This window comes from Hesperophylax consimilis, chromosome 5, assembly GCF_061612785.1.
Source record: "Hesperophylax consimilis isolate HC1 chromosome 5, BYU_Hcon_1.0, whole genome shotgun sequence".
NCBI lineage: Eukaryota > Metazoa > Arthropoda > Insecta > Trichoptera > Limnephilidae > Hesperophylax > Hesperophylax consimilis.
Genome location: NC_142840.1, coordinates 6994407 through 7066495, shown reverse-complemented (window position 1 = coordinate 7066495; position 72089 = coordinate 6994407). Strand labels below are relative to the sequence as shown.

Here is a 72089-nt window from a genome sequence, read left to right as displayed (position 1 = left end):
GTTACTACTAACAACATTACTTATGTAAATTGCCAACTGACGAAGTTACACTCTACCTAAAGTGCTTCATAATCTTACAGGCTAGGCAATCTAAGTACATTACGCTTAAAATATTACCGGTTCAAGATGTTCTGCGAAATCTCTTCGATATTGAAAGGATTTCCTTAGATTAAATATCGCTTGATATTACTTAGTTCTATTTTAATAATGAAATTATCGCCTCATTGAAAACAGAGGACAACATTTATGTTCAAAATATTTTAAGTCTTTGCAGTCATTTTAAAATAAACCTTTTTAAAACAACCAATATTATTCGAAGGCTAGAAGTACTAGTACATATTGAATTACTTAGCGTATTGGAAATAAGCCGACGTGGCTCAGTGGTCCAAAGTATCTGACCGGACATCGGAAGATGCGGGTTCAATTCCCGTCGGCGGCATTAATTTTTACTCGGGAGATATTTTCAATTTGTATTGATATTTCAGACGACTAATTATTGCTTTTAATAATTTGTTATTAGAAGGCGACCATTTTTTTAAATGTAATATAACCATTGGAGCATTATAGCTTAGCTTAGAAAGGAACAAGGCTAAGACTTGTCTAGTTAATTATATATGGCTACTAAACATTGTTAAAGCCACTATAAGTTGCGTTTGAATTCTGAGCTCTCGATTCTGGGCCGACACTGGGGTTGTCGTGGTTCTGGTTTTAATTTATCATAAAGTACTTGGCTTTAGAATGCAAAGCCAATTGCTCTGATGATAGATATAAGAAGATTTAGCGATAATACTCAATAAAGTATTATGAATAATTTGAAACCGCTACCTACAACGCATATAGAACGAAGAAGGTCTTCGTGATGTAAAATTTATATTGAAAAAATACCAATATTCTCCGAATGGAAACAGTTATAGGTAAAATATTTAGGCTTACATTTATTTGGGTCGCGATATCAAAGTTTGTACATCATCCACTTTGAAGCGGACTGGAGCAATTTTGTAACCAAGATGTGACTGTAACAAATTTATGACTACCGCCCTGAAATTCATAGTGTCACAAACCAATTAAGTTTATTACACACTCTCATGCTGACTGCCGTCCTTATGAGTTCTGTCTATATCCAGTCGCTTACATACCATCAATTTCAAATTATGGAAAACGGGAAGAAATAAATAAAGTTACTCCAAAAAAATTAAATACAAAAACTCTTCGCTTTTGTATTGGAATGGGTAAGCGGATAAACGAATAACAAAAACCAGTGGATTAATCATTTTTAGGCTCAACTCAACGAAAAAATGCAAATGGTTTTCAAAGCATAACTCAATCACCTCTTAAAAACAAACACAATCAATCAATTTGTGGTCGAAGAGTAAGAGTCTCGACTAGCAATCGGAAGGTCGTAGATTAAGATTAGTCCCGGAGTGCGCAAGTTAATTTATTTTATATATTCATGTTTTTCAAAATTAATTCACTTAAAATAATAAACAGTAAATTTTGTGGCATGCTCCAGAATGGAAGATTCTCTCAGACCTGGTGAAAGACTACCATTCACCAATCCAAACCTTGCTCTAAATAGCTTTAGACGTGTTTGGTGCCCAGATCTGAGTACATAACCACCTTCCTCTATCCTATCTCCTTCCCTACCCCACTACATTGAGCCTGACAATATACCCCAGTTGGGGATAACCTAGTATAATACTCTTAGTATGGCCCCGGTGTAAGGCCATAATTCAGAATTGAGACGTTGCTTTAAACGGTTTTGGGCGTGTTTCTTGAACAAACCTGATTAGCCAGGTATTTCCCCACCTCCCTCAACCCCATATCTTTCCCCTTCCCACTGCCTTTAACCCAACAATATACCATAGGTAGGGATGCCCTAATCCCAAACGCTCCAGACGGTTGGGAGCAGTTGGGACTTCTGTGCGGTATCAACAGTTTTTATTGACCGCCACAACCTGGTTTCTTTTATTTTATTTTGTCTTATAGAACAATTATTGACAAATATAGCCTTCTCTTGGTTTTTTTAAGTCAGTGGATACCTCGGAGCTCGCGGTAGAAATGACTGTGCGTAGAGTACATAAATGTTTTCTTTGCGTGACAGCAAAGGCTTTGCAAATTTCGTAACGCACCGAGCTCACATAATCGAAATAGATTTTCTGCGTCAGAGATAAGATAATATTGTTGTAATTCTTTGAATTTTTTCCTTTGAGTTATGTCTACATTTAAAAAAAAAATGTTCTTATATTTTTAAAAACGCTATAGAAAAACAGATCAGAAGCTTGAACAAGTTTAAATGTTCCAAATTCAGTGACTACTTGGATATATATTTAATCTGAAGGATTATTCATGTCCAGTGAGTTTTAACAGCTTTTTAAAGATAAGTTTTAAATCGTTTTCATTATTTTATCTCGCCTTCCTATAGCTTCGTCGAGAGATTCATAATTTGATATCATTAAATAAGCTAATCATGTCAGTAAAAATACGTATATAAGTCTTGTACAATGTAGTTACTACCCAGTTATATCCTTATTTACAACCTTAATTTTTTTACTGAGTACCTATTTTTTGACAATTTTTTGAAAACATTACGTGTTGTCATTGACTAATTACAACACATAAATGCGTGTTATTTAATTTAATGACAGTTGATAACTCCACAGCCCATGGTGGAAGTGAGGCGATCTGAACATAATTATGTTGACCTAGAAATTCCAAACGAGCTTTTCAAAATATATTACAATGTTGTTAATTTGTCAACATTTTTTTTCTTGCTACCACAAAACGATTTTTTTAACATTACGTACTTAAAATTAAAATATATTTATGTTTTAACTACATTTCGTATTTAAACTTCGTGGTTATGTCTTTATTATAATTTAAAATATTTTCAGTGCAATTTATTATTGTAACAACATTATATTGCCAAATCAACAAATAAAAGTCTAAAATAATGGGTAGGTTAGTAATTTTTTGATCATGGTGAAGTGTCTTTTTACTGCGTATGATAACAATCTACTTTTATGACGAATATAAAACAAGAAACTAAGAAATAAATTAAGAAACTCGTGCGTAAGCTTATAAAAGCTCACATGTAGGCATTTCCATTAAGGGGCTAGCGAGAGGTATGTATACCTGTTTCTAAATCCTCTTCCAACACACTATTGAGAAATTACCCTACTTAAGCCTTCGTGAAGTATGGATGGAAAATATACTTACCACTTAAACAGTGTTTTTTATGATTTTTAAATAAACATTATAAATCTTTTCTTTAACATATTGTAAATACTATGATTGTAAAGCTGCATATCTCGACAAAAAATGCCTTGGTGAGTTGGGCGGCTTATTATTTTGCTTGTTACATTTTTTTTAAAATAAATAGAAATTTTTTATTGAATCGTAAATAAGAATATTATTTATGACAATAATTGTATATAAAAAAATTGTATATTTGATAATTTTAGCAGATTAAAATAGAATAAGTATAACACTTTTTAAAGTTTTTTTATGAAAAAATTAATAAATTCTGTTGGGCTTTTATAACTTTGAATATAAAACATGGGTGGATTGAACCTTTACTAAAAATATGTAAATGAGACAGGTGGTCGGAGGTTTTTTTCTGGGCTTATGTCATGTTTGTTGATGTTTTGCGCCGGATCTTTTGAAGGATATCGTGGTATCTCGACCTTGAAATCAGGAAGGAAACACAAAACAACCGACTTATTGAACACAAGAAAGAGTCCATGACTCTGGTTCTCCGTTCATCTTTTAATATGGTAGAGTGAACACAGTATTCCTATCTGCGCATTAATTAGCAAAGTAGACCGAAAAAACCCTATATCAGTACGATATTGACGAAATCCGTCATCTATGGTTAGTTTAAGATATTTGCGAGCACGGTCAAAACATCATTTAGGCAGTCGATATGTATGCACAACTTTTTGGATAATGTGGTTCGTTATACAAAATAACTTGCTAATTAATGAATGGAGGTGGACTAACTAATGTCTAAGAATTGTAAAAAAAATATTATTACACGATTACGTTATTACACGATCCGCAATAATTTATTTATGTAAGATGCGAACAATTGATTCCGTTCCCCGCTTGAAGAAACTAAAGTTGTTAATTCGTGAACTAATTAAATCCCTTTTTAGTGTAAAATAGTTCATGCGGATTGCCAATGTATATTAAATTTAACATTTCAGGTCGGCATTATCAATTATTTAATATTTTAACTTTTACGTAGCCGTCTGACGTTTAGGAATGTCAATTTATAGACAGACTTCCCCACCTTCCTCTTTCCCTTCCCCACTTACCTTAAGCCTCACAACATCCGCCAATTGGGGATGCCATAGTCTCACTGGCTCCAGACGGGAGCAGTTGGGACTCTTGTGAGGTATTCACTATAAAAAAAATATAAAAAAAAGATGCGCTAGTGTTATCAGCGTATATCAATTTCTTATTTATTGCATTATCAATATCGGTCTGGTATCGATAGCACGGTCGTGCTCGGAAATCGGTATAAAATTATCGGTAGTTAAATTTAATGATCCGATATTGCAAAGTTATCAATTTCACTGTGCTAGATCCCTTGGCATCTTTGTTCCAAATATAACAATCTGTCAAAAGTTTTGAAAAGTTTCTAGGTAACTCGGATTACAAATCAGGTAGGTTACAATAATCATTAATCAAGGTCACTTGCCAAAACGTCAATAAAGTACTATTATGGTATCAGTACCAATAGATTCTGCCAGGCTAACTTGAAATTGGCTTCAATGTATCCCGTATCTGAACGGGTCACTTATGGTTACATCAAGTGTGTCAATGGACGGCTAATACTAATGTACACAGTAGTTATGGTATTATAGCACGGCTGGCAGATGACCGCCGGTATTCGAATATCGTCCAAAGGCCTCGGTCGCGGAAATGTAACAGAGGTCACCCGCAAATTGTATTGAACTGATGACCTGAAAATAACTGATGGCTTCAGAATAGTGAGAACCGTCAAGAATTAGATGCCAAAACAAAAATTGGATGCCAGATGGCTTACAAAGGAGAATAATAATGCCGTCTTCACCAAAGGTTTTCATACATTACCATCTGTTGAGTATCTTATAAACAGTTATTGCAAATCTAATTTTTAAATTTGCATTTTTATATGGATAGGATATGTAAGGTATGACCCATATCCTATTTATGAGATCAAATAATGTTTCAATGAGAGGTATTAAATATCATACCTAGCCATATTTAGTAGTATTTTTATCAACATTAAAAGAATGCTTTGATTTTAAAACTTATCTAATATGAAGCATGAATCTGATACATTTCGATGAGTTTGTCAATATCAAGCTCGAATACACTTAAGAACAACCGCAAGTCGCCGCGTCCACTTACTTCAGCCGATTTCTGTTTTTAATTAGCAACGTTGCTACGGCACTAAATCCACACTCACACAAATACAAAGATGGGAATGGTATCAGATATCGTTGAACAATCGACAACAATCCAAGGTACAGTTGGGAGATTCGCTTCTTCAGCCAAATTCTTGGTAGCCATTCTTGAATGTATTTTTCCATACAAATTTTGAGGGACCAATGAGGGTATAAATATATAATTTCATCAAAAGTGTTTTAATTAATTAAAAAAATATCTAACAATGTGGCGAATATCCAGTTCTGTTATAAAAAAAATGTAATATAAAATTAAAACAAACTGTTTTTAATTCAGCGAGACTCAGTTGGATTTTTATGGATAAAATTTGCCTGCCGTCTCCGCTCTAGCCTTCTACTGCCCTTCTGAAAGCCTCCAGTGCCCCTAAAGGGGATATTCGGCTACTTTGAGAAATACTGTTCTACACGCTACATGTAAGATTTCAAACACACAAAACAAGTATCGATGGTCGAAAATGTGTAGTACATTAAAATTTCTATAAAAACATTCATAACACACAAAAGTTTCCATTTCACCCATTAATTCTTTTTTCACTTTAACTTAGACCTTGAATTAAAAGCTTCCTTTTTTGTGATAAGTTAGCTTGTTTGTAAGCTTCATTGTACTAAATTAGTGGGTTGACAAATTATAAAGCAAACATAATACAAAGCTGTCCGGTGGGTGTATTTGGGGGCGTTAGTAGGCAGGGAGGAAATGGTAGAAGGGGTGGTAATCATGACCCGACTGGTTCCCCCTTGAATTAAATCGGGCAACGAAAATAAATTTATCGAATCGGTTCACGCTGTAACGAGTCGGATCGTATTATTTGTTTAAAACGTGGGAGTGGGGGTGGCAGATAATAGGGAGTGATCGGATTTTCCGATAAGCCCAGGATTCAACCCATTTTCAACCAACGAAGTTTAACGCAAATTAATGTTTAATTTTTCATTGGTAATGACTGCAATGTATTTTTAGATGTGTCAATCGGTCCTGTGTTGAATTATTAACCTGGTTTCAAATGATTTCAATGTATCTGTACATTTAATTAAACTCGTTTAAAAAGCACGATTGCTCGAGCTTTTGTGTGGGCTTAGGATGGAGGACCGTTCTAAAATAGGCTTACCACAGGTAAGTCGTACAAAGATAGATAATGTGACAATTAAACCTGGATGATGAGGTTGAAAGCTCGTAGCGAGCTTTTATAATTTTTATTTTAGGTTTTTTACAACTTACAGGCTTAAAACATTATAAATTCTCAGAAAGCTTTGTACTTTGATATTACAGGTTTCAGAAATGAAAAAAATAGGTTCCGGCAAGACTGATAATTGAATTGAAAAATTTTTGAATTATTTCAGTAAAATATATATTTTTTTAAATAAAAATGAAATATAAAAAAAAATATAAAATGTTCATTTTGCTTTGACGGTGGTAAAGCAGTTTTTATAAAATAGATTTGAGATTTTCACGACCATCAGTATAATTATGAATTATTTTTGGGGTATTATGCCATGTTAAGCTACCTCCTTCTTTAGTCATCGTTTCGGTCACTGCACTGCTATACAAAACGTTGGCTAAAGAAGGAGGTAGCGCAATACATAATACCCCCAAAATAAATCAATATACTAGTTTTAACAACTTTATTTATATATTACATGAAATATTGAAAATGTGGTTACATAGAAAATTGATCTTGAACCCTCTCGAATATTGACAATTTTCACAACATGGGTCTTCTCAATAACAAGGTTCAGTACTTTCTTTCTTTAACAAAGTCTCTCCATACATTGTTTACAAAGACAGCATAGGTCCTGTAGTTATTCCTCATGTGACAACCTTTGTGGTGTTTAAATTTGAAAAATAAAAACTTATGTTATCTTATCAATTTTAACGTTAAAATAAAATATAAACTCATGCCCAAATATATTTTAAAAACGTAGTACTGAATTAGAAATAAACACAAGCCATGGTTATAAAATGTCTATTTTGTTTTTTCGGTCAAATCCAATTAATTTTTATTTTGGTCAATGCTGTTTTATTTATAAATAAAAAAGTTCTTTTCTGGATTGACAGGATAAAAAATCATATAAAAACAATTTTTGAAGTTTTTTAAAAAACAGTTTTTGAAAAAACACATTTGAAAAAACTTTTTACATAATCAACCTAACAAAAAAATAACTACTTCACATTTGTTAAACGTCATTGGAAATATCTTTACCTGGGATCCGAAAGAACTGGCAACGTTGGATTTTCCGCAGACTGACATGCGAAATTCCGGTATTCCGGTTTATTTCGGACACATTTTTCTTTAATTGACAGTGAAGTTAATAAGAATTCTACGAAATTGATGTTTTTAATAGAATAATTGTTTAATGTATGTTTAGGTAAATATAAACGAACTTTTATATTGGGCTAGCAATGAAATCAAAGTCTCATTGTTTGTTTTTTTCTGGGAATTATTACAATATTAAATATATTTAAAAAAATATATTTGTGTATAAACAAGATTGAAAGTGAGGTGACAGTTTTATTGCAGATTCCCTAAATAAAAAGGAATTTGTTTTCAAAATTTCGCATTCTCTCAATTTTTCGACGTTTGAAGTAAAAACATATATGTTATTGTTCCTACTTTTTTCATTTTTGAAATTAAAATTTTCAATTTTTTTTTTTTTTTAATTTTTTTTTTTTATATTAACTCCACACAGGAGGCCCTGAAGAAAATAATTTCCCTCAGGGCCTATGTCATCTTTGGGGATGCTGTGTGGAGGGTCTTTTTGTGGAGAGGAAGGAGTGAACATGGGTCTTGAAGAGTCCCATGTTGTAGGAGGGAGGAAACACAGAGGCCGGCAGTTCGTTCCACAGCCGAGCTGTTGAACTTAAGAACGAATTGTAGAAGCGACCCGTTCTCATGTGACAAGTGTCAACTGTGTGCAAATGTTGGGCGCGCGTTTGGCGTGTATCCCGACTACGCACCGGTGCCGAAGGGATCAATGACGCTAGTTCCACAGAGCATCTTCCATTGTAATACCGATAGAACAAGGACAGCATACCTACCTGACGCCTGTGCTCTAAAGATTGCAGTCCGTTTGTTAAGATTGGGGAATCTATCAAACGGACCGCCCGTTTTTGCACAGAGTCAAGGGTTTTTTTCAGGTATTTAGGGGCTCCGGACCAGAGATGGCTGCCAAATTCGACAGTAGGGCGCACTGATCAAAGACTATTTTAAATGCAAAAATCTAAAAGTTCATTATATCTAATTCTTTATAATGGTATTATTTGGTAAAGACATCTTCAAAAAGATAAAATATATATAGCACATTTAAAATACCTTGATGAGAAATATTATGTTTACACAACAGATTAACAACCCCCTTTGACCATGTAAACAATGTATATCGAGGCGTATCCAGAAAGTAAGTGTACTGAATTTGTGTAGGTTACAAATCTTTTTATTGAAACAAAAAAATTACATGGTTACCGTAGTACATATGTAAGCTATTTTTCGACATTCCTCTCAATGCAGGTGGTGAAGTGGGGGATCAAATTTTTGATGCCTTCCTCGAAGTAGTTTCCCGCCAACCCCTTCGTCCAATTTTCCACCTCCTCCTTTACCTCCTTGTCGGTCGAAAACCTTTTTCCACCCATGTACAGCTTCAGGGAGGTAAAGAGATAATAATCTGAAGGTGCTAGGTTAAGGGAATACGCGGGGTGGTTCAGGATATCCCATTTAAACGAAGCAAGCAGTTCCTTCGTGGCGTTGGCCGTGTGTGGTCTGGCATTGTCGTGCAGCAGGCTGACTCCCTTTGTCAGCATGCCTCTCTTCTTGTTATGAATCGCCTTCCGCAATTTTTTTAGGGTCTCACAGTATCTTGCAGAGTTGATGGTCTCCACTTGAGGCAGATATTCAAACAAAATTATGCCTTGACAGTCCCAAAACACGGATGCCACGATTTTCTTGGCTGAAATTGTGGTTTTGAACTTTTTGGTGGAGGGTGAAGAGGTGAGAACCGTTTTTAAACTCGCGATACCACTTGTACACACTTGTACAATTCATAGCTTTATCACCATATGCAGTTTTAACCTCATTATAAACCTCAAACGGAGGTTTTTCCTTTCAAACGAGATAACGGATGACGCCGCGTATTTCGCACTTGGCGGGAGATTGGATTGACATTTTTCACGAAACGTGTTGTTGCGTTGACACTTCTCAACGTACTGACCTTGAATAGATCTCGTTGCGGAGGGGAAGAGTTAGGCTACACGTAAGTGTAGCCAACATATCGAAAATAAAATTCATTCGGTCGTGAGAGCCTCAGTACACTTACTTTCTGGATACGCCTCGTATCTTTACATTAACTATTCCGTGTCAGTTTCTATATTATAAATGTTTCACGTATGCGGCCGTACATCAGTTGATTAAAGATTTTATTTTATTGAGTTTTATTTTCCAATGTACATTTGCTACTTAAATTTTGCTTACTTTGCTACCAGTTTTGACACAACCGTCTCATTAACTAGCAATGTTAAAAATGACACGGTTGTATCGAAAACGGTAGCAAAGTTAACTAAATTCAAGTAAAAAGTGTACATCGGAAAATAAAAATAAAAAAGTCTGTAAATTGTTACATAGTTAATGCCCAAGAAATACAAAACGATAAAATTTTCACCACGTTTTTTAATACAACCGTTAGTATCTAAACTGTAAACTTTTTTTCTAAAAAAGATTAAACAATTTGTTTATATATTCAAGTTGGTTCGTTCGTTGCGATCTATAACAATGCCTATAGAAATTTATTTTTCCGTCAATCGTAAAAACTGAACATTTTTTTCTATATGCTGTACGTATTTAAAGAAATATAAATATTTCACTTTCTAACTACATACATACAAGCTATATAATATGAATAAACAAAAATCATAATAACAGTTATGCTACATTAGTGGATATTATAAGTTTGGAATCCCTCATGGCCTATGCAACATTCATGGCATAAACAAAATTAGTACAATGATCTATGTAAAGTGATTTTAATCGCTAAATGTTGCTATATTACATTGACTAATTATTATGATAAATTGATTGTGATTTTTTAAATTGAAAACCATATAACATTTATTGCCGCCAAAGCAATTCAATTTTTTTATAATGACGATATAATTTTTAAGGTAGGCGACACATTATGCTATATCTACGCATCATGGCTTGGTCTGTTTCAGCACATTGTTCGCCATACGCTATCAATGGGAATGTTTGGTAAGCGATATGCTGAAATAGGACAAGCCACGAAAATAAAGCACGCTTACTGCTTGGTCTGTCACAGGCTTAAATGAATACCATTGAAAATGTGCGATTGAATAATAATATCGATGAAAATACTTCTTAAATGTATTTCTTGGAAGAAGTTTTGAATATTCTAGTAGGACCGATGTGGTGTCTCGTTACATAATAGAGTGAATTTTTATAGCCTGACAACAACACGCATAGAATTAAGATAAGTATATATTAGTAGAAAGTAATAAAATACTGAATAAGGTTTTGTAATTGAGTCAATTTGAGTAAATTTTCCTTAGGCGGGGGGTTTTATGACGTCCGATTTGTCCTTCGAGCCACGTGCTGTAATACAAAGCCCGGCTTACACGAGTAATTAACTTATTAGAGAGGTAATTAGGTAAGTTGAAGGCGTACGTGTATTAATGTTTCAACTAGTGTAAGTGAGTTGCGAGTTGGGAGAGGGATATCAACAGCGTACCAGCGTACCGGCTTACCAGCCGCAGCCCACTCGTATATTTAGGCAGGAATAAGTACATACACAGTTAAGTGTGTATAATATGTATTTTAAAGTGTATTAATGTATCTGTGTAGATTTGATTCGTTCACGTGTGATTTGCTGATCAACCTTATCTTTACGCATCTGAAAGTAAAAACTTATAATCCGGAGGGGGTTGCTCGGGCCCCCATAAAATCTCGAAGCGACTGTGTCTCTTGTATTCCTTTTTCCCATTCCAGTAACACTCATTCTCACCAGTATGGTAATAATGGTAAAAGAGATTATTACATAATTCACAAGTAGTAGTAAATAACAAAAATACAGGATGCCCGGAAACAAAGTGCGCTAACTTCAGGGGATGATTCTTCATGATTTTAGAAGTAAAAAATATTGCAAAGTCGGGGGAGGGGGGGGGGGGGGGGGGAGGAATTCGTCAGAATTAGCTAAATATTATTATGTTATTTATGTCAAAGAAAACTAACGGGATTATGTTTATTTTAACGTGTGCAGATCGATTACCGAATTTTGATTAAGATAAATATACATACAAGGTCTACAAGCGTATCAAATACGGCACATACGCGAGTATTCACATCTACCGGTACAGCACAGACACAGCACCATGAACGTAAAAAGCCCTGGACTTAATGTGATTTAGTATAAACGATATTGAAGCTATATCTAGGGTGAGTTGAAATTGCCTGGCAGCCATCTTGTACGACACATTTTTAAAAATATTTGCATGAAAAGTAGTATAGAACCAACTAATATTAATTTAAATTTATTTTATTATTTTATATCATTAAGAAACCACTTACATCCAGAGCTTTAACGCGATAACAATAAACTGCCTACATGGCAATCCGACAGTATCAAAATTGTCATCATGGTAACACAAAGCACATAGAAATTTTGCGGTAAACTGCAGGGAATGCACGGGCATTTTTTAACATCCAAAATCAGGCACACAAATCTACAACTATTATTCTGAGCGCCTGCGCAAGATGTTTCAGGATTTTTCTGTGGAAAAAGAAACGTAGTGGCTATTTGCTTGAAGAGAAAATAGGTAGCTAGGAAGAAAGATAGAAAATATGAATATTGGCTGCACATTTGATGAACAAAAAACGACAAAAATGAGGGAGAAACCTTTGCATAATACTATTATACTATATTTATATAAATAAAAATGTTAATGTTCGTTTGTTAAAATGCTAACTCTCCGAAAGTTCTTTACTGATTGCTTTGAAATTTTGACACAACTTTGCACCAACTTTTGGACAAACATGCTTTTATTTTTAAAACAGCGCCACCCGTTGACGTTAACGTAAAAGTTATTGTTTCTCTATCTGTACAGACAGACTGAGGCATAGTTACGCGTGGCGGGAACAGCTTATTATATTATAAAAAAACGCCGAGAAGATGGAGAAAGATTTACCTAAAATTTAAGAATGAGACAGTACAAACAGCTCGGAGGGCTTCGAAGAAGAGAATGGACGGTTACCTTGAGAGAGTTTAATCTCAGGGTAAAATTAACCTAATCGAATTTAATGTTTCAAAGACCCAATCAAGTTTGATTACGCCTAAAAGAATTTGGAACAATACTTGCAAACAGTTGACTTTTGTCACATGAGAACGGGCGTTTCTACGACTTCAACAGCTCGGCTGTGGAATGATTTGCCGGCCTCTGTGTTTCCTCCCTCTTAAAATATGAGTATCTTCAAGACCCAGGTTCACTCTTTCATTTCCATAAAAAACCCCCATACAGCATTCTCAATGATGATATATGTGATAGTGATAGAATGTGTTACAGTTCTTGCCAAATATGACTGGAAACCTTCAAGGCCAATGTTGAAAATGTCATGAGACCTAAAGTCATTTAGCAGCATCTCCCTGTCAAGCTATGCTTGACCAGCACGTCCGATGTGTCATGTGGAATACAAAGCAGGACGTGGTGTCAACACTGGCGATAGTTGTTGGGTACAAATAATTTTGTAGCATTTCAGGATATATGGCATGTCAATAAAATTGTTTTTTTTAAATGTCGTTAGTGAAAGGGTCCCATTCCTCCTATATTGGAAACATTCGTAATGCGTTTCACATGTGACGCACAAGTCGCGGGGACTTTTAGTTTAGTCAACGGGTGGTTTAGGAGATGTAATGAAGAACTCTATTTAAGGATATGATTTGAAAATGCACGTTTGGGTTCAAATGTGACCACGAGGTTTTATTATGGATTTCATTGAAGACAATTGTTATTATTATTTTATTTATTTCTATCCTTTTACATACATTTTACAGATGATTTTTACATTTTATTTTATTTTATTTTTTTCTTTGCACAGTGAATTGTTTATTACGGTCATTGAGAATTTTTCGACCACCGTGCTAGGCACATACCCTTGTTGTGATGGTCGATTATATTTAACGTAGATACATTAAAAATAATTAAACATAAATGATAAGTTAAAATAATTGCTTAAAATTAAAATATTTCACCATTTAGCTTAATATAATCGGATTTTAAATTCAGCAGACATACAAAATATTCTAGCCGAGTTTGTCTGCCGGTGCTGGCCGGTGCCGGCACGTGTCTGTACGGAAACGCTACGCTATGATGTGAACGTTTTCATGGATAATGTATGAAACTAATTGAGCTGTGTCTGTCATGCTGCGTGTCTGTGCCGGTAGATGTGAACAGGGACACGTCGCGTAACCGTCACAGCATAGACGTAGTATTGACAATAGTTCCATAGGATAATAGGATTCTATTTTGGCAAAAAATGACCTTCCGCAAAGTTTTATAAAACTTAAAATAGTTCAATTTCAATATTCGGGATTCAAACATTCCTAAAAATGGCAAATAAAACCTTGTCGTAAAAACTTACTTCCAAAGGAACAATATACCGGCACCGTGATTGGCAAAAATGGCATAATGGCGTCAATAAGAACAATAGCGGTGCATCGATAGCTGATTAAGACAAGGGGCAGATGATTACGTGAGCAAAGCCGTGTGAACCCGATTTAAATTTCTTCCTTTTCAAATTAAAGCGAATTCTATTTCATACGAAGTGCATTTCTATAGTTTTGCTCATGCAGTATCGCGATCGGCTGTGGATGAGACGCCATTTTTTACTGACCTGTATATGCGACGGTACAGACAAAATATTCTACTATCGGTGCCGGCCCGTGTCTGTTCCGATACGCTACTCTATGATGTGAACGTCTTCATAGATATCATAGAAACTAATTGAGCCGCGTCTGATGCGCTACGTGTCTGGCATGTTACGTGCCGGTCGATGAATAGAACTTTACCCCCTTCGGAACGGAAGGGTTGAAGAAGTATAATATTATTTTGAATTTTTCTAAATAAATTCGGTTTACTCCACGATCAAGTGTTCGTAGATGAAAAAAAAACGTCTTTCCTTTTCCGAATAATATATTAACCTTTTTCTATTCGGGTCGAGGACCCATGCTTAGCCTCTCCTTGTAGAAACTAAAACAACAATGATATAGCCTATTTTTTGAGCCAACCATCGAAAAATATTTTTGTATTCAATTTTTTTCTTTGAATGGTAGCACCGCACCACATTCCCTAAGGACTACATACCTCAAAATATTTTTTAATAAAATGAGATTGTTTTCCAATAGATCTCTCAGATTACAGCTACCTCTACTTGACATAATGCCTTATTGTCTGGAGGGTGACCGGATAAATCATCACAATTAAAATTCATCACATCTTTAAAAAGTTATATAAAGTCATGGAAAGTGATGAAACAAAAACTTTATTAACTGGGTTATGTAGGTTAGGTTAAAATATATTTTTTTAATCGTTTTTAATGACTTTAAATCACTTTTTAAAAGTGTGTTGAATTGTCACTGTGTTGAGTTATCATGGAACCGTCCGGAGATGTAGTAAATATAACAAACATTTATATTTCATAATATATTGTATAAAAAAATATTCCAAAATAGTTGGCGAGAGAACATAAGTTTCCTTTTAGTCTGAATATACGATACAAAGAACACTACTTTAATATGAAATAATTATAAAAATAGTTAACAACATTTTTCACTCCAAAGTAGAGTGAACATGAACCAACAACCATCCACCGCCCCCGCCCATCCAGCCTTGGGCGCTACCGTTCATGGCTGTATCCGCATACTTAACACTGAAGCTTTTAACTCTGCAAACATTCAAGAGCCGTGGATTTTTCTCGCTCCGCGGATTAATGTAATAATTTATACTATGCAGACGTTTACTTTACTATGGCACTATGGCCGTATAATGTTCACAGCCGTTCTAATGTTTAATTGTGCCATTGCGGAGGGAGTAATAATTACTTTACCATGTCTGTCATCGGGTAATGTTTTCGAGATGAGACTTCAACAAAGCATGAAATTTTATGAGGCGTTTATTCAGTTTTAAATTTGATGAATGTTCCCCACTGCTCGAAGTTTGAACTACTGAATAATAATGATTAGATTGACAATCGAAATTTAAAAAAATAAGGCTTGACCAAAAACAATCGAGTTTAACTACGCACACTATCAACTAAATTCTTGTAAATAGAGTAAAAAATTTAATCGAAGATCAAAGTTATTAATTACCAAAAACTCGAGTGCAGCTTTGTTACCCTAATATTTTAATTAATATTTATATATTTACATTTGTAATTGACGTTTGCTAAATATCTTAAAACATGGCCAGACGATGGCTGAGTTGACATCGCGTTTGGGTCCCACCCAGGCATAGTGTGTTCTATTCCTCGGCTAGCTAAGTCTTCCATCACAACACAAGCAATATTTTCCGCTTACTGTGGTGGTAGTAGAAGATTTTCAAAATGTTATTCGTAAACCGGAAATATTTGTCTTTTTAAAAAAAAAATATACGAATTCAGTCGGCTTTCCAAGCAGTAGAAAAATGTTATTTGTATGTTCATTATCAGGTGTTCAAGTAGAACTATAAACTAGAATTTATAAAATGAAAATCGTTTTGTAAATTAAAGACGCAATAAACTTAAATTCCGCTTTTTGTGCCTGTCGGAATCACCATGTTATTACCAACCTTATTATTATTTTTATTACTTATTATGTATATTATTTCAAATATGGAATGTATTGCATTGCACTACCCCTGCATACATTCTGGAATAAATTCTTATTATTATTATTATTATTAATTACACTGCGTTTACTAACATGCTCCGAATAATTCATTTTAGATTAGTCCAATAAATACAATCAAATGGAAATTGGTAGTAAAGTAAAGCGGAACTTATATGACGTTTAATAATTCGCTTTAAAATTAAATATTAGCAACATTTTAGAAATATAAATATCAATATAAATTTAAAGACACTCGTTCAAGAAAAGGGTTCTTCTCTAAGGTAAGGAACCTGAGCTTCTCTAAGGCAAAGTCCATTCTTTTTCCTTTGCAGAATGAAGATCAATTAATTCTCCGGGCTTTTTTAGAACACTCCATCTTAACTAAGCTCTCGAATTTGCATGTGAAAGCCATTTTCCTAAATGTTCTTTGCCCACAAATAGATGAGTAAAAATAGAACTCCGCATAAAGTTCCTACCCGAGAGAGTAAGTTCCTTAAAGGAATGAAAGCTCGAGGAGGTTTTTTAATTCTCCCATTTTCAGAGGTTGGTCAGGGGGTTGGATGTTTGCCTTCTCGCCCCTAAAAGTTCCAGAATCTTAGGTCTAAACGTGCCTTGGTTGCAGTACAGAGTTACACTGGAGTTTGTCGTATAAGCGATGGAGTAACGCAAGTAACGTGTTTCAGGCTGAATTCAATTACTCCGAGGCGGTTTTGGCGGGTCAGGCTTTGACCTGTAATTATCCCAGACGTATTACAGGGAGGTCATCAGTCCCCATAACGGCCAACAAGGCTATACTTCACGAGGCTGATAAGTCTGATATCGTATACTGTAGTGCTGCCATGCTTAGAACTATGGCGCTGGACGGCATACTCCATAGTGCAAGGCTGCCCAACCTTTTTAACAGTTGGGCCAAATTGACGATTTTGAATCACTGGCGGGCCACTGAATACCTGACGGTTCCTATTTCCATGGGGGGGGGGGGGTTGTTAGAGAATTTCTATAAAACATAATTCCCCACAAAAAAAATTCAAAATGAGTGCTCCCCACAAAATATTTGAAATCCATGGGGGGGGGGGGGGGGTTGTTACGGAACTTCGCTGAGGAAAAATTTCCGCGCACCCAAAAACATCATATGTTATTCCCCACAACAATTTTTCGAATTTCATGGGGGGGGGGGTGGCTACAAGATTCATTTCGGACGCAGAAACTATTATATCAAAAACCGGTGTATTTTTGTTTAAAAAGTAAGTTCAAGAGGTTAGATTTTTTCGTCGCTGATTCTTGTTCTGAGTAGCTTAAATAGTGATAAATCGCCTTCGTTGGCAACACTGGTGACCGCGCGCAAGCTGCATTGTTTGTTTTACCACGGGCCCGCGACACTTTTTCAAATTGGCGGATTGGCGGGTTTTTTGAAAATGGTTCACGCGGGCCACTTATAATTCGTTCGCGGGCCACAATGTGGCCCGCGGGCCTGGGGTTGGGCAGCCTTGCCATAGTGTGTACACTTGTGCTATCCATTGCTCTACTCGAGCAATGGATAGCACGTGATATCTTCTAATTACATTATCTAGCGTCAGTTACTTACCCACGTGACGAGGTAATGGATTGTAATGATGCGATAAGCTTTGTTGCAGGTGTTAAAAGATTAACATAAGTAATTACCCATTTAAAGTTCTGTAACCTCTCGAAGGTAAAGTTTGATTGGACAAAACAGTTGCCACACGTAAAATAAATATTGTTGGCAATTAGCATAACCAAACCATTGTATACCATATATACGGTTACGGTTCCAGAAAACTAAAATCTTGATAGAGCAAGAAAATCTCAATTTAAAATAGTGACAGTTCTCGAACGGTGAGTTTTTTCGAAAACAAATTAACTTCTGAAAAATCCGCTCAACTATCGAGAAAGCAAATAATACGTAATGCCATAATTGTTTGTTCCTAATTTGTAATACTAATTTCGGATGTTGGTACATGTGTGCGTGATTTGATGTATTCTTGCGTAGTGCTTAAAATTATTCAAGTTCATTGAACTTTTTGTTTTCAAATTTGGAACACATAAATATAAATCATTTATTTATTCTGTATTTGTTATGTTAATATGTTTGGCAGATGGTCAGGTAAATTAAATTATTAATACTTTCAGCTTCACAAATCTTACACTTATAATATCCCGTGATTTATTCACGGGTCTGCGCTATATTATAAACACAATTCTCGGATGAAACTGCGTAGTAAATCTACCTATTATTAAAACTATCCAGTTAAGTAAATAAATTTTGGTTTCTTTGAATACATTATACAAAGCTGTTTTACCAAGAGGCGTAAGGTATTTTACGAAGAAATGAATAGAATCATTACGAAGAGTTCTTCGGAAAGTTAAAGTAATGATTTGAAAGCCTGAAGACTCAAAACTTTACAATTAATCACTATAAATAACAACTCCACTACACAGCCTAACCAAAACTGTCAGAAAAGAACGCAGTTGTAATGCTTTAACCTTTTTGATGAGCAAACCTTCAAAATTCTTCTGGATAAATATTTTGAATTGAACATGAATGAGAAATGCTAAACTTTCTAAATATCGAAGAACTTTGAAAACTTCTTCATGCTGAATATTTCGAAGTGCTAACCATGATTTTTTTTTTCTTGACGAATATTTTAACACTGCTTCGTTGTGTAATTACAAAGAAAGTGATGTTAGATCGTAATTTGAATTACTCGTTAGTCTGCCTAACGATGGAGACAAAGTAGCCCGTAATAGGCGCAGATTTAATAAACGCCTTGTCACATGGCGTTACATGAAGGGCCATTAAAAATTGAGTCTCAAATAATCCTGTTGCCGAGGAGGGCGGTCTTTTATCATTTTTCTTCTCTCCTCGGCGCCCGGGGGTATAAATAGTTAGTGTGGATACAGTTTCTCAATTGAGAATCATCTCCAATCAAATATTTAAGTGGGACTTAAAAGGATTCTGATTTTCTGGGAGGGAAGGAAGCTTTTTATCATACCTACGAATGAATGTTTGGATTATTTTAAGGTTAGTTAAAAAACACAGATTTTGTACTAATTCTTAGCTGTCAAAGATTTTTTGCAACTTCAGATATCAAAAAAACAGACTGTTAGCCGGAAATCTGTATCTTTAATATCAAACAGACAGATTTCCACTTAATTCTTAACTGTTAGCCGGAAATCTGTTTTTTTAATATCAAACAAAGAGATTTCCACATAATTCTTAGCTGTTATCCGGAAATCTGTTTTTTTGATATCAAACAAACAGATTTCCACATTACTATTGGCTGTAATATATTTTAAGTTGCAAAAAATCTTGAACTGTATTTACGAAAAAAAAATGTGAAAACGTCCTAAAACTCGCATAGGTTCTTGAATCACGAACTAAGAAAATCAAAAAGTAAGACAGTTTTCTAAAAACTGGAGAAACAGGGGGTAATTAACAAGGATTTTTTTTTAATCGTAGCAAAATGTCGTGAATTGAATGCTGAATAAGCCATATGCTTCCACACGAGTCTTGTATCTTTGTCGTGTTACCGCTTAAAAAAATCTTCACCGCTGAATTTCCCATAGTCATCGCTCATCAATACGTCTACCTAAATACCCTACATTCACGAAAGCTTGAGAAATAGTATATAATATAATTACTCCTCCCCGTAGTAATATAATCTGGCAGACAGGTTAGAGTGCCTCACATCCGCACCCGCAACACAACCTTCCCTTCTCTAACTCTATCTCTTTCCCTTTCGTTATTATCACCTTTCCTGTATTGACATCTTGCTTCTTCCACTTTCATGCACCCCTTCGATACACGTTCGCTATTTACGAGGGCTACTCGAACTTGCCATATTTCAAAACAATCCAACGTCGTGTTCTTCAAGGGTTCGTTGTGCGATTGATGCGAAGTTGACACGCTTAACTTCACAGTCGATTGTGAGGCTAGTGTAGATTCATTGAACACAAAAGAATCGTTTGCTAACCCTCCTTTTACCAGCTGCAATTTATAACCGTGTCAAGCTGTGATTGTGGAATTTAGTTAGAGATACCAATAAAAACCTACTCTTTCGTCATCTAGCTAAGTAAATCTCGTCTAATAAGCATTCAATCAGTTTGCTGAAGTAGCGAAAACTCGCCAACGGCGAGCTCTTGCGTCATCAAATTTTCATATGTGAATGCAACGAATGAATACTTTTGGCTTGAAAAGTCAATTCTGTCATGAGTTATGGAGCTACAAAATATCCATTTAAATGTTAATTTCGTATTATCCAAATGTTAAATATCAAAAAAAATTCACATTATCGCCTTGGAAATCCGGACGAAGCCGTATTTAATCAACGATTTTGATAAATTTAGTACGAAAGTCACATTTACAGGTTAAATATTTCGTATGATGGACTAAAAAAACACAAAGTAATTTAATTTGATTATCAAAATTAATAAATTGAATATAGTACAAAAGTTGCCTATGAAGGTCTAATGTATAATGTTTTTTAGTATTAGCTCTAAACGCGAACATTCTAAATTATAAATATATAAGTAATGAAAGCAGTCAGCTGAAAAACTGAACTGTGATATTATCGGAGCAGCTTATTGTCATATGATGTTGATTAATGATGATGAAAGAAAGGCATTGCTTCATTTTTGACAGATTCATCTTGACGAACATCAACATATTTACCGCTCGGCGACTATCCGCTTAGATAAAAAGCTTCGAAACTTTGGAAAATTACTTTTTGTCAGAAACACTAATTAAAATTCCTGCTCCGTGGAACGGCAGGTAATGTATTGCTGTCAAATTGGAGTAGTCATTTTCCAAGAAGATTTTCTACAAAATTGAATTTGTTTAATTTTTTAAAAATGATATGAAGAAGTTTTCTTGACTTGAGATTATTGGAAAGATAACCTTGTTTAAGGACGAATAACAGACGAAAAATGGCGAAGTATTAAGACGTGATTTGAGTTGAAGATTATAATATTATTACATGCTACCCATAAACGTGATGTTATGGACATATAAATATGTATTTTGTAAAATAGAAGTCAAATATTTACGTACTATTCGTACATAAAAACATTCAATATTAAAAATTTCCACAGCCAAAAATCAAACTCCGACAAATTGCTTGGAAGGCAACTATTCTTACCATTAAACCGCAAATTATTTTAAGAACGGCGGCATAAATGAGATAATATGTATTTTTAATCATTTGGAGCAGTTGGAACTCTTGTGCGGTTTCAAATAAAAATATATATGGCCTTAACTCCCAACAGAGAGACTATGGCATCCCTAATTGGCATATGTTGTGAGGCTGAAGGCAGTGAGGAGGGGAAGGAGAAGGAGGCAATAAGAAGTTGAAGAATAAACTGGCTATTCAGATCTGGTCACCAAACACGGCCAAAGCTATTTCAAGCAATGTTTCAATTCTGAATGGTGGTCTTACACCAAGGCGATACAGTATGAAACGTACCGCAAATATACTATATATATTATTTTAAATGAGTAATTTGTGTAACAATTATTTTAAAAGCAATAATTATTCGCCTGAAACTCTCATCCACATTGAAAAATCTCCTGATAAAAGATACATGACGCCAACGGGACTCGAACCCGTGTCCCTTCGATTTCCGGTCGACAGCTCTGACCACTGAGCTATGGCGGCTTACCTCTTATCCGCGAAATAATTCAATATATACTAGTGTTTCATTCAACAATTACTGCTTGTTACATTTTTTCACCTGAAAACAACCAACTTTATTTTATATGAGAAAGGCATTGTAAGTGCTAACTCTCTCACTAGATGGCGTCGAGACAAATTGTCTACATTTTTAGATGAAATACTAGAACTTGTCAAATATTAATTATTATTTTTTTGGTAAACTAATGTTTAAGACAATATTTTTTTATGCATAGCACAAAGGGGAACAATTATTTTACAAGCAATAATTATTTGCCTTAATAAAATAAGACATAAGAAATGAAAAAAAAAAAGAATAATGAAGCAAATTAACTTAATTTAATGATGTCAGGCATTCTTTAAAATAGTTCTTTTCCTTCATAAATAACCAATTCTGAATATATAATATTAGTTACAATTATTCTATAAATCTTATTTAAAGTAGTACTTATGTACAAAATTCAACGATAAATTTTCCAGATCCATACATTTTCCAGTTAAGCCTAAGTACATATTTTAACGGAAGACTAATTTAATAAAACTTTCAGTGTTCGTGTGTGCACGACTTAAATTAGCAGGTCATTAAAATAAGGACAAACGTTGTAATGTTCAAACAAAGGAAATTGTATTGCATGAGACTTTTTAAGTTTAGTTATATTGCCGGCAACCCGAGCGTATTTTGAAATTAATTGAATACACGTACATGCCTGTTAACCCGCTTCACTAAAAGACATATGTTCGGGTAACAATAACAGTTAGTATTTAAAATATCTTGTTGTTCTACATCAATTACTAATAAAAAAATAATTGCAAAAAAATAAATACGTACCTAAATAAAATTGAAAAATATGCTAAAATATATGAAGTAGGCATTATTAAAAAAAAACATTCGAAAATGCCACCAGAAACAGTCTACAAATAGTAGAATACAATTTGAGGTTCGAGATTTGATTACGATGTAAAATGCAGAGGATAATAACACAGGTCTGCAACGTTTTTTTTTTCTTTGAAATAAGAGGTAATTCCCATGTATTTTTGGTTGCTGAATTCGGGAAAATTCAAAAAAAAAATCAAAAAAATTCCATCACGTAAGGTTTTTCCGCAAAGCGCAAAATACTGTGGGATTGCCTATCTTAAGTCGCAAAACGGGGTTTATTGCGGAAATATATATTTTTTATTATTTACAACTTATTATAAGATAATATTAAGTTTTATAGACTGAAACAAAACATTTAGTAACTCATGACGATAAAATTAGTCAGCTTTGAATCATATATATTGGGAGAGAGCCTCGAAATCACAGCGATGACTGCTACTTTTGTTCGTGCAATGTGCAAGGGTATAATACCAAAAATAAAAAACAAATTCGCTACCCAAACATAGATTCAGCACTCCGCCCAGTCCCTCACGGACCTGGCATTCCTACACCACAAGAACCCCAAAGCCTGGACGATTTGCCATCATCAGAAAGTGAATCAGAAGAAAGTTCTAGTGACGAGTTTCAAGTAGGCGACTCCAGTGGACCTCAACAATTTTCTCAAGCTGAATTAAATGACCTGATCCGAGATTTAAAATCTTGGTGCAGTTAGTGAGAAGCAAGGTGAGAGGTTTCACCAAGATATCGAGGAAATGGAGAGAAGGTATCAAGGTCGATGGGATATAAATATGATGGGCGACTACTGCTGGATGCTGCATAGGGAAAATATAACGTCCCACAAACTAAAAAGCACAAAACGAAGCTTCCAAACTAAAAAAAGCATATTTTATAAAGATTTATAATTGCATATGATGTAAATAAAATATATTATGACTTAAAATTAATTAAATTTGTATAATTTAATGATTTTTTCTTTTTAACATTCCCTACAGAAGTAGTGTAAGGCGGGTTTTGCCTATATTTTAATTTCCACTTTGCGGAAAATCCTTACGTGATGGGTCAAAATGGATGGCATTCTCGAATTCAGCATTCCAAAATACATATAATTCAACCATTACAATTTTAAAAAAATTCAAAAATGTCAATTTGCAGACCTGTGTAATTGAACAACATTAAATTAATTCTGAACATTAAATTACTAACAGCCTTTCACATCCCCACCTTTTTTTGTTTTTTTTTACATAAATTCTGATGGCCCTGAAAAAATAATTTCCCTTCTAGATTATGTCATCTTTACAGATGCTTGGAGATATGTGGAGGGTATTTTTAAGAAAAAGGAAGGAGAGAAAGTTCTATGTACGAAAAAGGTGAGATAGGTTTGTAAGATTCAATGGGTCTAGGAGCGACGGACGTATAAATCTATCTTTTCTACTGCGGTGTAAGACGATGGACCCATCGTACTGAGTCCATCTGAAGAGGTAAATCTAAAATTTTAACAGAATCCCTTAATTCATGCGTTTTTCCAGAAGAATTATTTTATATTTAATAATTTAACAAACTATTCTATCTTTAGTTGTAAATTTAAAACATATGAATTAGTTGTTAAAATATAAAAAAAATGATACAAGATATTTTTTTTTTTTTTTTTTTTTTAAAAAGAAAGACAAACATTCCCGGGTTACGAATAACCCAACAATGTTTGAAAATCTCCTACTACCACCACAGAAAGCTGAAAATGTTGCTTGTGTTGTGATGGAGGACTTAGCCAGCCGAGGAATCGAACACGCGACGCTCGGGTGAGACCCAAGCGCTATGCCCACTCAACCACTGACCGGTCAAAACCGGTATAAACTATTTTATTTTATCAGTATTTTCGAAAAGCAAGTGAGAATTTGTACATGAATTAATGTCAAATTACCTCCAGACCTGACCCATGAGCAATCGATTTAAATTAAACCACTTATCTATTATAATGTTTTTGATAAAGTTCATCAGCGAATCATGAAAAGTTTTTGAATTTTTATAGCAAATGCTTAAGTCAACAGCAAGTAATATGTTTTCATATTTACCTAATGAATTAAGCAAAAATTTTCTGCGGAAAAAGCCAATCCTATGAAGTAAATATTTTATAATGTAATACCCTATATTTTTTGTAAAGAAAAAAAGGGAGTAAATAATGTTTCAGGCGTTATAATTTCGGAGTTGGTAAAATAAATGCTTTTAAAATGTTTGAAACCTTTGTGTACAAAGAATTTTCCGAGGCATTTGTCCAAAATCTATTTAAGATTAGTGCCCCATGAAAGATTTTAAAATTTCACGGTCGTTAAAAATTTTATGAAAAGCTTTCCAGCTGGTTATGACACAGCATTTAATTTAGGGTGCGGTATTTAAGTCTTGTGTTGGAAGGCCTAATCTTGATGATGAGTCGTGATCTTCTCGAATTATCTGAGAGAAGTGATTAGATACGCATAAAAAAGTGTTATTTTTACGATCCCTTGCTAAGCGACGTGTAAAAGATAACCTTTATTATAGTATATTTAGGAAAAAAATTACTTGTGGGCTTACAATATAAGCTTAGCTTAGCTTTTTTCCACCCAATAGAAAACATAATTCGACGTAGATTAGAAAAATTATATTTCTTAGACAACAAGATAAATAATTTTGTATGTTGATTAGATATGTTGTGAGTCTTTATGAAATATATTATATTAATTAAATATGTTGTGAGTTCTTGTGAAATATACTTATGGGAATAAGTTTATATTGTAAAAAGGTTGCAAGTATAATTTTTCTAAATTATTCTCCTCATAATTTACAACAAGAACTACAAGTAAACATGACCTGCTCTGAGTTTTATGAAGAACATCTCTGGGAGGCGAACAAGCGAACAGAATCTTCTAATTTATTTTGTTGAAATAAGGTTCTCTAGAATGTCTTGTCCCGAACTGAATTGCCACTAATCTGCCGGATACTTCATTCTTCAATCCACCAAGCGTTTACTCGTGACATAAATCTAAACTTGATGCTTGAATTTTTTTCAGAATATTCCTTACATTATTTATTTTATTCAGTAGGTATAACTATTGTTATACTTTTCAGATCCTTTTTTGCATGTATTTTCTCACTACAAGACAAGAAACAAATTATTAGAACGGATTTTACCCAATAATTGAACGAAATTCACACAAAGATAAATATAATGCGAACATTTTTTGGCCAAAGTTTAAACGTTTTTCATTAAACATTTTTTATAAAAAAAACCTTTTTGAAAATGAGTCTATTTTAGAAGTATGTTTCATACACTGTAAACCTGTCAATTCACCAATTTTCACTTTTTAACGTATTTTCCACCAAAGCAGAAGCTGATTTCAATTAACCGGGTGAAAAGCTCCTCCGACCGTTGACGGATTTTATAAATATTTTATGGTCCGTGAATATTCATAAAAATGCTTACTCATAATGTACCTGACTGGAAGAAAGTTTTTTCCAGAATTTTCTAGAAACTTCATCGATAAATGAAGAAATAACCATGAAGAAAGCTTCAGATTTAAACTATTTTGCTATCAGGCCAGTATAGATTAATATTATATTGAAAATCGAACATATGAATTTTGATGCCGAATGATATAATATTTTGATGACATAACATTCATAACAATATACCAATGACATTACATTCTACCGAATGTTATGTCATTGGTGCAAATTGTGAATTATTAACTATTGTTATTTTTATGGTTTTAGTCATGGCATATTTGAGACAAACATAGAATAATTATTACTTCCGCGTGATAGAGCTTTTATTATGTATGGACGCCGGAGAAGCCTAAGAAGCTCAAGGCGAAATCGAAGTGATTATTTCTTATCACTATTTAATATTTAATTGAATTTCACTGGTAAGAGATAAAGAGTTAATGCAAAGGAAAAACATTTAATAAAATCATTACTACGAAGTTGTAGATTGCGTACTCATTATGCTAAAATGTATTTTTTTCTAGACAGTAGACCCAATTCTTAGGTTTTCGGGGACCTACCGTAACCCATCACACCTGAAAGTATCTTTACACCAGTTCAGAATGAATTTAGTTGAACTTATAAATAAATCAGAGCATTAATTTTTCGTGCTGACCTTTGTTATAACAGCAGAGCGATAAGCTTCTTGAAACTGTACCAAGTAGTGGATTTGAATACCACAAATTTTGAATAAATTAATGAAATATGTATATATCGGCGCGTTTAAGAATTAAATATATCACTATTATCGCTCAGTTGAACGACCACTATTCAAAATTCAAATTAAATAGCTTTGTGAATGCTTAGTGTACAGACCTTATTAGCTAGGCACTTATCATTCGGTGTATTCCAATTTTCCTTCTGATCCTTCTATTTCCATTCTTCTCCCAATCACTCCAGCTTTGAAACAATACCAAATGAAAATGCCATAGTTCCATTGACTAAGATTAGTTAAATTTCATTTACCTTATCATCAAGTGCTCTTAACGCGTAATTTCAGAAAAGCTCAATCCTGAAGTAGAAATAATATTAAATCGAAGAAAGAACGCAAAAGATCTCATCGTAACATCATAAAAAAGGTAATTTATTCGAGTCTAGTTCACTTGAGTACTCTAAACAATGCCTTAAACGAAGGCTACGTCATAATTCAACCAACGCTATATTCAAAGAGTTACAGTTATGAACTCACATAGGCGAGACCGGAGTTAGCACGCGAGAACATTAAGCTCAAACCAGTAATTAAATTTACCATCAATTTTACTTGATAAATAACTCAAGTTGTGAGTACGGCTTTATATAAACTTTTGCAATGCTATGGATACGGGCAGAGTGGAAATTATATAGAGGTTAATCATGCATTCAACACAGTATGAATATTTTCATCAATTTCAGTTTAACGTAGTAAATTAACAATATGTTTGAACCTAAAAAGTTTGTTTGTTTTCAAATTGTGGTAAATTTGATACAGTGAGCAACACCAAATTTCATGGATGTTATTCGCGGAATGCAAAATATGGTTACATTATGTTATTCCATAGAAGAAGCGGAACAAATGTTTTGTTCCTCACTAAAAACTCCCCATGGTAAGCTTTGCCGTCAATTTATACAATTTTTTCTGTCTGAATATTTGGTCTAGGTCAACGTATCATCTTCAGTTTGCTATCTCATTTACTTAGAATGAGACAGGATGTTATATTATTTATTTATTTTTTTAATTTAATGTAATTCAAATTTAATATTAATATAAACATTTTTTCAGAAAGACAAACATTGGAACAGAGAAAAAAGTTGCTTATGTTGTGATTGAGGACTTGCGACTTGAGCCAACTGAGGAATTGAACACACTACACCTGTGTGGAACCAAAATTCGATGTAAACTCTTCCACCAACCGGTCAAGATCTGTTAACCATTTTAAAATGGCCTCGAACGCCGAAACAGCTATCGCAATAATAAAAAAACTAAAATACTTGCAGAACTTAATAACTACATTATAAAATTTGAATTTTATTAAATAAAATATATATGTTGTTGGAGTTCTGCTAATTCTCACACAATGAGACAGGATGTTATATTTTTAAGTAAGGAAAAAAAAATCGAACGAAACCGAGTGGCAGCTTTTACTTGTACAATAATACAACATTTTGCAATTTATTATGTTACAGAATTTGTGAATGCTAAAAGATATTATACTCCATAAACTTAATTTGTTGAACAGATAGATTTGTAGATAAATGCGGATGAGCTTAAATAAAGCTTTTAGCGATAAAATTCATGCTAAACGAACTAAGCATTATGCGGTAATCAATAAATGAGCTAGGAATGCAGATACCAGCTGAAGAAGAAATAATCGAACATTATTTGATTCCTGGGAAAAAAATTTCTTCCCTCGCGTTTCAAAATAATCTGAGTTTATGGAACGAGTAATCCCACTACCTTTTTTGCTGTGAGTGAATATTTGTTTTGGTCGGACGGGAACATCGAACGATGTAAAATATTTTTGTTGTTGTTCGCCCAGGCATATCGAATGAAGTTAAATATAAATTTCATTTTAGGAACATCGAATGAAGTACGAGTATAATGATTTTTTTTGCTCTCTTGTTTTTTAGAATGTAGCAAATATATAAATATACATTATTTTTTATCAACCAGTTATATCGAATGAAGTAGAATATAATTTGCTCTCGGTTGATCGTGAATGAATTATTATGTACGTTTTATTTTAACACCTTAAATGTTATGTTTAATCATTGATGACAATATTAATGACTCTCAATTTGAAACAGGAAAATCGGAAAAAGATTCAGTCTCACTTAAAAAGGTCGAATTAGCTCAGTGGCAGAGTAAAGCCCCGGTAAGGCTGAAGTCTTGGGTTTCTAGATGTGATCGCACCTGTTTATAATTTTTCTTTGTCACGTTTTTCGTTTGAGAGTCGTTAATATTGTCTTCAATGATTAAATACAATATTTTGTTCTTTGTCGACCAGGAACATAGAAAGCGGTAGTTTTTTTAAAGATCAACCACTAACATCGAATAAAGTAAAATATTAATTTTACTGCCAAGTTTTATATTAGCAGTTTTATTTATTTATTTTTTTATTTATTTATATATAATATTTACAGTGTTTACATAATTATTTATATTTGTACATGATATATTTCAAACTTATAACTATAATATGTTGTGTGTAAGGTAGGTTTGAGAAGGTGAAACTGTATGTGAGTAATATTGTATGTTTCGTGAACACCTCACTAGGAGAACCTGTGCTGAGGTGTTTACGTGGTTATGTATAGGTGTGACAAGTATTTATGTGTTGTGGAAGAAAGTTTTTATATTTTATAAGTTTTAATTTTAATTTTTTTTTTGTAATTGGGTGATTGTAATAACTGATTACTTTAAAAGTTTTGTTTGACTTCATACCTATCAGAAGTTAATTTTAAATTGTAATTGTAAACTGTCTCGCTTAATATTAGTTATCTAATAAACCAATATGCCACAAGTTCGGAATCTCCTAAATAAAGCTTAAAAAATCGAAGGTAACGAACGTATATTTCATAAAAATACAGTGTGTGGCAAGCCTACGCACGACGGAAGTGAAACTTTTAGTATTCTTCTCTCTCTCTTTTCATTTCATATTATTATTATTCAGAATGCTGTACATTATAGTTTAAAAAAACATAAATTTATTTATAGGCGTGTTGTTAACAAATGAACGTTTAACTAGATTCCTAATATTAACATATTTATAAGTAGCATGTGATAAAAAAAATTAAAAGTTATAAAAATATGGGATTTGAACCCGGGTCTTGCATAACGAGTGTCGAACGCTCTGCCTCTAGACCGCGAAGAGTGGTATCTCGCGCGACGAGAACCGCGTATACAACGTGTACTCCTCAATTGACTTGTCTCCCGCAAATTTTCGTTTTCAAACACGACAAATGAATAATATCACATAACGTCTCGTTGACGCTTTATATAGGGTCGAATCGAAGATATATCGGCAGTGTGAAGTCATATCTGTCGTTTTTCAAAATATTTCCGTATATTTGTCCGTTTTGGAAAAGATCTATCGTGTTTTAACAGTCTCATACCCGTATGGAGTCTGAATTTGAAAAACATTTCTAAATTTTGAAAAACTCACTTACGGTTGTGTTTTTTACTAAAAAAACTTGTCACGTCTGCGAGGGTAATTAGTCACGTTATCGGCCTTGATTAGTAATTTTAATGATTCAAAATAAAAATAATTAATCGAAATACCGAGCGACTCTACCGGCTTGATGTGTAAGCTATATTTCGACCAAAATATCATATAAGTACCGACCGTTACTTCTAGCCAATTACTCGAGTGAACACCTGCCGGTCTAGAGTCTCACTAAATGGATTTAGACATTTTGGGAGACTCTCGGTTAAAATTAACAAATTTATGTAATTTTTTACTACATTATTACAAATCATGTAGATATCTTCTTATATGTATGCCTGACAAAGTCGCAGCACGAGAGCATTTTATCACTTTTCGTCGTATTAAAAAAAACACAAAAAGAAAAAAAATAGTTAAAGCGGGGATCGAACCTCGGTTCTTCACGACGACAGTCGGGCGCTCTGCCTCTAGACCGCGAAGCTGAGTTTGGAGAATGACCTTAACTAGGTATATAATATTAGCTAGGCTCCTATAGCGAAATGATCACGGTTTTTCGTGACGGTCATGAGTCGGTTTTACTCCGGTCCTCGTAAATGCATAACGCGCGTAAAGAAGTTTCACTTCAAAAACTTTAAACATATTTTAAAAGTCTTGACTACAAACAGGACATCTTACTGACAAAGAAAATAAACTCTCAAACGATGAGCCAATTGTACAGCGCAAATGTTTAGGTTAGCGATAATTTTTCAGCTATCGAGTTATCAAGTTATCATCGGTAGGTAATGTTGACGATTTTTTTGTTTTACTATTAAATTCGGCATTGTGTGGGACGTGAACTTTAGCATAGTACTCGTTTTGCAATAAAATATAGAAATATATATTTTTGATATAATGTTTTTGACATTATTTATTTTTCAAAGCAATTGAAAATAAACCACTTTTTAAGCCAACCATCATGCATAAGATAAATAGCGGTGTGATTCTTTTCGCCTATTTATTTGTGAAGTTATCGAAAATACGATTATGAGTAGAATACATTTACAAGTCATCATGCAGTTTCACAAATGGTTTCAAGTGAAATTAAATTCCGATTCCAATGTTAATTCGTATGGAGTAATCAGAATAGAAGTCAGATTTGGTCCATTAAATATTGGTATCAGCGTAATTCCATTACACTGAACCAGATAACTGAATTAGGCCATGTCCCAGAATGAGCCGTTCAGTTAACTCATTCGCATGACCAATTCGCGAAGATATCCACTTCATAGACACCTCACTCCATGCCACATATTATTTATTTATTCAAGACATCGCATACTTATCATAACACTGACATTATAGAGATTAATTGGCGTAATCCACAATGGGGTTCTGATTCTAACAAAATATGTATGAAGTACTGTATTAAGAAAAGATATATTTCTAAAGAAACTCTTTCGGGGATACGCCATTAATGTTAGCAAAAATATTAGTAGTTATGGCAGATCAGCCGTAATTCCATAACGCATTCGATTCATTCGAAACGCCCGCAGATATAAGTATATCGATTTTTCGGCGGTATACCCTCTCTGCATTCCCATTAGGGTATATGTAGTTAGCAAGAAGGTACCAATAGCTTATTTTCCCTAAGCCGACTGAATGGATAAGTTAGTTGTATTTAGTTTTTCTGTGGTTTATCCTCACTGTATACTCCTTCGGTGACATGGCATTATTTTTTGACAAATATATTTAGATAATAAATTTCCAATCAAGACGCCTGCTGGTATATTGACTTTAGTTATACAGTTATTCTTTCCGTATGCCCGTTCGGGGACATTTAGTTTTACCTATTTTAATATACAGGTAGGTATCTATAGCGTATTTTCCGTAAGCCTAGTGCACGTAGAAGTATGTCACCTTTTGTTATTCGCCGATATATCTTCACTGCATACTCCTTCGGTGACACGGCATTATTGTTATCAAAAATATTTGTTTAGCAGATTTACACTCAAGACGCCTGCAGATATAATTTATGAGGACCTACAGCAGAAAGAAACCTACACAATACAAAAGGGATCAAGAGTCCAAGGTGTTCAACTGTCCGGGGATCAACTTTAGGGGGGCCAACTGTCAGGGAATCAATTGTAATGGAAGAGTTTATTTATAACTGTGTAAGTCTTTAAGCCATTAACAAAGATATAATTCGGCAACGATAAAAATATAAAATTGGTCATTATGCTGTACGAGTTAAAAAAATCGGGTTGGAACAAACAAAACGAGAAATCAGATTTTCTATGAAAGATTTTCTCTTCGTATAAGGTGAATAATTTCCTTGGTTTTATTGAAAATTTAATACTTCTGCACTCTTTTTTTTCCTTCAATTTTTCAGTAACACAATTTTTACCTTCAGCCAACGCCAAAAAGCTTAACAAAAGCCATTTCCCTTCTTTATACCTAATAACGCGAAAGTAAATTTTATTGCTCTCGGTTGATTTTACCCTGGCACCCATTTTTCTTCGAACACGTGTGTTGTTTTATTCCATACGATATTTACGAACAATCGCCGTAAATTCCATTCCAGACATTGAGTTTGCTAGAAACACAAAACAGTGAATAAAATATCACACGGTTTCCTACCGAAATATCATTGGATATTAAATTGTACGATTTTATTATTAATAAGAGCAGAATGCGAGTGAATTGATAAAACCTAGTTAAACAAAGTGGAGTTTAATGGGTGTTCATTTTCCGATAGCTTCATTAGAATACGTTATTTATCATGTTTGTGGAATCATGGTGGGTATTTTTTTATACTTAACAAAGTTTTAATGAAATTAAAATACGAACATCAGGAAATAAGCTTTTCATGAATGCCAGTCATAATAGGTAGATATGTAAGTTTTTAAAATAAAACCTTGCAATGAAATCAAGCTACCAAAAAAGGACAAATGTATTTATGTAAGTAGTAACAAATTAGAAATTTTAAAATTTAGATGAATATAGGCAAAAACAAAACGAATAAAAAAAAATAATAATAAGCGTTTTATTATATTTTTTTGTAACGAATATATATAATGATATCCTCACTGGGATCTCCCGTGCTGAGGATTTCATATTTCATATTATATATAATTTAATTATAAGAAAATTAATATTACATCAAATTTACATATGAATTTAATTATGAACATATATCACGTAGTATATATATATTTTTTAAATAATTAAAAAAAAAGTAAGATAGTGTTTTTTGGTATAGTTCAGTTGATTCTGTTTTAGTCTGTGTTTGATATCAGTAAATTTTCTATTTCAGATCTCCCTATATTAAATATCCAGCTTTTTATTTGAGATTTAAATGTTAAAATGTTGAGGTTTTTGAGTGAGAGTGGTATTTTATTGTAGAGTTTAATACTATGATATAAGAAGCTTTTTTGCCCAAAAGTTGTATTAGTAGTTATTTGTTGGATAAGTTTTTGACCATGAGATCTAGTGTTTCTATTGTACGTGTTTGTTGTTATTTCATGGGTTTTGTAATTATGAATGTAAATGAGTATAGTTTTAGAATATAGTTGTTTAATGGACATGATGTTAAGATTGGTGAAGATTTCGTCAGTGCTAGTTCTTACAGGAACTTTCAATATAATTTTCATTATGCCTTTTTGAGTTTTAATTAGTGGATTTAGTATATTTTTATTTGCACTGCCCCATTCGATAATACCGTATTCTAACTTATATAAAATAAACATATTAATATAAAAATATTCTAACTTATAAAAACTTTTTATAAACCAATAATATTGAGCCCAACAATATCTTTTTCAAATTGGTGATGTCGTTTCTCCCGAGCTGTTGGTTTTTGCGTAACTTAAATTAAAAAAATATTTTAATTTTTTTTAGAAATAACTTAATGAGTGAAACCTCAAATTATAATATTTCATGATTGAAGATAATATTAACGCTTTTTAAACGAAAATTTGAAACAAAAAATCAGAAAAAGACACGGTCGCATCTGGGACTTGAACCCAGTACGGTCGTTTTGCCGGGGACCGGCTCTACCGAATGAGAACTACCAATATTAAAATTGTAAAATTTAAGATAATAAATTAGCGATTTTCAAACTACAACTCGAAACATAAAAATGTATGGTCGTATCTGGGACTTGAACCAAGCACTTTCGCCTTGCCGCTGTTTTACCAACTGTGCTAATGGGACCTTATTTCCTCGTTCATATTCAACCGGATGTATTTTAGTTGAAATTTATATAAACTCCAAGTGTTATGAGAGCCCAACCTTCTGGAAAATTTCCCTTTGAATAAACATTTTATGAATTACGTTTATGCAAAAGGACTCCAATCTATCAACTAAGTTTGTTTGCTTCTCATAAACTTCTGTGAGCGGAGCGGTGTAAATGTTTCATTGTTTCGTAGATAAAATGTTTACAGTTTCAGAGTGACAGTATGTATGTATTATTCGATTTTCAGATCAGACACTGATTTGATTTAAGTTTATATGTAAAAGACAAAAATATAATTTTCCATAGTAAGACAAAAATATATTTGTGTGCTTCACTCATTTAACATAATGCAACATGGGAATATTGTAAAACACATTATATGTAACAGTTTTTATTATAGCCTTACGTTGGGCGCCAATGTAAAACATTAAATAATAGTTAACATTAAAATGAGTTTGGAACAAAGATTTTATAGTCGAAAAGTAACAAATAACAGTTAAACAGTCATATAAAACAATTTTACTATACTCGCGGGAAAGGTGACACGGCGCGTTATCGGCTGCTGTATTTAAAAAAACACTTCTAGGTACTCTATAACCTATTGAAAGGGATGACACGTCTTTTAGAGCCCAGGGCTTGATATGGACCTCACTGAAAGTGACGATACATCTCACTACCAGGATCAGGACGTGAGTCCTTGACCGGCTCGGGATCTCTACTCGTTCGAGGCCGTGCGTGGGAGATCATTTGGAAGGTAGCGTTGAGCTAGCCACTTATTTGTTGGTTAATAATTTGCGTAGCTAGAAGGAGATCGACAAAATCAAGCATTCGTAGATAGGGACTAGCAGTTAAAAACCCGCTCCGCGGGTTTTTTTCTGCTAGGCCCTGCGGGCGGCCCTTCGTTGGGCTTCGCCCATTTTAAGTGATATTAACAACAGTTACATTTAATAGATAGATATTAGGACATTCACAGAGAGAGGGTGAGTATATATATATATTGTTAAAACACGGAACAGAAAGGAGTTAATTAATAATAACATGCTAAATTTACGCATAATAAGAATGACAGTTGTTTGAATAAATTAAATTTTACGTATTTGTGATGGATTATTTCAAATGAAACACTATTATTGACTACATGTCTACAACTGATATTAACTGTTATCTTAGGTACCTAATATAATTAGCTCATAGAAGACTTGCAGTGCTTAAATATGTGTTACAACCGTCAATGTCTATAAGTTGAATCAATATCGTTTAGTTTGTCACAATTAAAGATAGTTATAACAAAGTTGACTTAAATAATAGATTATTACATATTGATTAATTGTACCCGTGTTTATGAATAAAATGAGGGTAATTGTGCGATGAGATTAGAAGTCGGTTTAATTAAAAGGTGTTAATTTTACTCCAACTGGTGGTAATTCTTTACCTACAACTGTTACTGTATCTAATAAATTTTAAAGTTAGATTATATATACAACATCATCAGGAGAGTAAAAATCTATATATAAAGGTAGATTATTACAATATAGCGCCCCTGAGGTGATATCACACAAAAGCGGCGCTATGCAAATTGTCCAATAAATAAATAAATATAAGGTTTACATTTTATTGTGTATACACCGAAGTCAAAAATTAAATATAGATTGCAATTGGGAAAGAAAAAGTGGAAGGAGGGGGGAGGGGTAAGAGTAGGCTGGGTTTATAATAATTAGGAATTACAATATCGTTAGACGGGAAAGACCAGTTGAGTAGGAAAATATTTAAAAGAGAGTTTATAAAAAAATTCTTGTTAATTATATCTGCTTTTATATTAACATGTTTCCTCGTTTCCAAAATTTATATATTATTTATAGTGAAGTATTTTAAGACCTGAAAAAAACAAATAGCATACAACCTTAAAACAATATATCCATAAGACAAATAGCATTTAATAACGGTTATTCTAATAAATTGATAGTTGAAATACTTAATAAAAAAATTAAACATATTCTCTTCAAACGGTCTTTCTAAAGATAGAAATAAACAATGGCGTAGAATTCTGTTTGTGGATAACGATACTTCTAAAATTATATATAAAAACAATCCTGGTACTATTCAACTGGCGTTTTACACTAATAACAATGAAGAAATATATTCTTAATAATAAAGATAGCAAAATTCGAACCAAAAAATCAGGAGTTTAAAAACTCAACTGGGATGATTGTAATTTCTTTTACAAAGGTAGAACCAATAGAAATTTTGAAGTCAGAACTAAAGAATATCGCACTGCTCTAAATGGAAATAGTGAATCTGAGTTTGCAAATCATCTTTTGAATAATGATCACACTTTCGATAAAAAAATTCAGGTCTTAAAATACTTCACTCAGGATATAAAGCATCGCAAATAAATAATTTTGAAATTAGAAAACATGTCAATATAAAATCAGATATAATTAATAAACAAAAAAAATATAAATAATAATGAAAAATGCCATTACAAAGTGATAAGCTTCCAGAAGAAATCTGCTTGTTAATCGTAAGTACTCAAATATTGTGAGCTGCATATTTAAATATTCGCGCCATTCATTTGGTTCGTTTTTAGACCGCCAGAGGTGCGCTCTGTCGGCGATCTAATCTATAGACGTGCGTATCGGCCATTGAAGGATCGCGTGATTTTTTTATAAACGTCAAACATAATTACGTAACTGTGGATAATTTTCACTGTAATGTAATTAATCCAATGGATTATGAACTTTCTAAAACATATTTTCTTTGATATTATCCAAAAATTATATGAGGAGAAACGATGCTTTTGAAGAAATCTCGTATTATTATGAGGCGATCCTATTTTAGTATGAAATCGTGTCTTAAATTTCAAGTTAGCGGAATCGAAACAGACAATTTAAATTTGACCAATCAGAGGGCCTACACCGTCCAGACGCTGAAGTATTAATACTATCAGATGCCGTAATAGGTGTGAGCGAGAATGTATGTGACGCTGTTTCGTCCTGGTACATTATTTGATAAAACCGTAATAAAAATTTACTCGTACACTATTTTCTCCAATAAAGTAACACTATCCAAAAAAATGAATAAAATTATTGGCAATTATAGTGACTTATTTTTGGGGTATTATGCCGTGTTGCGCTACTTCCTTCTTTATACAACGTTTCGAAACAGCATTACGGTTTAACGCCTTAAAAATATTAGTTCTCAAATTAAAATGTAATCGTTATATTTTTGTAATATGATTGTTTTATTTTTATGGGATGTGTGGGATTGCACAAACCTCACACATTCCCGAATTAACTCGTTATTATTATTATTATTACTAACTGACTCGTACCCGGCGTTGATGGGGATTATCCTTTAGGAGATAGACACAAACTAACGTAGACTTTTCTGTAGGCCTTTTTAAGATATGCAATTCCTTAGTATGTTATTTTGATGTATCTTATAAGGTTAAGCCAGCGTTAGCAATGTTGAAATTTTTTTTACGACTTGATTACAAAACATCGACTTTTCTCTACTTTTTTAAAAATATAATATGCATGTATTATGTATATAAACTTTTGGAAGAAATTCTCTAAATTGTAGTAAAAAGACTATAAAATTTTGAAGAACTAAGCGCACAAATATTTAAAGATTATTACCATCCTTCACCAGGGCAGATGTAATGATGATGATGGAAACTGTAATGCCGTCGGAAACGTTGGCTAAAGGAGGTAGCGCAACATGGCATAAATACCCAAAAAATAAATCATAATACTTTTGGCTGACAAAATCTTAAAACTTTTTAATTTAAAAATAATATTCAGTTCATGGAGGAGGCTGAGAACTGCTGAGCTATAAGAATTTGTAACAATTATTAACTACAATAATTTTTGTTATGTTGTGGCGTAACGTTTTTGATTCCATGATATTGAAACTTCATCGAGGTATGCGTATATGCAAAGATAGTCAGAGATGTAGTTGTTCATTTGCAATATTCAGTAGTGGAGCTGATCCTTGTTATCTATCGGTAGCTTCTCGAACTATTCTCGTATCCAGAGGTAGTCTGGACCAGACGAATAATGCAAATTAGTTCATTGGAGAACTCCATTGTGTTGAAGTCAGCGGGCATGGAATTGCACTCTGCTTGGTGCAAAGAGCAATGATGTCAATAGTACTTCTACCTTAGGATACCACTAACTGTAGCTTTGAATTGATACTTTGAACAGTTCACTTACTTTAGTAGTTAGTTCAGAAATCAAATACCAGTATTGTAGATATTTTTAATCGATCATAATGTTTTAATTTTTGTTTGAAGAAATACCGTTAAATTGGCTTAAATATTAAGTAAGTTGGCAATGGTGAACTCATACTCAATAAAGTGGACTTAGGCGTAACATTTGGAATTGGGCCGCTGACAATAACAAGTCTTATGCTGATGGCGATTATTTTTATTATAATTAATCATATTAGTATAATTATTAAGTTCTGCCAGTATTTTTTGGTTGTTTCGGCTTTCAAGGCCATTTTAATATGATTCTATTTTACCCCCTCCCAATTTAAAATGATTTATTACCGGTTAAACCGATTTACTAATAAAATAATTGTGACAATAGATTTCATATTCTGTGGGGGTATTTTGAAGTCTGTTTTCCCCACACACCAAAATACCCCCACGATTTTTTTTAAAATTAAAATTATTCTGATATTTCATAAAAATAAACAGAAATCAGTAAAAATAAGTAGATAAAATAAAATTAGCAATTAAGGAAAACGATATAGGGTGTGGTCTTGAGTGAGCTTGGGCCCAGCGCTTACACAGGAGTGGCGCTTGGTGCTGGTAGGCTGCGGTCACCACCATGGTGGCGGAAGCCATTAGCCGCATCTTGGCTCCAGTGACCCGGTGTATTATCAGGCCGGCAAGTCCTCCGTGAAATTTGTCGATGCGCTGCTGTATCTTCTGTATACAAATATGATTTTGCAGGCATCATTATATTAGATTAGTAAGTTCGTTAGTGACATCATATCTCACACGTATACAGGCCGGTACAGAATGCGTTGAACAATTTTTTTAAAATATTATTGCTGCATTTACAAAATCTGCGCGGAATATGAAACTATGCTGAGGCTTCACTTTTGGAACTTTTGTCGTTCGATATCGGTATCGTCCGATATTTCTTGATTAATAAAGTGCCCCAAGTATTTTACGATCGTACATATATTTTTTCTTGCCTGGTTAAGGTGTACGGGAAGCATCTTACTCATATCTGGATGTTTTTCCGTAGGGTTGTACATCATATTGTCCTGTTTTCCGTATTCTTTGTCAATATTTAGCAGTAATCTCAATTCCTTAATCAACGGAGCTAGGAGGATCATGTCGTCCACGTAGCTTATGTAATTTATGCATTCATTGTTAATACAGCCCACCCCGATGTCCAGGCGATTTGTTGCTATAATTGTGTGGAACCATTTATACTTGTTTTTAGAATGAGAATGTCCGAAAATAATGCTACTTGGTAATTAATATGAATTTGGAAAGGACGATTGTTTCGACACCTATAGCTTTTGGAAGAAGAGAAAACATTATACTTTAGAAAGCATCTATAAGTTTGTGGTTCCCCAATCCATAAATAGATGAAACAATGTAACTTTGTTTTAACTTTTTGTTTATCTCTAAATAGTATAAAATAAATCTGTTTGTGCGCTTAGTTCATAAACAACGCAACAGATTTTGATAGGGGTTTCATTGTTATTTAGTGATTTTTTCCGAAAGGTTTACATATATGATACATGTATATTATATTTTTTAAAAAAGTAGAGAAAAGTCAATGTTATATAATCAAGTCGTAAAAATATATGTTTGGAAACTACATTACTAACGCTGGCTAAACCTCATGAGATAAATAAAAAATTTACCATGTAATTGTATATCTTGAAAAGGCCTACAGAAATTTTTTAAAATTTTATTTGTCTGTCTCCTAAGGAGAAACGCCCCAGAAACGCCGGGTACACGTGAGCTAAGTAAAACATAAATACATAGTAGTTCAAACAGAGTGTCATGGTTTCATTTAGAAAACGTTATATTTGCGCACAGACGTGAAAGGAGTCAGAGTCATCCAAAAAGAGATGATTCGATCTTTCAATCAAAATGAAGTATGATAATATTTGTAAATGCGGTTGAAGAATTAAGTACGAAGTATTGTACAGCGTTCAATTATTTATATCTTCTCTTGCGGAGGAAAGCGTGATGGCTAGTAAGTCACCTAGTAAGTTATTACCACCACACCATAAATATCATAACATTCCAATAAATATTACAGATTCTTATATAATACCATTCCAACTACCTATTGCCGTTTCATATTTTATTAGGTATGGAATAACAAGTCTTCTTTGGCGTATTACACTCTTCTTCATAAATATGTTATCAAATCATTTCTCATCATGCAAAGGTGGCATGCCGTGCACGAGGATGACCTTTTCCAGTAATTTATTATGCCATATATAAAACGCGATACCGTTCCTTTTAAACTTGTTACTCTACCATCCCTAATCGTGGTAACTAAGTGGATAATGCTCTTTGATGCACGATGAGGTAATTGACTGTTTTATATTTAATACGATCCAATTTTTATTTCTTTCATTTTATTTTAACAGATATATAAATAGAATACAGCATCTATTATTTTCTTTTGGAAATGGCTTAAAACTATGAAAAGCGATAAGTCTTTAACAAGACTGGAAATTATAATCCGATTTTGTGATTAAACAAATTCTGTAAACAATATTCCTAGCAGATAATAAATACTACATTGATTGATAAAATGTACACTTTCCAACATTGAAAAAACATGGCGGTTGGAAGGATGTTACAATAGCTCAGTGGCTAGATAATTCATCTAGATAATGTTGTGCAAATATTAGTCGTAAAAATAACGTTTCATTATCACATTAATGCAAATGATTGTTGTACATACCACTATTTTCATTTTAAAATTTGCACCGTATAAATATATATTCTATTTCAAGTTTACTCCTATTTATTTTCTAGTAGGGAGGGAAAAGGCAAATTCACAAAATTACTTTTTATCTTACGGTATGTTTGAAGTGCTAAGCAAAGGGAAATACTAAAGTGAAACAAAAGCATCGTACTTACTTGTGTTTCGTTTGCAAGTTACCATGCTATACTTCAGAGTAAGACAACGCACAAACTAAAGATCATTTTTTCACAAAATCACAAAGTGTTTCGTGAAATTTAAGGAATTTGACATTCAAAGGACGGTGCTCTGAAGGCTGTTTTTCTTGTCCGAGTAAACGCTTTATGCGTTTGACACGCTCGTGCTCCTGCCCCGTATATCTCGTATCAGCGGGAGGCTGTGGGATGGTTTAGGGGGGGGGGGGACTCCACGGGGGCGGGGGTAAAAGCGAACAGCTACGCGAACATCTGTATTCAAAAGGCGTCCACTCATCCTTTAGAGATTTTTCCTTGTTTTCTCAAGGAAGATCTCACCGCAGACGTGCCAGAGGCGTACGGTAATTTCATTTCGTTAGGGAAAACTTACTTTGCCCAGCAGGGTTGCGGTGTACCTACTTACCTACTTTACATCTATGCCTAACATTATATCTTTTATTGGTTGGTATACAATAATTTAAGCAAAAGCATTAGGGCAGAGCTGGAGTATTTTGAATTTATAATTCAAAACACACAGAATTAAGAAAATTTGAAGGATAATTTAATTATTAATTTGTTTACAAAAGATTTGCCTTGAGTGCCGGCTGTAATAGAGCTCACACAGCGGGAGGCAGGATAAAATTCCAAAATTAACTCAATTTGGAAAATCGCTGAGGAATAATATTTGGTATTATTTGTTTTTTTTTACACAATATCATCACTACGTGGAGGAAATAAAATTCTAGAGACGGCTGATGAATATTATTTTAATGAGATAGCATTACTTATTAATTAACTGTGGTACCTTTGTTATTTTATTTTGTTTATTGCAGAAACAAACACTACATAATTACATAGTGAAAAAAAAAATATTTTCGTGTTTAATATACTCGTACGGATATATTTTATCTATTATATTATTGGTGTGTGTTGGTAAAATGATTTTCACAAAGTTGTAGTGTTTTTTTTAATAGTTTATCACCCCGAAGGAGTGTTCTTGCCAGTGTCAGTCAAGTATAATGTTTGTAAGTGTAGGATAAAAATAGTAGTAATTACATTACATGGTATATCTAAAATATGGTAATCACTCAAAATACATAGTATTTTTTTTTAAATTCTGAGGCGAAATAACAATTGTTTTGGAAATCTTACGAATGTAGTTATTTATAAGTTGAATCTATAATTAGTAAATTAGTTGATAAAGTTCACTGTACAAAATAAAACAAAAAAATAAATTCATAAACGCACTAACTACAAAAGAAAGGCTACTTTACTTTCGCTTAGCGGTGTTTTTGTTACACATTGTAACTGTAAAAGCTTAGATTCAATTTGGTACTAATAAAAAATATCTTTAACTGGGATTCGAAAGAACCGGCAACGTTAGATTTTCTGTAGATTGACACGTGAAATTCAATCTTGAAGTAGATAGGTTATTTTGGACAAATTATTCTTTTTTCGACTGTTACAGCGTGAAATTAATAACAATTAAGTGATGTTTTTTAATAACACAAATGTTATATGTATGTGATGGTAAATATAAATCAAAGAAATCGACGTTTGTATTATGCCAAAAATGAATTCAAAATCTTAATTATTGTTGTTGTTAATCTCTGGGAATTATTATAATATTTTTTGATTGTATAAAGAAATTAAAAGTGAGCTGACAGTTTTCTTGCAGATTTTTTTTAAGAAAAGGAATGTGTTTTCAAAATTTCACACACATAATTTTTTAATTTTTTTACGCTTGGAGTAAAAAAATTTTTGTTTTTTTTTTTTAATTTTTTCATGTTTGAAATTAAAATACTACATTTAGTAAATATCAAAGTCTATTTCAAATACAAAAATCTAAAATGTGATTTTATCTAGTTTCTTAAAATGGTCTTTGTTTTAACGACATCTTAAAAAGAAATTTATAGCACATTTGAAATACCTCAAAAATATTTCGAAATTCGATGACAAATTTCATGTTTACACAACAGATAAACAACCCCCTTTGGCTGTGTAAAAAATTTATTTAACTTTCCATAAACTATTTCGTGTCAGTTTATATATTAGTAATGATTTCACATAGACGGTCTTTTATCAAATTAATAAAATTTTACAAGGTTTTTAGTAAAACTGTAAGTAAATACTAGAGAAAAAATTAAAACTTTTGCAGAAATACAATTACAAATTGATGGGGTTAATTTTAAGAGGAAGCTACAAGCCAAAAATGAGTATATTCTTGAAATACCTTATATTGTAGGTAATAGGCATTAAAATTGCTTGACAAACGGAGTCTAGAAACGCTCGATTTCACGCACGAAACCTGTTTTTATTTAGTTTGTAAAAAATTTATAAGAAAGCAAAAAAGCTAATCAAGTGAAACTGTCACTGATAATCTTAGCTATAATACTATATTTTTAAAAAGTTGTTCCATTACATTTATACTAGTTTATTAGTTGTTCATACATTTCTATTGAAATTTTTTTTATATATTTTTCATTTATATTTTTTATTGAGAAATTAATTTATTTATTTTTATTCTCTTCAAGCAAAACGATAGAACCTTCAATTTATCTAAAGCATATTTTTTGGTTTTCATAATGTATACCAATTCGATATAAAGATTAATAAAAATATTTATTTAGCACTAAGCTTAGCCTTACTTATTACTTTTTATATACGTTTGTCGAGAGAGGACAACAAAAATGCCCTGCCGATGTTGCAGTGCTTAATTTGGGATAAATTGTTATAGGTTTTTTTATTTCCCTTATTTCTAACATATTTTAATATTTTCATTTGAACCGTGAACACACTCCCAGCTAGGGAATGCAATCCCGCAAGAAAATGTCAATCCAGGTATTTGCGGGACTGAACAATCTTAGTCCCGCTGGATCCAGGTATTTGCGGGATCCAGTAGAGTGGACTTAGATATCTAATCAATCGTATAATAAAGACCTAATACCTCGATCTACCAACCTTATTTTTAGAGTTTTAAATTTATACCTATAATAAAACAAGTTCTTTGGGACATTTTAAATGATTTATTAATAGGTATACCTTTAGTTAGACATAGGTAAAGTTTAAGTCATAAATTGGCAAAGAATAAGATAAGACATAAATTTACATAACATATCCGCCTCGGAACAGACTTTGTCTAGTGAGGTGGGTAAAAGAAATCTATGTACACAAATGAAAATAAAATAAACGCCCGGATTGCCGGCACTGAAACTGAAACTGAACTGAAACTTACATTTAAATAATAACGTTCACACGATAAACAATATTCTTGTACAATGAGCATCATAAGTTTGACTAAACATTATTAAGGAAATAGCTTCGTAAAAAAGTTAGTATTAATTGTGTCATCTGATAAACGGCTTCTGATATTGGACACAAGGTAGCCAGCGGCTGAAAAAGCTCTTTCAGCTTCCACGCTGGAGAGTAACACGTATGAGCTGCGCTTCTCTGTAATCCCGCCAGTCCAGCGGGATCCCGCAAAATTTTCGACCGAGATTAGTCCCGCAAAATGTCTGCGGGATCTCGGTATTTTGGGATCCCGGTATACCGGGATTGCATTCCCTACTCCCAGCAATAGTGTGAGCTTTCTCACCACTGTACATGTATATTCCTTGGGCAGTTATGTTCATGTTAATTACGTTAGACTTATAAGCATGGCACAGATTGATTGGTTTTTTTTTATTACAAGTCTCAAAGCGGCAAATATTAATAGCCCAGCCGGGGCGCGAAGGCATTATAGCTGTAATTCTACATCATATCGTTTTTTCCACGAAGTTTTAAAAGTTCTATGTAAAATTAAATTATAATTAACAACTATCACGGAAATTTTTCCGAGAAATTCCCCTTTCCTGCGATACATGAAAGTTTAGCGGTAAATTTATGAAAAAAAAACTCGCCCCTAAAAATGTATATTATATCGAAAAGTTTGGACGGTTATTGGATATACTCCTATTACGTCTGAACCACTGACGCTATGGAAATTGGAATTTAAGAGATATGTAATTCAAAGTGTAAAAAAAGGTATTGCGTATTGAATACATTTCAATAAAAAAAACATGTGCGTGAATCAATTACGTACCTCTTAACGTAACTCTTGTGTTGCATTATACAAAGAAAAATGTTTTTTAAGCTGATACTGAAAATACTTTTATCTAATTTATAGGTAAGATCACACTCATTGAACATAGGTTTATCTTTTAAATGCGACCATCAGATATGTCGATCAAATTCATGGCACACACATACATAAAGTAAAGTAATGTGGATTGTAGATTTAATTCAATGTACACACACATAAACATAAAAAGAAGGAGATTTTAACTTCAAACTAGTAATATATTTCTTGAAACAAAAAAGTTTTGTTAAGTATGATAAGCTTCACCCTGGCGAAACACCATATTATAAAATTGACGCGTTGCTTGAATGGTAAGCCGTGTTTGTTGGCCAGATCTGAATATCCAGGTAGGTAATTTTCCACCTTTCTATTCCCCACCTCCTTTGCTACCTAAACTAATTCAGCCTTACAACATACCAAAATGTGGGATATTCAATTTTTAAACGTAAAATTTTTTGAAGTGAAACTTCTTTAGGCGCGTAATGAATTTTCTGGGACGGAGTAAAACCGAGTCAGGATCGACACGAAAATGCGGGTACCCCCACCACCGCTCACCGTTCACTGTCCCTCTCTCACCATATGCGCTTGTTGAGGTGGGGGAGCCGCTCACGAACGTTCTCTCCCGACACGGGACAACAATCGATGCAGTTTTTGCACGATTCATTAAGGATTTAAGTGCTCATGTATATATCTCGCACTTTAGTTACCATAACCCAATTATCACGACATTAGGAAATGATATTCATGAAATTGACAATGAAAATGGCACATGATTGGTAAATTGTCATTGTAATTTCTTTGTAATTTTTAATTGTAATATTGTTATTTATGTAATATTGTATACTTGTGAATAAATTGAAAATTTTTGGAACTATACATTAATCGAACGTCATTCATCTATAAGAAAATATTAGAAAAAGCAAATCCATGCTTCTTCGTTGAATTATTTAACCTCTAATTTTCAAACTAACCTAAGAGAGAAAATAGAGATGATGAAATGAAAATAGAGAGAGAGGAATACTAGAAGTTTCACTTCTGTCTTGCGTAGGCTTGACACACCCACTTTTTTTTTAAAAAAACTCCGCCCACTCTTACCCCTCCCTACTACTTCCACTATTCAATTGTAATCTACATTTAATTTTTGACTTTAGTATTTACTTGCTCCTGATGAGGTGAATATTGTTCATAAAACATGTAGAGGTTATATATTAAAGTAATGTAAACAAAGTTATTTGAGTTTTAATATAATAAATAATGACATCACAAAGAAGAAATTTTCTTCGAAAAAAAAAAATTAAATCTAAATCTCAACCTAAAAAGACTAATCGTTATTGGTCTATCTAATCGATTATTTGACTTAACTTGGTTTCAAAAATTCGTTTTGTTTATTTTATATGACAACAATATGTTAAGAATAATAATATTAAAATAAGAATATAGTTTATAGTATTTATAAAAAAAATATCAGGTAGTGACATAAATTTCAAGAAAGTTATTGAAAATAATAGTTATATTAAGTAAAAGTTTTGTTTAATATTTTTTTCTTATCTTCCATGCCTAATGTAAAAAAGGTTAACTATAGTATAAAACCTGATGACCAATCATGGAACTTGACATTGTCTTCTCCGTAGACTAGACTAGCAAGGGTGTCGTTTATAGAAAATGGCGGCACTGCCCTTTATCCCATTAACACTGCCTGAAAGTTATTATTCGTTATAGAAATACAGCATTACATTTACACAGTGTTAGTCAAAACGACTGATATTAGTCTCATAGGGTTTAAAATAATGATAAATTTGCGATTTAGTTCATTTTATTAACAGTACGTAATTACTTTGGTGAGATTTGAATGTTATTTAAACATCCAGGAGTAGGGTGTAAAGCATCGTTGTAGGATGAGTAGTCAGGTGCTTTATAATCTCGTTATTCCAAGCAATTCATGGCATGTGGGATAATTGGGCTTAAGTGAATCTCTAAATGATTTTGGTAAGGTAATGATATTGTTTATTTAGGCATTCTTATTCGAGTCGATGAACTAGCTTTCCGAATGCGCTTATTTTATTTTTTCATATGACTATGGTAAACAATTTCGCTTATAAGGTAATTGAATTTCTTAAATGTAAGCACGAAATGAACCTAGATTGAAAGCGGTGCTATATTTTTCTTCTAGTGTTTAGAAGTATTAATAGCGAATGATCAGCAAACCATCGTATTAATGCGTTTCACAGTGGAAGTTTATAGACATTTTTGTATACAACGTAGAGCTTAGATTGCGATATATATAATATAAAGAACTAAACGTGGAGCCTAGATTGCGAGATATGTATCATAAATAACTTATGTTAATATTCGATGACAATAAGCAATAAAGGAGAATAAAGTGACCAGTCGTTGGCTAAGTTGACATCGCTTTTGGGCCCCAACCAGACGTAGTGTGTTCAATTCCTCGGCTGGTTTAGTCCTCCATCATAACACAAGCAATATTTTCCCTTTAATGTGGTGGTAATAGAAGATTTTCAAATATTGTCAGGTTATTCGTAACCCAGGAAGTACATACCTAATTATGGGTAAAAATGGACATGGTATATAATCTAATGTATTTTACAAAGGATATACATACGAAAATATTGAATTTATCATGTAGAAATAATGGAAATAAGATTCAAATTAAATTCAAGCTTACAGGAAGAAAAAAAAGGCTGTCGAGAATACTGCATGTCTGAAGGTTGGTTGTAGTTATGCAAACTCTCCGAGAACAGATCCCTAGTTCAAATCAGTACCGTGATAATAAAAAAAAATTCAGTCATTTTTAAAATTTATTGAATACAATCTCTGTTTTTAAAGCAACAAAGAACGCATTTATAATATATTTTCATTGCTATTTTTCTAATTGTGTACAAATAGAGTAAAGTCATAAATATACATGATTAATTAAAATAACTTCATTCTCAAAGCAAAAACTTCAAAGCTTATTTGTGTTAACCACAAAATCAGCACAAAGAGTTAAGGACACATTGCGACTCCTGCTCACTAATGGTCCTCTGGGATTTATTTGCGGATATTACTCCAAGTTCTGGCTGTCTTTAGACTTACCTGTCATTACGTTATCCGAACTAACTGAATCGTTAATCTTCCATGGCGAAGATTAGTTTCCCGTGCAGCACTGGCGTTCACTTGCAATTAATTACCTACATACATGCACACATGGCTTCATTTGGAATTTAAGTACCATCGTAGCTTTCAATATAATCAATCAGTGTAGATTTCAATATTCGCTTTACAATTAATCATTAATTACTTATTACTCACTTCTCCCTTGATTTTATATGATATTCCTACCATATAAAATCAAGGTTGGACACAGTTTTCATAGTTTTGTTAACATTTACACATTTTTTCTCAATTTTATCAAACCGCAATCATACCTTTACAGTTATTATGGTGACTATTAAATCACAATCTTACCAATGCAGTGATTATTGTGATTATTACAATTACAAAGATATTATTATTGTGATTACGTGAATATTACAATCACAATCATACCATTAAAGTGATTATCGTGACTATTACAATCACAATCATACCATTATAGTGATTATCGTGACTACTACTATCACAAAGATACCATTAAAGTAATTGACATGAATATTAAAATTACAATCATACCATTATAGTGGTTATCGTAGCTATTACAATCACAATCATACCATTATAGTGATTATCGTGACTATTAATTTTTTTTTTTATAAACTTTATGTCCTGGTTAAATCTTCCCCATAGGAAAAACTAAACCCTTCCACACACTTTTCTACAAATGATCATCTAGTCAATCAACATTATGCAAGTGCATTATACACGGTGTCCGGAAACTCGTAGTACAAGCGAGAAACAGGAGAATCTATACCACATGGGGAACCCAAATAAACGTAAAGTTTTTTGATTTGAGCATTTTCATAAAAAAAAAAACAAAAAAAATATTTTTCGGCTATTTCAGGGTTAAAATTTTTTCGTCATTCGATCTGAGACGCCGACGCAACGGATAGGAATTATTATTAGCATAGGTAGATACTCACAATATGTAGCAATATTCCGATCTCCAATTCAAACACACAAACACGTCACATAAATTATTTTAATTATTCACCGTTAACTTCCAAGCACAGTTGGGTCTGTCTGATGATTGATTATCGCACTATTTGATTCATGTGGGAGTTAATTTTGACCTCGTCAAATGCATTAATGATAAGTCTCAAAATCAAAACATTAAAAACGTACAACTGTTTTCAAACACATCGAACGCATCGATGATAAATCTTAAAGTATCACTATCAAAACAATAATAACGCGTATTAAAAAAGAAAAAAATTTCGACCACAATTTGCTTTTATGTTTACATTAACGAGAAAACTTCTTAAAGCATAATGCAATGTAAACAATCACATGAATACGGCCACGTGCGGCGACCCATAAACCAAAACTGACCTACCTACTTACGATTTAAAAGAAATCTGCTTATCGTGCGTCTCTTTCCTTCATATGTTAGTTGAACCCAGAATACTAGAGAAGCTATATTTTGCTAATATGTCAGAGATAGGTATGAATTTTAGAACAACAGATGTTTTAACCCTGCAGAGCAGAAATATTTTATGATTACACCGGGTTAAATGAAGGGTGATTTCAAAATAATGCTTTAAATCCGGGTTTCTTTATTTGTTTTACCTTTAAATAGTTTTAATTAGTTGGGTGCTTTGATCTTCAGTAATAATTTATAAGAATTGTTTTTAAAAAAAAACAACTTCTGACTCGATTTACTCAAAAACGAAAGCTCAAATCAAAAAAAATTATACTTACTACAAAATCGACTCCAAATGTGATGTAGATTCACCAGTTTCCCGCTTGCACTACGAGTTTCCGGACACCGTGTATAAGCAAAATAAATACAAAACAATACAAGAACAACACGTCAACCCACCAGAGATAAAATGGGAAAATAATTCACTGACTCCAGATATTTTCATATCAGAGGGTTCGGCTCGGTAGAACTCCTAACAGGGCTTATAAATCCTACTGATCCCTCAACAAAAATATTTAAAAAAATCTTTCGTTATCCTACATGTATTCAAAATGACCGACTTTTGCATCTTTATATATAAATTTAAAAAAATATATATTATTATATTGATTATCTTGATTATTACGATAACAATCATAGTATAATATTTTATATTAACTGAATAATTTGCGAAATAACACAAATTAATTAAATTTTACTTACTAGCGCAAGCTGGGATATGATCTCGGGTCGAGACTCTTATCCCTCAACCACGGAGACCGTCAAATAAAATGCTTATTGTACATCCCAAAAGTCTTCAATTTAAACCCTTTACAGTGTAAACGTATTCCACAAAATAAAATAGAAGTTATTTGTTTTCTTCTTTAAATTTTACCTCAGAACCATTTGCAAAATTAATATGTTTACCTAATTGTTACGGAAGTGGTAGTAATAATAAAAATGATGAATGCGTTTTCAGTAGAGACAAATAATAATAAAACCGAACGAAATATCGGCGCGGTTGCCAAAACTAAATCACAGTTTGTAACTCACTGACTGAAATTGTGTATTGGCAATATCTATGGATTCCCGTGAGAAATAGATATATGGAGATACAGTCTCAAAATTTATTCAACTGAAGATTATGCATTAGTTGCCAGGAAACACCGAAATTTGATATGATTTTAGCTTGGATAGCGGGTACTTTCTGCATTATATTAGATTGATTTTATTTACAGATCGCACATTGTAATCTTTTTAAGTAATCATATTGCATTAAACATGTTCCATTAATTTTACTTTTATTAAGTGGGTAGAGTAGGTGGTAATTTTTTTTGACAAATGGAGTTTCCACTGTTTCCAGTGAGAGTAAACAATAGGTGTGCGGTAAGTTTTTAGATTCTCACGGCCAAAAGCATTTTTGTTGTTTGTTTTTGGGGTGTTATGCCGTGTTGCGCTAACTCCTTCTTTAGCCGACGTTTCGGAAAGCGTTGCAGTGTCCATCATCAGGGCAGATCCGGTAGATCCGAAGATGTGTAAATTTTGGTTGTCGAGTTTGTGCTTATTTATTTGTGGCCTGGGCCCGTCCAAATGCGAAATGCCAACGGAAGTGGCGACATCTTGTGTCGAATTCTGAAAGCACAGTATTTATGATAGCCTGGGGCCCATCCAAGTGCGAAATGCCAACGGAAGTGGCGCCATCTTGTGGTGAATTCTAAAATTAGAAAACCGATTGACAGCGGTTAGAGTAGATGTACCCAGTATCAAGGTATAAATGCAATGGTTTTATATTGTATTATTATATGGTATTGGAGTATACTTAGACATGTTATTTGCGTTTAGCTTTGGTGTAGCCGTCAATTACCGGATACCAAGAGCTGTTGAGCTTAGCTCCGTCGTCTCTATTGATATTAAATGGATTTTTGTAAATTTCAATTGCCTCCATAATCAGGCGTGATCTATAAGTTTTGGGTCTTCCCAGGACCTCGGGAGCAAATCCAAAGTAATGGCCGGTTTCAATTAAGTGTTCGGCGATTGCCGATTTATCAAGGTGGCCAAGTTTACAAGCACGAAAATGTTCTGCTATCCTTTTGGAAATCGTCCGCTCTGTCTGGCCTATATAAACTTTGTCACAACCAGAGCAGCTGAGTTTGTACACTCCATCTGCTTCCAGAGGAAACTTAGTCTTTGCAGACCTCAGTAGGTCTTGGATTTTGGTGGTGGTTCCGAAGACAGTTTTGATGTTTTCTTTTCTCAACAGCCTGGCAAATCTGTCTGTGACATTGTGAACGAAAGGCAGGAAAGCACAGCCTTTTGAGTCTTGTTCAACTCTGTCTTCGTTTGTTGTAGATTTGGCTCTTAAAATTTGCCTAGTCTGACTTGCCGGGTAACCGTTGCGCTCCAGTGCATCGGTCAGTTTTATAAGTTCTGCTCCAAGTTTTGTTTCTTCACATATTCTGGTCGCTCGGGTCACCAACGTACGGATAAGTCCTCTCTTCTGCGCTGGGTGGTGGTGCGAATCAGCGTGTAAGTATCGATTCGTATGAGTTGGTTTCCTATATACGGTATGTCCTAGGCTACCATCGTGTTTTCGCATCACCTCCACATCTAGAAAAGGCAGGATTTTATCTTGGTTTTCCAGCTCCATTGTGAACTTAATTTTGCTGTGGAGAGAATTAAGATGTTGCCACTTCCGTTGGCATTTCGCACTTGGACAGGCCCAGGCCACAAATAAATAAGCACAAACTCGACAACCAAAATTTACACATCTTCGGATCTACCGGATCTGCCCTGATGATGGACACTGCAACGCTGTCCGAAACGTCGGCTAAAGAAGGAGTTATCGCAACACGGCATAACAGCCCAAAAACAAACAACAAAAATAGGTGTGCGTTTTGATGGCCGGTTCAAATCCCGGCGTGCATAAATAAATTTAATTTTAATAATTTGTGTTATTTCACAAGTTACTCATTTATAATAATATATAGGTTATTTGCGGCACGTTCTAGAGTGGAAGACACTCTCAGTATCGCCCTGGTTGACCACCATTTTGAATTGAAATGTTGCTTGAAATGGCTTTGGCCGTGTTTGGTGACCAGATCGGAATAGCCAGGTACTTTCCCACCTTTCTCTTCCCCTCCTCGCCACATTCAGATATTTTTAAAATACAATAGATACTTATTTAGGAAGAGGGTGGATTTTTTAAGGGTTCTTCCATCACTTTAGAGAAGAGAGGGTAAATGTAATTTTCGGATGGATAGTAATCTTGGCAGACAATATTTCCGATTTACCTCGTTAAAATGTGATTTGATATCTGGCTGCATTTCACTATTTTTTATCGTATTACAAAATCTAAAAAGTTATACGAATCTGTCTTTTAATCTAACTTGACGTTCTTTAAAACCGTTTATTTCAAAAAACTTACTTCAAGTGAATCACGGTGAGCGTGTTGCAAGTAAAACATCTCGCTTGTAGCAATTGCTGAATGCTGGGCACAAAGAAAACCTTATTTGCACTTTACTTTTGTATTCGGTTTAAAAAATGAAAAAGTCCAGTCGCAGGTACACGAGATAAGAAAGTGGCAAGGCGTTATGTCTGTCTACTTTCAAGTATAGATTTCGTGCACTTGGTAAAAATGCTGCATTTAAATTGCTTTAACCGAACTCCACCATTCAAATACTAAAAATCCTCGATTGTGAGATATGCGAGGGTTGTGTGAAAAGTGTGCTACTTTTTTCAGATGGCGTCGCGCTGGAAAGTATAATTGCATGAAAAAAACAATGCATGACATTTAACATTTCAATTAGATGCGATGTAGTTGGCGTTGTAGTACCTAGTAGGTAGCGTTTGATATCTAGTCATCATCACTTTTGCATGGAATGAAAAACATTTCTTAAGTGCTAGTTCAGACACGGCGGGAACCGCGCGGTTTGAGAATCGCGCGGGAACCGCGTGGGTCTTATTTACGCAGGTATTTATATCAGGTATAAGTGCTAGTTCAGACACGGCGGGAACCGCGCGGTTTGAGAATCGCGCGGGAACCGCGTGGGTCTTATTTACGCAGGTATTTATATAATCATTCAGACATAATCGCGCGGTTAGTCCAACCTCGCGATTACCGCCACTCAACCGCTAGAAAATAGAATCGTGCGGCGCCCACGCGGTTTTATTACTATGGAGATCTTCCTCAGCGTTCAGTAGCGTTGCGGGCACCGCGCAATATAATAAATATCTTACCTCAAAGTTACTACGAGTTTTTCTTCTGGTGACACGCTTGCCCTCATATGTGTTTCAGAGCTCGAAATATCTTCCCTGATTAGTTTAATTAGTTCATCAAAAGATTTTATTGACATTCTTCAATAGTCAAAAAATTTCCTCTCAAACATTCTTAAATTGGGATATAGCGTTACGAATTGGCCATGTGTCAGTCAAACCCTTAATATTGGATGCACCCAATACTGCCTTTTCCTTCTTTTCTTTATTTTTTTCTGGAGCAGCCACAGACACGCTAGTTCCTCTTCGACTTCCATCTTGAAACTGATCGCTAATCGCTAACTAACCGCCGATGTTTGAACAGTCGACATTTTTGCGGTTCAAACCGTGCGATTTTATCAATCGCGCGGTTATCGCCGTGTCTGAACAGGCCCTAATAATCATTCAGACATAATCGCGTGGTTAGTCCAACCTCGCGATTACCGCCACTCAACCGCTATAAAATAGAATCGTGCGGCGCCCACGCGGTTTTATTACTATGGAGATCTTCCTCAGCGTTCAGTAGCGTTGCGGGCACCGCGCGATCAACACATCACAACGAGAGCACGCCTGAGCTAGCTATGGATCGCTTCGACACAGAGTTATTTATTGATGAAGTGGAGAAAAGACCTGTAATATGGAATCTTCAGTGTGCGGATTATTCGGATAAAATTGCAAAGAACCGAGTATGGCAAGAGTTGGTGGAAATATTTGGAAATGGTGAAGACACGTTGGAAAAAAAGGCTATTTTAGTTAAGAAAAATTTATTGACATTATTATATTTTTGAATCTTGCCATGAAACACTCCCTTCGTTCACGAAGTAATGAGTGAATTTATCTCTGATATTTAAAGATGACGGTGCCCCTTTTTCCTGCATGCAAGGTATTGAGACTAGTCATTGGTGCAGTATATAAAGTATCTTTATATTTTATACCATCTCTACTCCTCACATAGTTGTGTAGAACGCAACAGGCTTTTATTATGTCTTCGGCAAAGTCTATTTTCACATTTATAGGCCTATGAAAGATTAGATTTGATTATTAAAGATTTGTTAGCCAAAATACCAAAAGTGCACTCAATGTTACGTCGGGCTCTCGATAACCTATAGTTAAAAATCCTTTTTTCATGTGATAAACATTTCCCTGCATATATGGTCGCATTAAATTTTCTGATAAACCGAAGGCTTCATCTCCAACTATGACATAAGGCAGTAGTGTTGAATCTATATTAGATATTGGTTTAGGTTGTGGTATATTTAATGATTATTCTATCAGTCGTTTATAAAATAAAGAATTTTTGAATATTGCGGAATCACTGCTTTTGCCATAAGCCCCAATGTCAACATAAGTAAAGCAATAATTGGCATCGCAAACTGCTAAGAGCACTATAGAAAAGAAATGTTTGTAGTTATGATACAATGATCCCGAATCGACAGGCTTTATAACTCGGATATGCTTGCCGTCTTTAGCACCAATGCAATTTGGAAAATTCGCATATCTCTCAAACTCTTGAGCTATTCTCTTCCAAAAATCTTCGGTTGGTTCGGCCATAACTTTTCTAACCAACTTTTTTAACAACGATTTACACACTTCACGGACAATTTCTGTAATCGTAGATTTTCCAAGGCGATAGTTGTAGCTTAATTCTCCAAATGAACAACCCGTACCAAGATACCTAAAACAAGAAAATTAATAATGACATTATTTTCAGGTACAATACACCAAAAAAAATGGAAAACCATACTGGATTGTTACAATAAAGAATACAAAAAAGGGAAAACAACTCCTTCCGGTTCAGGTGCTCGTAAAGGAGTCCAATATATGTATTTTTCAAGGCTTTCTTTCCTGCAGAAGAGTGTAGACAACGATGAAACTACTAATAGTATGAATGAACAGTCAAATGTAATAATAGACGAAGACAATAATGAGACACATCAATTAAACGCCAATGCAACCGAAGCCACTGAAGTAGGTCCCCCTAAACGAAAGAAAAGAAATATACCAGAAGAACGAATAAGTGATTTAATTTAAAAAAGCATTGAGTCACGACAAAGTTTTGAAAAAGGACTTAAAGAAAATAATATTTCCAGACAAGATGACGATAAACTTTTTTGTTTATCGTTATACAAAGAACTGAAAAAAGTACCAGAAAATTGAAAAGGACCAAAATTGAATTGCTTCAAGTTATACAAAAAAGACAAGCTTTACCAGCCTCTGTTTGCATCAGTGCTCACCAGATAATACCTACCTAATACATCGTATTGGCAAAATCAACAGTATACAACTCCGCAAGGATATTTTACTACAAATGGATCAACTTCTGCTGTTATTCCGCCTGGGTCACCATCGCCATCATCTCAATATAGTACTGCCTCGCAGTCTTCTACAATAATAGAAAATATATATGCTGATTTTAATGAACAATAAATAAATATCTTACCTCAAAGTTACTACGAGTTTTTTTTCTGGTGACACGCTTGCCCTCATATGTGTTTCAGAGCTCGAAATATCTTCCCTGATTAGTTTAATCAGTTCATCAAAAGATTTTATTGACATTCTTAAATAGTCAAAAAATTTCCTCTCAAATATTTTTAAATTGGGATATAGCGTTACGAATTGGCCATGTGTCAGTCGATCCCTTAATATTGGATGCATCCAATACTGCCTTTTCCTTCTTTTCTTTATTTTTTCTGGAGCAGCCACAGACACGCTAGTTCCTCTTCGACTTCCATCTTGAAACTGATCGCTAATCGCTAACTAACCGCCGATGTTTGAACAGTCAACATTTTTGCGGTTCAAACCGCGCGATTTTATCAATCGCGCGGTTATCGCCGTGTCTGAATAGGCCCTTTAAACTTACGGGGATAATCGCGCGGTTCCTGAATCGCGCACTTCCCGCGCGGGTATTATTTACTTGAGCATCTTCATAATCATTCCGACGTAACCGCGCGGTTATTAATATCGCGCGGTTACCGCCACTCAACCGCTAGAAAATATAATTGTGCGCCGCCCGCACGATTCTGTTATTTTGGAGAATGGAGACCCCCGAGAGCGTTCAGTTGAGTTGCGGGCTCCACGCGGTTCGGACGTCACAACGCCACGAGCTCGCATTGGATCGTTTCGACACTGAATTATTTACAGATGAATAATAATAATAAGTTTTTAATATCCGAACACCAATCGCTTACTAACTGCCGCTGTCTGAATACCATGGCAAAATTTTGAAGTTCAAACCGCATGGTTTGAAATCGTACGGTTCCCGCGTTCTCGCTGAACGATCACTTGGGGAAAATCTAAAAAAGAATTTTTTTATGATAACATTTTCAAAACTTTCAAACATACCATTTGAAAAAAAAAATACTTTGCGTAAGCAAAGTTTGAATGCTAAGTTGGTAATAATAAGCTAAATGTCTTGTTTCTTGTTGCCAAAATTTGTTGGTTTTTATTTTCTCTCACTTGATTTGCAGAACTTAAGCTGGGCACACAGCTGTGTCCGCATCGCTCTCTTTGTTGTGCTGAATGGAGCAAAATTATCATCCCCTGGGGTGGGTGTGGGGAGGGGGTGGTCTTCTTGAAAAAGGGTGAAATGGTTGAGGGTGGCAGCAGAGCACGTATAATAGGAGGTTGAATTGGAACAAGTTAGCGATTTCGTTTAAACAATAGCCCGAGGTGGAACCCGTCCAAAGCAGATCTTCGTGAAACAGGTTTTGCTGAGTTAAGGTTTGGATGCCAAATATTTTTTCTTTTTTCGGAGAATGGAGAAATTTGAAGAAATTACGTGTAAGTAGATTTTAGAAATATCCTATTGTGATGCATTCCATTGTGACGAAAACCGTTTTTGGAGAAATGCATCAAGTTGAGTACGAACATGTTTTCTTACTTCTTTGATTTTGTTATAATTCTCTAACATGATGTAGCGTGAGAATAATACAATATTTTTAAAAGAAATCATCATTTTTACTGTCAAAATACTGTAATGTAAGAGCGATAAGACTTATGGTTTACCTGTGATTGTATTTCAGTGTTGGTTTAAAAGAAAATGGTTGAATTTAAGAGAAAGATGGGACACTATACATTTCGACTGCCCAAAATTTATTGAAATTATTAATAGTTTTTTTCTAACTTTGTTAATTTTTCCCACACCTAAATTTACAAACCGTGAGCACAATAATTGCGAAAAAAACCTGGAATTTGTTTGACAATTCGTATCCCCATATCTTCTCACTACTGCATTGTCAAAGGTAGGTATTCTAAATATGCTATCGACGGTAAATCGGACGATTCAATTTAAATTTTCAGCAAAGTGTCTCCCCCACATTGGATACAGGCGATATCCACATGGCGAGGGCAATACTAACATTGGATATTGGGACCAGCGAACAGGGAACGGAGAACAGAGAACAAGGGGATATACTGACCCGACCTCAAATCAATAACAATAACTGCGGTCGGGTCATCACGACTTGATTTTTTGCCTCAATTCCATTTGAATTCGGATTCTTTCCCATCCGAATGGGATTCCGCATGGAAATTGATTTCAATTTTGCTTTGTAAGGCTTAAACGGTAATAAAATCGCCCGAGTAAAAGGAGTCGAATAATTTGCTAATATATCCGAAGGTATTATCGCTTCCGATTTACGGATATGTGTTTGTATTACGATAACATTGTTTTTTATATGATTGGAATATTTTAGAGGCGAAAATATCAGTAGGAAGTTTTAGACAGCTTGCACTAAACTTTTATGTAGGTAAAATACAACAGTTTACGAGCATCACACTATACAAGCATTTTGATAAGATCGCTTTTGAAAATCCATTTTTTTACATTACATTACTTACATAATATAAAAATGAGAAACTGTCTCACTATTGACGTAAATTATGATATTAGCTATCGCCTGAAAAATGATTAAAAATTCTTGATATTGATGCGGAATTACTACTAAGGAATGTCTAATATACACTTGTAAATAATAATATCATTGTGACGTCAAATTTGATTAAGTAGAAAAATAACATTATAAATTTTGAGTTTTCATGTATATTATTTTTCACGAAAGTTTCCATTTAAATGTATTATACGGTGATCTCTGCAATAGAGAAAAAGGGTCCTTAAATTACTGCAAGAATTTAAAATACGCCGGAAAACAATAATTATAAAGTGTATAAAAAATTGTAGTTAATATTTGGCCTCTTTCTGGAACTGAAATTCTCACCACACTTCACAAACTCAAATAATATGCTCAAAATCACTATAAATAAGTCTTTAATCAGTTACAATAAAAATTCTTACACATCATGGAAACAATTAAAAAAAATTAAGATGCTTACCTACATTATGTCTTACATTGTAAATATGAAAGTAAGTTCTCCAATATTATGAATTTGTGTTGCATTACCTATTGCATATGAACTAAGCCTCTCAATTTGACTGTCCTAAAATGGGAAACTTTCCCATTTGGACAGTCAAAGCTTCATTATTCGGTAACTGTATTTTTTTATATTTAATAAATAAATAAAATGTTTAACTAAAAGTTTAAAAAATATTTAGTAAGTTTACCACTGGATTTCCTACACATTCGCTGTTAATTAAGCCGAAGCTCTCATAAATGTATAAAAACGAACAAACAATAACACAATAAAAAAGAATATTTGGTTTCGGTGAACTGAAGGTTATACTCGTTATTCCGTCAACATGTTCTCCAGATTGAAGTTAGCATATCCGAGATGGCTCCGAGGCAGTTATAAATTAAAAATGTAAATAGGGTAATAGCAATAGCCTCCGCAGCGGCTTGGAAGATTGAGAAAAAATTGCAAGGAAGCGGCTCAAGGAGCTCTTTTGGAAAATGTTGATTAATTTTTCCTCAAATCCATTTATAAAGATTCAAAACCGCTGAAATGGAAATCTTAATTTCGCCCGCTCCAAAAATTAATTGAATTTAGTTAAAAAATCTAAATTTACACGAAAAATTATTTTTTTACATCGTTGAACTTGAAATAAAATTGAGTTTTGAACATGTTTTTAAGACACATTGATTAATTGATGATATGTGTTTGAAAAAAGCCAGTCAAGTGAATAAATAAACTAATTTATGCTAAATTCATATATTAGATAATCCCTAACAGAGGGTCACGTCACATGTTGTCATGAATTCTTCCACACCTATTTTCTCCTCCGCGTTAAAACGAAAAAGAATGAAAATTCCAGAATGTTGAATGTTTCCAATATTACAATTAAATAATGTGGGTGATTAAAGATTATCACACATGAAAAGTATTGCTAATTTATTAGGAATCTCTTCAAATTATACCTAATCTGGTTAAAATCGGATGACAGCCCCTTAACAAATGAATCGGTAGGTTTCTATAAATAGATAATTTTCCTGTTAAACTTTTAATAAACGACTTCATAAAAATCATTATATTTTCAAATTTCGTCATTATATATTATCAAGGCAAATGCAGGTACCTACATGAACACGTCTTTAGATATATTACGAATGTACTAAAAATTTATCAGGAAAATGCCTGCAATCCCGTTTTAAACCACATTTAGAATAATTTGGAGAGATTTTTGATAAATCAACAATAATAGTTTTCTTCCGTGCAATAATCAAATTTTCTGAGGTACTTAAGTGGAAAACAAAGGTAATCATTTAATGGTCTGTATTCATTTTTGAACCGAAACGTGAGCCGAGCCAGGTCTTACGGGAAAGGAACTAAGCAACTATAAGCAGCGTTTTACGTCATTTGCCATTCCTTTTCCATAAATTGAGATTCAGCTCGGAAGTCAGCTCGCATATGTATACGTTGCACTATACTTTTCACGTGTATACGTTATAAAAACATCTGGCTAACCACAAATACTGTAGTATCTAAAATAACCAAATCAGTTAAATTCTTTATTTATTTATCATAAATAGAAACAATATTCTTTTGAACTTTAAAAACTTAAACTTTATTTCAACTATAAACAACGTTATTATTCTCATTATTTGTAATTCATTTTGACGTTGTTCAAATAATAACTGAAAACAACACAAAAATAGTGATTACTAATTGAAAATATTTTCATAGCTGCGCTTCAACGATGCATTAAATTATTTGTGTTTTACCTTTGAAAATTATTTTCATTCTGTATTTATAATGAATTTATTTATTTGAATTATGCACTCATAGCTTATCTAAATGGATGGATTAAGCTCGTTGGAGCGAAGTAGACAGGTGACATTGTTGTACCTATTTTTCCAGTATTTCAATCAAAGATGCTCTGATAAACGAGATTCAATGACAATAATCCACTCAAATAATTTTTAAAGGTTTGACGGCCTCCGTGGTCGAGGGGTAAATCTCTCGACTATCAATCCGAAGGTCGCGGGTTCAAATCCTGGCGTGCGCCAATACTTTTTTGTTGTTGATAACTTTATTTATTGGATGATTTTTATAGCGCCACTTTTGTGAGATATCACCTCAGGTGCGATTTCCAGTTAATGCAGATATTACAAAAAAAGTATAAATATTACAAATTGAAATTGAAATTAAGTTAAATAAAATGAAGTACGGAAACAGGTTACACGAAGATGGAGAATCTGCTGCAAGAATCCTAGGTGGTGAGGAAACTGGACCAGCTGCTACAGCGAGAGAGTGCACCGCGTCCACCAACAGTGCCAGCACGAGGTTCGTCATCCGTCCAGGTATGTGTCTGCTGCTAATAGAGCGCTGACACAATGTCCTCTCATGGATTCCAGACCTTGGCAGCACCGCTGTGACATTCGACGAAGATAGAGGATGGAGACTCTGCAGCAAGAATCCTAGGTGGTGAGGAAACTGGGTCAGCTGCTGCAGCGAAAGAGTGCACCGCGCCCACCAACAGTGCCAGCACGAGGTTCGTCATCTGTCCAGGTATGTATCTGCTGCTAATTAAGCGCTGTCACAGTATCCTCACATAGATAAAAAAAACCTTGGCAGCACCGCTGCGACGTTCGGCAAGCCCCTCTTCTTGTACACTTGTTCCTGGTGATTATGTTAGTGGTGCATTGTCCCGGCATTGTCCAAGGCGACGGACGGGATAATAAATTACCCTGGGCACTTGTTAGGGCTTTCAGAGTTTCCAAGAATTCCATTGAAAATATCTGGCGTACCTACAGTCACAATTTATTCATTTACACGCCCTTAAATCATAGTCAAATTTATTTTAATGTAGGTTGGTCCCTTGAGGTGATTTTCTCACGAAAACGGCGCTATACGAATAATCCAATCATTATTACTATCAACATATAAAAAAAATGCACCCGTACGGCCTTAACGGCCGCAATTTAACTGATTTTAGGTGTGGTATAGCATGTGGTATACATGCTTCGTGGTCGATGGGTAAAGCTCTGGACTAGAAAGCTGGAGGTCGCAGGTTCAAATCCCGGGTGCACAAATAAATTTATTTGAATGGTTTTTTTTATTTCACAAATTACTCCGCAAGTATTCAAAATAATATATAGAATATTTTGGCACGTCCTGGAGTGGAAGACACTCCCAGTATCGCCCTGGCGTAAGACTACCACTCAGAAATAAAAAAAGTTGCTTCATATGGTTTTAGCCATGTTTGGTGACTAGATCTGAATAGCTAAGTATTCTACCCAACTTACTCTTGCCCATCTCCTTTCCCTCCCCACTATCTTAAGCCTTACAACATACCCCAATTGTGGATCCCATAGTTTCCCTTGGTCAGACGGTTGGGTGCAGTTATGATTCTTGTGTCGTATTCATATTTGAAAAAAGCCCTAGTGGCAGGGCTTATTCTATTCGTTTCATCCTTAAGCTAGTTCCGAAGAGTACCTATCTAGTATGTGTTCTTGGTTGAACTCCTCGGCTGTAGAATAAATTACGAGTACAGATCATATCAGATTTCGTTTCCTTTATCATATTTTAGGAATCTTGAAGATCTCAATGCACTTACTTGCGCCCTTGAGGTGATTTTTCACAAAAACGGCGCTCTACAAATTATCCAATTATTATTATTATTATTATTATTATTACTAACCTCTCTAAAAAGCTGTTCCATATAAGTACGACAGTTGTCGTAGTTTGTGAGGGAAACATGCTTATGGAAGGTTATATTGAATAAACCCAAAATTGGCTACATAATCATTACCCCGTTAAACTACCGGAAAAACAATCCCAATTATTGTTAAACAGCCGCCTCATGAATTTTAAAACAGCGGGTAAAATTCAATACATTGCACAAACATAATTTTGACCTCGGGCGTTTTATTGTACACAATACAATTTGGTTGCGATGTTCATTAGTTTGATAAATAAATAACATTTGGGAAAATTTGGTTATTTGCGAAAACAAAGCAGCAATGGCACATTTCAATGACGTGTTCCCTCATTGGATATAATGAATTATCAATCATTGTCGCACATTGCTTATTTATGAATTGATTGTTTCATTAACACAAAATGTGTAATGGATAAAATTGAATACAAAATTGATTGATGATCTCCATCAAATGTCTTTGATTGGATACCTAAATACCTACGCATAGAATCACATGCATGTTTTATCTTTTTTATCTTGTGAAACGTGTAGAGAAACTATTTAATTTTTATTTTTGGAAAACCTTAATAAGTAAAACCTCCAAACTTGACGGGGCTTTGCTGTATCATACATAAATATAACATTCCTGTTTAATGATATTAATGTTTATAAGAAAAGGTTTCTTATGCACAGCACAAAGGATAACAAATTATTATAAGCAATAATTAGTCGCCTGAAATATCCATAAATGGCGTATGGTCAGATGCACTGGGCCACTGAGCTACGTCTACGGTCACTGAGCTACGTACAGAGCACCTGACCGGACATCTGAGGGTGCGGGTTCAATTCCCGTCGGCGGCATTTATATATAGGCGACTAATTATTCCTTATAAATTTTTTTTATAAATATAGCACCTAATTAAAATATACGTTTAGAAAAATGAAGATAATGTGTGTAGTTCTTCGAAGTACAATTATGCTTAGCCGAAGTATGATACAGTTAAATATGACCGAAAGGGATATGGTCGAATTAAATCAGTGCTAGAGAAAAGTGCGGTCCTGGGTTCGAATCCTTGTTGCGACCGAATCTTTTTCGGATTTTTCTATTTTAAATTTTAATTTAAGAGTTGCTGATATTGCCTTAAATCATTTAATTTATTTGTAACACTTTTTCTTTCCGGTAACAAGAAACAAGCTCGTATCGATGTTCATTCATGGTGAGGTTTTAAATAGTTATTTATTTTTACTCTTTTAGATTGCACTTCCTACGATGTCATCATGAATTTCATTATAAAGTTGAACGTGATAATTTCACTTCCTGTCGGAAATAAATGGAACGGTTTTACTAAGCTTAACGTCCCGCGTTTAATTTATTCGCAGTGACAAATTAATTGGTTGCATTTTTGCATTTAACGGTCTTTGTGAACGTGTCCAAAAGAATAAAAAGCAATTGCTATGTTGCTGCCGATGTCATATTCATCTTGACGTAGTATTTATTCAGGGCGTTGTAAATAGACATTGCAAATAAATAATTGTTAATTATGTTGAGCAACATTCCAAATGTCGGCACGTTATATTGACGACCGTCAAAGTGAAACGCAAAATATTAATATTTTTTAGCTAATTTAATAGGACGCGTAAAAATACAGATCATCATAATTTTAGTAGGAAATCATATTTGATTTATTTTTCTTGGTGCTTTATACTTATACAACCACAGCTAGGGTTACTTTAGTGAGGCGAACATAGTTTTACTTTAAAATTTTGCCCTTTTAACGTTATCTTCTGTGTGATCATCAATCCAGGCTCTACTTAATTTATATGTGTTATGATTTCTGTGTGTTGGGAACTCTTGATAAAGTAAAAGGTTCTTTACAATAATTTCGTGTATTTACGTTACAATAAATATAAGTCTGGATTTAGCTACACTGTTCATTACCCGAGGGTTGGTAATTCTCTGTTTCTAGAAGCTTGAAGTCTGACAAGGATACCCCACAGGCAATTGTTACACTCTAGCGATATCTGTCGGACTCTGAAGAAAGCTTTCTGACTAGTGCCATCTATCGCTTGAATACCCAACTTATTACCATACATCACAATATGAATAGTATTTAGATACATTTTAATAAACTCCTTCTTAATTTTCATCATATTTGAAATACTGCTGTCATCTTTGGGGATGCTGAGTGGAGGGTCTTTTTAAGAAAATTAAAGAAAGGTAAGAAAGTAAGAGAGGTGGTGTAGCGTTTAAATATTCAAGCGAGTGGAGTTCCTGAGCCCCGCCAAGTGTGGCAGATTTTTTTGTTGGACGGAGAACCTTGGTACCTGTGGAAGTCCTTCGTAATTGACGGAAGTTGAGGAACTCCATTGTGGTTACTTGAAAATCATCTCTTTTTTTCGCTTCTAAAACAATGTTCTTATTTTCTTTATACTTTTGTTTCTACATTCTAGATGAATTCATCGCGTCCTTTAATTGAAAAATGTCCCACGTATCGTGAGTTTCCTATGATTCATGCTATCGTTATACGTATTACACGTTAAAAGGTGAGTGACATGACTGTCACGCACCTATTTTAGTTTACACTATCGTGACATTTGGCACGCTACATTTGTGGCGCCCGACCTTGGACGCCAAATGTGACGTATGTGCGTCTGCATGTAGATAGCGAGACAAATGTCACGATAGTGATCCGTCACTCTTTTTTACGTATAAGGAGAGCACGAATCATACCAAAATCATGAAACGTGGGACATGCTAAAACTATTTTCTATTAAAGGGGGGTAAATTCAACTTTTATAAATGAAAGAATGACTCCCACTGATGGGTCGAGAGAGTCCTGCTGAAGACGTCAAAATGTATCCATCAACCGACCTCTTCCGATGCATCCCACCAGGTAGTAGGTAGGTGGTCAGATGCATCCGCCGCCAAGATCTTGGCAAACCAAACCCTATAGACCTGGGCTAAGTTATCAAACGTAGCAAACCACATGGGGTAACGTATAGCAAATTTCATATGCATGTACAGAGAAAACTAGTTTTAGATTCGCCCTTATTAACACATGGGCTTTTCAAAGTGACACTGAAATAATATTTCACTAATATTTTCAATTAATTCTTTTGTGTTTCGTGAGAAAATCATTTTTTTAGAGCTTCGTCCTAAGAGTTCTGTTTCAAAGAGTTTACTTGTTGACTCTCTTGATATCCGATACATTGAATTATAATTAAGCAACCACACATCACGAATAATACAAGATTCATTTACTTGGTTCAAGCAAATTCTTACGGGAATGCCTAAATTCTTTATCGCCAGATAACAAACCATTATATCCGAGATGATATTGCTTTAAAATTTTAATGAGAACTCTACAAAATGATACGAAAATTTGAACATTGATGTAAATGATCAAGATAAATCTCACCAAATGTAGGAATAATTAATTGCTAGAATAAGTAATGGTTTTGGTTTGAGAATAATGCGTATTAATAATTCAATACACCCGAGAAGCTCTTTGAATACATTTAATATTACCGGAGAGAGGTAAATACATTATTTATTTTTAAATAAGACGCATAATCAAACAATTTAATGAAATAAGAAACATCTATATAATAGATTATTCTCGACGAGATTCAAATGATCAAAGTAAAATGGAGGATAATATAGAGTACCTACTGTCAATCTTTCTAAGAAAACTATTATTAAAACTATATTGCTTATGGTACCTACCATCTGTCATCAATGTTTGGCTATCATTAGCCTACCTCCAATTTAAAGACCGAAACAGAGGCCCAATTACACCTGCGGAGTGCTCGGCCGAGCAATTATTGGAGAGTAGAGGTGATCATATGTAGAAGAGACTGATTAAATTGCTGTTAACATGGTTTCGCGATGGACGTAAAAGAGAAATTAAGAGAGTTTTACAACAGTAAAATCCTTAAAAAAAAATTTAAATTTTGCTGATCGCATTGACCGAGTGAAGTGCCAAGTTGAGTTTGCAGGTGGATGGGGTACTTACTCGACCGAGCCATTGGGCCTTGCTTCTATCCGATGTCTCGCCTAAATCACACGTACTGATCACATCAGCCGAGCACTCAGCAGGTATTATAATTCAGGTATAACAGTAACTCGAACCAGTCACGTAGATTACGAAAATTAAGTCTTAAGAAACAATTATCATTTTTAAACGATTTTCTCGGAATTTTTAGTTGATAGTTAAAGCAAAAATTTAAATAAACCGTTCAAGAAAAAAATAATACCCTAAAAAAATAGACAAAACAATAAGCATTTGTTACAAATTATAACGGAAGTTCTAAATAAATAAATAGAAACATTTGAAACGAATTATGGACTATCTGGTGAAAGGTGTAGAATGCGGTGATTCTAAAGTTGTAAAACAACTCTGAATATAATTGAATCCGCCGGTACTAAACTAAAAAAACTTCAACTGTTAGTAGTTTTAGACATGCGACACATTTCGTTTGAGAATGTGGATTTTAACGTTTTGTTCCCCATTTGTTCTGTGGATTTCTAAAATTTCAATTTAACGTTCAATTTAACGCAATTTAAGGGACATCGATTGATACAGAAGTATCGGATAGCTTTTCACTAATTTATCAATAGATACTTATTTTATTTCAGAAATACCTATAATATGACGTTAAACGCTGTTTCACAGATAAATTAAAAGCTTTCTCATGTTTCAACGCAAGGATACCCTCTAAAGTCTAAACAGTGTTGTCATTGTCATTATGAAACCCTTTTACTGAAAGATACCACGAAAATACGCTGTGTGCTTTTTTACTACAAATTTAAACAAGGCGTCAATGTGTTATATCATAGCATAACAAAATTAGGTACGAGGTACTATCTGCGAATTTCATCAAAATTAGTGAGAGTAAGCAACATCTCTTAGAATAACCGCCATTTTCCATGCATTCATTACGTAGGGGAATATTCACCCGTTGTGGTAATGTGTCGTGTGTCGCGGCGCAACATGCTTTTTAGGATTAGTTCACTGCGCAGCAAACATCGCTTGTTTCCATCAGAGATGTAAATAAACCGTTATGATAAAACGCCGTTTACTTTTATGAATAGTTGCCATGTTCGAGCTCCCTTTTCCAACTGAATAATGATATCTTTGCGATGCTGCATAATACCATTTTCTTTTAAGAATTTAAAAATTTATTTCAGCCATGTTTTCAGCAGCTGTTAGGTTTTTAAAAATGGACGAAGAATGCTTATAATATTTTTAAAACATAACTAAATTTCTACTTTTAACATATTAACTGTGATTTAAGATTACATGGTAGCTCCTTCTATTTTAAATATATTTCTTTATCTGCACTATTTTTCTCTGATTCAGCCATATTCAAGGTGTCCGAGGGTAAAGTGGACTTAGGGGGAGGTAGTTCTTTTTGATAGTAGAAGCATTAAAGATTGACAGCTTTTATAAAAATTCCTATGTTTGAAAAGTAGTTTTAAGGTAGTTTTCAGATAAAAAATTCAATTGCTTGTATGGAAAAAAAATCTTCTCTAGAAACATATTTTTTATAGCAAGATAAACAATGAAATTTTTGTATACAAAGTTAGACGCCAGAACACTGATGACAAAGGAGAAGCCTTTTTGAAGGAGGGTGATATATAATGCCATTGTTGGTACATTTGTCCGTCTGCCATGTTAAACATCCTCTGTCATTTGTTCTAATGTACATTAGGCAGAACATTATATTAAATTATTGCAGTGTGCATATGCAATATGCATGTACACTAGTAAAACATAATAATGATTAAACCACAAAAAACGGCTGCTTGACTACGATGAATCTTCAAAAATATGGATATAAAAAAATAATCCAGGAATGAAATATCTTCTTTAACAAAAAAACGAACTGAGAGTTTTGTAATTGTAAGAATTATTAAATACATCTTTATGGAAGTAATTACTTGTAATAAAACCATAATTAATTTGTTTGAAACGTCTTATATTATTCTTATTAAATGTGCTACCTGAAAATTAACTGTAAAAGTAAATGTTTTTAGCGAATGAAAATATTTTAACAAGCTTAGAATAAACCATGACCTGAATTTTAGAGTTAATTTAAAATCTATTACGATAAGAAAAAAAACTCTTGCACAAATATACCAACCGTTCGTCCAGCAGAAAAGAGAATTATTACTTTTATAAAATCTCGAATCATTTATGAATATTTTTTGTAATACGTGACAATGCGAAATCCCAGAGAATTAAAAAGCTTTTTCCTCATTCTATAGAATCGCGCGGAGCACAGAGAGCCGGCGTTTGTTGATGTTTGGGATAATATTTCACTAATTATTATATACGAGAGTTTCATGATGTGAGATTAGAGCTTCGGAAGATGTACTCACGAGGAAATATTTCCGCATGAAACTCATTTGGATTATGAAATTTTCTTCTTAAAATGTTTAATTAAAAACACACGCACACGCGAAGAAAAATGAGTACGTCTTTGTTTATCAAATTACTGTTAAAAATGTGACTGCATGACTTTTTCCTAATAAATTACTGTTCACATTCAGAGTATTTCTGAATACGTGTACGCGCAGGTGTCCTTGTCCGAATAAAGCCTTAATTATGCGCGCATAATCTTCCTCAGGAGAGGAGATCAGATCAATTGGGGAACTGCCGCTGAATATCCTTTCTTTGTATTGGATCTGTTACTTTGAGAGATGACAGCCGCTTAAAATAGTGATCAGTAAATTGTTCTGACCCCCTTCTCTGCCGTAGTCAGGAGCGGGGTCGCATAATTTTCAAATATCGCCTGGTTAGCAAATCACAGCGCATATCGTCGCCACGTCCACAATTATAAAACATCATCTTTTTAGGTGTGACAGCTCTGTATGTGATTGTAGTGCGACCAATATGGAGTTATATAAAACGCTTTGAACTTATAGCGTAATCTGTCAGCCCCATAAATATAAAGGCCTAGATGCGACATATTATTTGTGAGAACACGTGTTCCGACTTCTTCATAACATATTCGTGCTTTACTGATCGTTTGAATTGATTTTTTTCAAATCATTCTTTTAAGTTCTCCTATCCCATTTTTAACAAAAAACGAATAATTTGACCAGATTTTCAATAAATGAACAATATTTCATATCGGTAAGTATTCTCCGTGCACCATTGCGAATTAAAGAATATTTATGATTCACATTAAATTAGGTGATCAGGTTTTCAAATACTTTTGATACTCGGCTAGCAATTTCTGAAAAGCTTTTATTACGGAAATGCATCAGAATATTATTTCATATTTATAATTATGCAAGATTCCTATTTAAGTTAAATATTTTTTTATAAACTTGCACCTGCTTATGATGAGTAACTGTATGTACTAAATAGTTAAGTTTTATCTGAGCTACTGCCAAATAAGCATATTGTAGCTTCCATTCCACATCTAAACAATGATGGCATTACATATTGTATAATCTTCTTATCACCCACACTAAGCCGACTGGATCCTTATATAGATTTTGGGAGACCATCTTACCCATGGGCAACTAACGCTCAGAATTGTCAGAGAAACTAGTTAAGCCTCTCGTTTGAATGTTGCATTTCACGTATTGGGTCCGTATTCTTGGAATAAACTGCTACGTAATCTAAGCTCAGGAAAATCTACTCCCTGCATTTTATAGTTTGGATCTACTCGAAATTGCAGTCGTATTCATAATGGTCATGTTAAGTATGAAAACCTACGAGGTGCTGAGACTTCCTCTACTATATGCCATAAATCTTCTCCTGTGGTGACCTATCTTTTTCTATAAGTTATACCTTAACCCTTAATATATAGATTATCTTGAATTTGTTATTCCTCGTAATATTTATAGCTTTTATCCATTCTAGTTTAAATAAACCAACGAAACATCTATTTACAAAGTACGTTATCTCGATAAATGATTTTCTAAACAAATAATTGTTTTACTTAAAACTGCACTTAACACATGTTTGCTCTAGGTCATCGATAAACTATGATTTATCTTATGGCTTCAAAAACTAACTTTAACCTTATTTCGCTGAGATCTTCCGGAATACAGGTTGAATTGTTGTCTTGAAAAAGAAAAAAAGGTTTATCATCACTATATATGAAGGTTTTAAAATGTTCTTTCAATTTATCCAGAAATTTTAGAAAAATTACTTAACAACCAAAATCTAATGGTACGTATACATTTGCGAACCGAAACGCGAACCGAGCCAAGAATTACGGGAAAGGAA

General features: G+C 33.9%; 1 pseudogene; it reads left to right on the top strand.

Moving 5' to 3' along the window:
* The first annotated feature begins 55387 nt into the window (after positions 1-55387).
* LOC149423463 (uncharacterized) lies at positions 55388-57058 on the top strand (annotated as a pseudogene).
* The last annotated feature ends 15031 nt before the right edge of the window (positions 57059-72089 follow it).